The sequence below is a fragment of the Nannospalax galili genome, unplaced genomic scaffold (assembly GCF_000622305.1).
Source record: "Nannospalax galili isolate Female #2095 unplaced genomic scaffold, S.galili_v1.0 scaffold52, whole genome shotgun sequence".
NCBI lineage: Eukaryota > Metazoa > Chordata > Mammalia > Rodentia > Spalacidae > Nannospalax > Nannospalax galili.
In genome coordinates this window covers 7,220,648-7,292,736 of record NW_008334003.1, presented here as the reverse complement: position 1 = coordinate 7,292,736, position 72,089 = coordinate 7,220,648, and the positions used below count along the sequence as shown (strand labels likewise).

Genomic DNA, 72,089 nt, shown 5'->3' with positions numbered 1-72,089 from the left:
TTACATTGCCTAGGGGTAAATGTTGACCCTAAAACACTGACCTTGACATTCTCCAGTCATTATCTGTTCCCTAGCATTATCAAGATAGAGTATGTCTCTATGTAAATGACAGTTTTGATCATTATCGAAAAAGATAGCCCTAGGCATAAACATGAGAAATATTGATCTTATGTTTTAATGTTTCTATTGATGTAAAATGGTTTCTGTAAAATTATAGAATTGCTGCCTAACATACATAATTGGTTCTGGAATTGTGCTCTTTAGAAGACATTCCTGTTAGCTTTTCTTCACTGTAAGAAAATACCTGAAATAATTAACTTACAAAGACAAAAAAATTATTTTGGCTAAATTTTCAAGGTTTTGATCCATGATCAGATGACTGATTACCGTGAGCAAAACAGCACATCATGGTAGAAACACATTTCAAGCAAAACCACTCAGAATCTTAAAAACCTCTTATGAGATCCTGCCCCTTAAAAGTTATAGCACATTCCAATAGTGCTTCCCTGGGGACCAAGTCTTTAAGATAAGGGCCTTGGGGAAAGACAAGATCCAAATAGCACAAATACCCAGAATGACTTACTTCATTAAGTTTCTATATATGGATGCTGTCTCAAGACTAAGGACTAGGAGGTCATTAAGCACTATTCACATAAATGAAATCTTTTCCCTAAAAGGATTTGCTAAAAGAACTTGCTTGTTATTGTACTGATATTTCCAGAAGTGGGAAGTGGCATGCGAGGTGTCAGAGTGAACAGAAGATGGTCACTGCTGGTCAGTTACGTAAAAGTGAATAACCTTGGGGCTTGAGAGATGGCTCAGCAGTTAAGAACATTGGTTGCTCTTGCAAAAGACCCAGCTTTAAATCCCAGCACCCACATGGCTAACAACCATCCCTAACTCCAGTTCCAGGGGATCCAACACCTTCTTCTGTCCTCTGTGGGTGCTGCAGGATACAAGTGTACTTACATACATGCAGGTATAACACTCATATACATAAAATAAATTTTTTTTTAATTTTTAAGTGAATAACCTTGCTAGGCATGTTGGCGGATGTCTTTAATCCCAGCACTTGGGAAGCAGAGGCAGGTGGATCTCTGTGAGTTTGAGGCCAGCCTGGTCTACATAGCGAGTTCCAGGCCTGCTGGGGCTACAAGGAACCCCTGTCTCAAAAAGACTGGAAAAAAAAAAAAAAAAAAGTAAACAACCTTACAAAATTAGTCTACCCAACAGACTTGTGTTTTCCTTAAAAGCAGGCCACCCAAATAAGAGTTGTATTGAAACTTAAATTTTAAAAAATCTTACTTTAGGAGTTGGACAGATGGCTCAGCTGTTAAGAGCACTGAATGCTCTTGCAGAAGATGGAGGTTCAAAATCCCAGCACCCACATGATGGCTAACAACCATCTGTAACTCCAGTTCCAGGGGATCTGACACCCTCTTCTGACCTCCACAGGCATTGCACGACATGGGTGTACTTACATACATGCAGGCAATACACTCATACACATAAAATAAAAACAAACAAATAAATAAAATTTTGTTTAAATCTCTATTTTATTCCATCCCAGTTTAAGATCGTCTATCATTTTCGAAGTTCGTCCTTTTAACAGTTACCAGGGGCATCTTCTCCATGTGGCTGGGGGAATCAGAACAGGACCTGCCTGTTTCAGTTCCCCTCTTATACTCATGAGGAGTTTTGTTTTGCAAGTACTCTGCAGATTACAGGAACCAAGCAGTGACGGAAAGAGGAAATGCGCACTTACAGGAGTCATTGTATGTCCACTCTTCGGGTGGGAATATGGAATGCCTGGCCTCTTTGGCACAGCTAGCCCACCCTTGAACACGCCCCGACAGAACTTACCACCATGCTGTCTTGATGCAGCTCTGACCTTCAGCACACTGTATAGCCAGCCACCTGTGAAACTGGCAAACAACACGTTCACTACGTGAGTCAAACCAGTCCTTCAGAGAATGATCCCTTGCTGTACTGTACTCCAGTGTCAGGTGGGAGGCAGGGGACGGGATAATGGTTTACCATTGTTGTTTGGCTTTAAACTTGTATCAATTTTGCATTTAAAATGACTAACTAGGTCACAATTTTGCTTATTGTAAAATAAAATATTACAGCGATTTATATTAAATATACCACTTGGGCTGGGGAGATAGCTCAGGTAGTCAAGCATGAGGACATGAGTTCAATCCCCAAAAAGCAATGTCAATTTTAAAAAGCTGGGAATGGTGGCATACTCTTATCATCCTAATGCTAGAAAGGCAGAGACAGGTGGATCCCTGAAGCTCACTAATTAGACCAGCCTATGTGGCAAGTTCCAGGCCAGAGAGAGACTCTAAAAAAAAAAGTGGGTGACACCTAAGGAACAAGACTCAGGGTTGTCCTCTGACTGTAATACCGAGCAAGATGCACAGAGGAATGCCACAGGGTCGAATTAGGCATCCTTTATTAACAGCCAGTGGTTAGAGAGAGTGATAATGCCCCAAAGAACTCTAGACCCCGAGGAGAAGCAGGGTAGGGTTTATGAAGCTTAAAACCACAATTACATCATGTCAGGGGCAGAGCCAGTAACCATAATCACATCAGATCACCATAGTTACACCGGACCAGAGGAAGGTCAGTTAACAAAGAGGTTTTCAGTTAACAAAAACTTTTCATTAAGAAAAAAAAAAGTTTCTCGATGGGCTCCATAGAGATGCAGGTATAGCTGGGAGGGAGGACGTGCTACCTGGACAAGCTACCTGGCTGCTTTTAAGTTTCCCATATTGTAGAAACTGCACTCCCTGAAACTGCCTGCATGAGACATTCTGCCTGGCTGTGGGAAAGGCTGGGCAAAAACACAGGCTAAAGCAAAAGTCAGCTAGAGAAAATGCAGTGAGTTCCGCCATTTCTCTAACCTCCACGAGTATGCATACACATGTGCCCCCCCAAGAACACGCACATACATGCACACACATAAAAAAAAAAAAAAACGTATGTACTATTTAATCATCTCACTGACCAAAGACACTAAATCGATAACATTTGCAGGAGTGCATCTTAAACATATAGAATGATTAACTGAACAAGAGTTGCCTTCCAAGTCCATATTTCAAAAGGTTTCAGGAGCCCTCATTAGTATATGATCATATTATCAATGAGACAATATAGTGATAATATGTAATACTGATTTTTTAAAAACTAAATAGTGTCTGTATGCTTGTGGTAGAGAATTATCCTGAGTAAAGTGCTGTCACTGAAGTAAGTTCTATGGCTCTTTAAGGGAAGAATTAGCCTACTCATTTGGGAATTTAGTGGTGTTTGGAATGCACAAAGTGACAATGTGGCTGAAAATGGATTGGCTTTGGGGCTTTTTCTGCTTTATAAATAATAATGAACCTTTTCCAACATGAAGTAATGTGAAATGAAAAAAGATCTGTCCTGAGAGCACAAAACGACCTCGTAACCCAATTTGCATTTTTCCACTCCAAGCATATTTTTTGGAGTTCCACTTAGAGGCGAGGCTGCAGTGTGATAATTAATTTTAACAAGCACTTGGAAAGCTGAGCTGGACAGCAAGCAAGCTGCCTACCAAGTAGGACTCAGGGCTACACTCATTTCCTGGTTTTAACAAAGCCAGTATGTAGTTATTTTAAATTATTCAGACTACAACTTTTTGTGTCTTCCTTTTCTTCATTTGGGTTCTTTAAAAAATGTTTAGGGTGTGTGTGTGTGTGTGTGTGTGTGTGTGTGTGTTTGCGTGTGTGTTTGCGTGTGTGTTTGCATGTCTGTGTTTGCGTGTGTGTTTGCGTGTGTATTTGCATGGGTGTGTGTTTGCATGTGTGTGTTTGCGTGTGTTTGCGTGTGTGTGTTTGCGTGTGTGTTTGCGTGGGTGTGTGTTTGCGTGGGTGTGTGTTTGCGTGTGTGTGTTTGTGTGGGTGTGTTTGCATGTGTGTTCATGTGTGTGTTTGTGTGTGTATTTGCATGGGTGTGTGTTTGCGTGTGTGTTTGCATGTGTGTGTTTGCGTGTGTGTTTGCATGTGTGTGTTTGCGTGTGTGTATTTGCGTGGGTGTGTGTTTGCATGGGTGTGTGTTTGCGTGGGTGTATTTGCGTGGGTGTGTGTTTGCATGGGTGTGTGTTTGCGTGGGTGCGTGCTTTGTGCACCTGTGGGTGTGCATGCACAAAGGCCAGAGGAAGACATGGCCTTTCTTCTGCCTTTTTTTTCTATCCCTTCTTCCTTTCTATCACTTTCTGCGTTTTCCTTGAGTCAGGATCTGTCACTGAGATAGGCTAGCAGCCAGCAAGTCCCAGTGGTCCTCTTGTGTCCTGCCCAACAGTGCTGGAGTTAGAGGCACTCACATGGCCATGACTGGCTTTTTATGTGTGTGCTGGGATCTAAACTCATGTCTTCATGCTTCTGCATGAAACCATCTCCTTAGTCAAGATTCTCTTCCTCCTCCTCCCCCTCTCCCTCCCTCTCCCCATCTCCCTCCCCGTCGCCTGGTGAATCTCATCTTGGGTCCCACAGTTTGGAGTCAGGGTCCAGGGAGATTGAAACCTGGGGAAGGGAGGAGGTGGCTTTATTCTCTCCTTTACCTTCTCCTCCTCCCCCTCCTCCTCCTCCTCCTCCTCCATTCTACTTGAATACATAGGCAGTTCATAAAAACTGAAGACATGTGGGAGAGCCAGAGCGACCATTTGTCTGATTTTTTTTTCTTTTCAGTTCTCTGGTTCAGTAAACAAGTATACAACTCTTACATAGTTAATATAGTTAAAATTAACAAGATACATACCTAGAATCATATCCTTGTGCCATTTTCTGTTGAGTATCTTCATTCTTTTCTTAAAGATGTATTGGTAAGGGAAGCTGAGTCTTGTGATATGACCAGCAGTGTTTGAACACTAGAACCCTCCGCATATCCCTGAACATACAGTGCAAGTCAATAATCATTTGGGCCTAACAAAATAAAAATAAATTTTGATAGACTATGATTTCAAGTAATACTATACCTCCCATCTACCTGTCTGTCTAGTGTATCGCTCTATCCTAAACTGAGTGCATGTCTCTATGTCTGGAATTTATATAAAATTTCACAAAATCTTAAATTTGTCAAAGTAGATAGTCTATAGTTTTCTAAGTAAGTTATTTAAGATGACGTGTCCTGAGGGGTACTTGTTCCTCTGAGGGGTGGGGCCTGCTGTAGAGAATTGGCTGCAGAGAGTTAGCTAAGGAGAGGGAGCTGCGGGAGAGTTAGCCACCGGGGGAGGAGCGTTGGCCTGATCTTAGTAGTGGCAGTGATGGCGCAGAAAAAATGGTCCTGGCGTCTCACTGCGTGGACTCGAGAGAGCATTTACTGACCTGGGGCAAGACTGCGGGCCCACGAGGCATGGGCGAAAGCTAACGGAGACTGTGGTCTCCTCCGTGGAAGAGATCTGGAACCTCTAGCTGCTGAGCCACAGTGCTCACCTTTTGTGGGGCACCTGGTGTTGGCCTTTGTAAGTTACTCTATTTCCCCTACCCAGGATATAAACTATGAAAAATTCAGATAAAGATGGGTTATATGGTTTGTCTAATAGAGCCAGGAACAAGGGACCCAAAGAGAACTCGGGCTAAGAGACTCTCTCCATATTTGGAGATGAAAAACAAAGCCATAGAGATCCATCTTTTGTATTAAGTGGCCGGGTGTGGTGGCACACGCCTTTAATCCCAGCACTGGGGAGGCAGAGGCAGGCGGCTCTCTGTGAGTCCAAGGCCAGCCTGGTCTACATAGTGAGTTCCAGACAGCTGGGGCTACGGGGAGACCCTGTCTCAAAACGACCAAAAAAAACAAAAAAACAAAAAAAACACTAACTGCCTGTAAGCCAGTTAGCCAGTTTCTGACTCTTACAGAGAGAACTAATTCACCCTTTGTGAACAATGTATCAAATATAATTACATCTATAAAGATAGTACTTTACAATTTTTTTAAATATATTTGTTATTTTTATTTTCTGTGTATGAGTATATGACCTGCATGCACCCGTGTCCTGCATTGCCAGTGGAGGTCAGAAGAAGGTGTCAGATTCCCCTGGAACTGGAGTTATGAATGGTTGTTAGCTACCATGTGGGTGCTGAGAGCTGAACCCAGGTCCTCTGCAAGAGCAGCCAGTGTTCTTAACTGCTGAGCCATCTCTCCAATCTCAATGCTTCATTATTTTTGTAAACAAATTTTAAGCTAATGATAAATGATTTACATACAACTTCAAGTCAAAAATGTCTGAATTTCTTATTCATTTTTCTTAGCAGTGCATAAAACATCTATTCTATCTAGAAAACTTGATCATTTCATTGACTGTTGTTTTATAAACTGGAATGCCAGTTTGACAAAATTTAATTTTATGTAAATTTGGGCTCGGTGGTTAAGAGCACTTGTTTCTCTTGCAGAGGATGTGGTTTTGATTCCCAGCACCCACACAGTGGCTAATAACAATCCTAATTCCAGTTCCAGGGGATCTGATGCCCTCTTCTGGTCTCTGTGGGCATTGACTACACAGGTGCACTTATAAACATAGAGGCAAAACACTCATACACATAAAAATTCAAATAAATGATCAAAAATATTTTTTAATTTTATAATTATATAAACTAAAAATGCACTGATGTTCAAATTAAGCTTTGCTATATTAAGTCACTTGAGCATGTATCATATTTGGAACTTAGGAAAATTTTGCAAAGTATGATTCATTTTTTATTAATTTCATATTTCTAGTGAAAACTTGCTTAAGTTGAATTGTATTCCACACAGAGAATCTAACATCAATAACCACTATGCTTAGAGGCAAAGAGAGAGAAAGTTACTCAAACAAAGTCCAAGCCGTCAGGAAGCTTTCACTCTGAGGGAATAGACTTACATGTGCCTTGTGCTCATAAAGACCTGTGGTCTGGTTGTTGGCATAAAAAATATTAGTTACAAGTCAGGCATGGTGGTGCACACCTCTAATCCCAGCACGCAGAAGGCAGAGGCAGGTTGAGCTCTGCGAGTTCTAGGTCAGCCTGTTCTACACAGCCAGTTCCAGGCCAGCTGGGGTTACAGGGAGACCCTGTCTGAAAAAGACCAAGGAAAAAGAAAAGCAAACGAGAAGCTGCTGAAACCTGAAGCACGGGGGTGAAGCGACAGTTAGCTTTGAGACATATTTGTTCTGTTTGGTTTTGCTGGGTGTTTAAATTTTTATAACCAATAAGAATACTTAGTTTGCCATAAATGGATGAACATGTGAAACTAACATTGCTAGATGTCAAGAAAAATTAGAAAATGGCATTTTTAGAAAAAACTTTTTAAAATTTTTTTTCAAATGCAAACACTTGTGTTATTCTTTTTTTTTTTTTCACTTTCGAGCTGTCAGTTGGCCAAAGGCTTCAATTTTTGTGTTTTTTTTTTTTACAAAAACTTTATTGAGAATTTCATACATGTATTTAAGGTGTTTTGATCAAATCCATGCCCACTCCCTCCCCTCCAACATTCCCCCCTCTGAAGAGGTAACCCTAAAATCTTTTAAGGATTAGACACAAGCTCCCAAATACTTTTGACATTTTTGGCCTTTGGAACAGAGTATGTTGCTAACAGGCCTAAGGAGTAAACATATATTAAAAGATAACTTGGGGAAATTTCACAAGAGATATGAAATGCCTTCTCCGATACAACTGTGACGCTAAACTAACAATGCTAGCAGTTGTACGTAAAACACTCTGCCATGCTGCCAAGAGGAAAGACAAGCCATCTCTAAGGTCAGTGTGACACCAGTAACACTTCACACAGGTTATACATGGAAAGCTAGACAGGCCAGTTCTTACATTCGCATAGAAGAGAAAGGGTCAAATTTGTCTAGATAAGTTTTAGAAAGAAAAAGGGCAAATATAAGAATCCACCATATATTAAAATTTTTAAGCTGTTTTTCTTCTTTCTGTGTCCATTCTAAGTGTGCTTTCCCTAACACTTTGGCTTCTCTCTAAAGCTCCCCTCCCTGCCACCTGACACGGGTGCTAGAAACTGAACTCAGGTCCTTTGAAAGAGCAGTATGTGCTCATAACTGCTGAGCATCTCTCCAGCCCCTCATGCTGTGTGTTTTATCATGTGTAGTAAGCTAGGAACTTCTTCCCTTTGTGACTCTGAGCCTTTATGATGCTGGCAACTGTTGCATATGAGGTACAGAGCACCAACATGAAAGGAAAAGATCTAATACCTGGCAAAGGATGGGGTTCCTCTCATTGAGAATATTGTTTATAGAACCATGAATCAGAGCACAAGCTGAAAAGACATATTGTATCGTAATGACATTGGCCTGCATGCGTACAGCTTACGTTGTGTGCTGTTAGAACTCTAGTGTTGGTTCCAGACAGAAATTCACCAGAAATATCTAAATTATTACATTATACTGGCTCAAGGAACTACCTTTACGAATTCAGGAATGAATATGCATAAATACACCCGGATGTAACTCATTGGGTGCTGCTCCATTCACACGCCAACAAAAGGCAATGTAGCATAAAATGCATATTGATAAGTCTGTAATGATTAAGGCACCCACATAAAATCTCATTACTTAGCAGAAATTAAATGCACTGTGGTTTATACAGCAATATTCTTCAGCCATGTCCAACATGAACTGTTCACCTGCCAGTCTCAGTTTCATCTAATTTTCTGTAATCTTGGTAAATGGGAGCTAATCAACAAGTCCTCAGCTCCAGCTCTGAAGCAAAACATACATTTCTGAAACGCATTAATAGAGAAGATGGAGGAAAGCCTTCCTGACAGCTGGCATTTCGGTACAGTGGGAAGGTTCTCTGGGTTCTGACATATTTATTAGAATTGTAAATATGCATATGGCTTAAGAGGCTTATAATTCATTTATTATTGCTTCTGTTATCTCTGGTAGTTACTAAAATGGAGATTAGAGCTATCACTTCTTGAATGTACTGACCTAAATTCCTAGCTTGCCTGATTGCACACAAACCTAACAATGAGCAGGTGAGAAATTATTGGGCATGCTATGTTGTAGCCGAGGACACCGAGGCACAAAGGAGTTAAGTACTGTCCAAAGTTTCCTGATTAATCAAAAGCAGAGACTAAACTCAACACCTGTGCTGATTCCAGAGCCCACCTTCCATTTTTAATGTTTAAGTTTTGAGAATTTCATACATGACTGTTGCCTCTGCATTATTTCCATCCTCTCAATCTCCCACCAACTCCTGCCATGTTCCCACACTCCCTCAATTTCTTGCCCTTCTTCATTATTGTCACATATACATATACATTTATAAATGCACACGCATATGAATACATACAACGCAGAGTCCATTTACTGGTGTTCATGTGTACCTGTGTTTAGGATTACACACTTAGGATTAGATAACTTCTCAGGAAACTAGCCACTGGAGAACACTGATTCTCCCTCCACATCCATCGGTTGCCTGCAGCTCTTCATCTTGAGGTGGGACCCAGTGACATTCCCCCATCCACCCTGGCATCTCAGCAGAAAGACTGTAAGAGCCAGAGGTGGTGGATAACCACAAGGAAACAGTCTTCCAGACAGCTGGTCAGTTACTCATACGAACTCACAGCAGTGGTGACAGCACAAGTCCTATGCAAGCACAAACCAGAAAAAAATCCCAGCTTAGACATGAGGAAGTGGGTAACAGGCTACCCAACTAAGGAAATACCCCACTAAGGAAACTGTGGCAACAGATGGCTGCTGGGAGGGGGGAAGACTGTTTCTTTAAAGCTCAGGATTCTTGGTAGGTTAACCAGGTTCCAGTGGATGGACCCACACTGAAGGACATTTGGAGGTGCAAATTAGACTCTACAGGCATATATATATATATATAGTCTTTCTACCGCCTCTTCCATAGTGATCCCTGAGCCTTGGGAGGGAGAAGCTTGATATAGTGCTTGAGGGATGAGCACTCTGAAGCCTCTTGATCTATGCTCGTTGGCCAGTTGTGGATTTCATTGTTAATCACCATCTGTTGCATGAAAAAGCTTCTTTACATCAAAGGACACCATCATCCAAGTGAAGAGCAACATACGGAGTGGGAAAAAAATCTTTACCAGCTACATCTCTGACAGAGGATTAGTATCTAGAATACACAAAGAGCTCAAAAAACCAAACATCAAAAACAAACACCCAATTTTAAAAATGGGGCAAGAAGCTGAAAAGGGAGTTCTTAAAGATAAAATATAAGTGGCTGAGAAGTACTTTTAAAAATGTTCAACATCATCAGGTGTGGTGGTGCATGCCTTTAATCCCAGCCCTTGGGAGGCAGAGGCAGGTGGATCTCTGTGAGTTCCAGGTCAGCTAGGGCTACATAGAGACCCTGTCTCAAAAAGACAAAAAAAAAAAAAAGTTCAACATCTTTAGTCATCAGGGAAATGCAGATTAAAACTACTTGAAGATTTCATCTTATCCCACTCAGAATGGCAAAGATTCAAAAAACAAACAATGACAAATGCTGATGAAGATGAAGAAAAAGGGGAACTCTTACCCACCACTGGTGGGAGTGCAAATTGGTGCAGCCACTATGGAAATCAGTGTGGAGATGCCTCAAAAACCTCTAAACTGATCTACAATATGATCCAGCCATAACAAAGTCTTGGGCAGAAGACTGTACCCTACTACAGAAATACCTGTTCATCACTGCCCTATTCACAATAGCCAGCAATTGGAAACAACCTAGCTGTCCATCAACTTATGAATGCATAATGAATGTGTAGTACAGATACATAATGGGACATTATTCAGCTCTTTAAAAAAAGCCAAAATTATGAAATTCACAAGTAAAGGATGGAACTGGAAACAATCATCCTAAGTGAGGCAACCCAGACTCAGGAAGACACTGTCACAAGCTCTCTCTCATAGCTGGATGCTGGCTTTGAAATCTTAGATATGCATGTTTCAATTTAAAAATTCAGAGCGGTCAATAAACTAATAAGTGGTATGGAGAGGCTTCTGGGGAGGGATGGTAGAATGCAGTGATATGGGGGGAGGGAACATTAGATTATGGAAAATTAAATGGGGTGAAAAATGGGAGGGCAGGCGAGGAAGAAAGGGAAGGGATAAGTCACACTAAAGGCCTTTAGAAAGACAGTATGGAAACATAACACTATAGAAGCTTCTTAAAGTATATACATATACATCATTAAAAGAGTGTCCTGGTTTGTCTCTCCATTCCTGTGACAAAACACTCTGACCAATACCAACTTGGGGAGGAAAGGGTTTATTTAGTTTATATATCCCAGGTCACAGTTCATCCGGGAGCCCAAGGTAGGAACTCAGGGCAGGAACCTGGAGGCAGGAGCTGGAGCACATGCCATGGGGGAATGCTGCTTACTGGCTTGCTCCCCTGGCCCCTGCTCAGCCTGCTTTCTTATGCAACACAGGCCCACCTGCCCAGGGGTGGCCCCAGCCACAGTGGGCTGGGCCCTCGCACATCACTCATCAAGAAGATGCCCCTCAGACATGGCCACAGGCCAGTCCAATAGAGGAAATTCCCCAGTTGAAGCTCCCTCCACCCAGGTGTGTCAAGTTGACACCAAAGCTATCAAGCACAGAGAGTAAGAGGAGTTATTCTATAATAGGGTGACATTGCCCTTTCTAAATATCATAGGCTAATGAAAAAGAAAAAAAAAAAAAAAAAAAAAAAAAAAAAAAAAAAAAACCAACAACAACAACAAAAAAAAAAACACCTGGGGTCCCATAGACCCTCAAACAACCCTGGCCATTGACCCTGCTCTTGGTTATCCACCACGGTAAGATCCTCTGTCCTCTTTCACAATGTTCCCCAAGTCTTAGGTGTAGCTGTTGCATTGTAGATGTGTCACTTGGCTGGCTACCTCACAGTCACTTAATTCTCTGCCTTTGACCAATTGTGGAACTTAGTCTCCATCTGATGCAAAAAGAAGCTTCTTTGATGAGAGGTGTGAGCTACACTTGTCTGTAGGTGTAAGGATATCTATTTAGACTACAGTAAGAAATCATGTTGGTCTAAAAAAGTGACAGGTTTTTCTGTAGGGTCTATGACCTCTCCAGCTCTGTTTACAGTGCCATGCATGCTTTCCCTTCCACTGAACAAGCCTTAAGTTCAATTAGACAGCAGTTGATTATCTCCAAGATAAACTGTGCCATTATCGCATCAATAGAGATAGTTTGCTGGGCTGGTCATTGCTGTCATTCATTCATAAACTTTACATCAGTGAAGGATCATTTACCCCTTGGCAACTGGATCTTCTGATACTATGAGAGCTGGTCTTTAGAGAGGAGGCTGCCAGGCCAGTTCCTGCTCAGTTGAAAGAGCCTGCCCTCTTAACCTGCTTTAACGTGCTGTTGTTGGAACGCTTTTGCATGACTGTCAATGAGACACAGTTCAGAATTCCTATATAGAGTCTTTATGGTATTATTCTGGTTGGAAACGAGGGGATAAAATACTTGGTTCTTGCTTGAAGAAAATTTTCTTTTCTTAGGTAGGATCTGATGTAGCCTAGGCTGGTCCCCAACTGGATGTGTAGCTGAGGCTGACCTTGAATTCTTGAGTCTCCTGCCTGAGATTATAAGCATAGGCCATCACACCCTGTTTGTGCTGGGGATGGAACTAGTGGATGTTAGGCAAGTACTCTACCAACTGAACACTATTTCCAATCCTGAAGAGATAATTCTATAGCAAGACTTATTTTTACTTAGATCCTACATCTATTTGAGGTGGTTTATTTGAGAAGTTTGAGGGGACAGGGTTGGTGAGCTTCCACACCAATAACATGAATCACATTTCTGGACACTTAGTATCACTTAGTATTTTATCTTTGGTTTTCTGAAGTATGTGTGCTAGAATATTTTACACCTTTAAGCAAGGTAAGTATTATGGACCAACCTAGAGTTACTATTTCCTTCTTGATTTTTAAACTTTCATTCCAATACAATGCAAAATATATAAACTACTATACTACTGTGCCAGTGACTAAGTAATTGTTAGACTAGAGGGAAAGTAAAAGATTCTCATTCATTACAAACTATAATGCGATGTAATTTTTAGTTATTTATTTCTTATGTGCATGTAGAATTTTAAGTCTTGGTGTTGGTCAGGGGGAAAGGGAGCAGAGTGGAGAGGGAGATGAGGGGCAGGGAATGGATGCTAGGGATCAAACCCAGGCCATCCTGCATGCTAGGCAAGCACTCTATCCACTGAGTTACTTCCTCATTCCTTTATTATTTCCTTTGTATGAAACAGTTTTTCTAGAATTGATATTGCACAAGCCAAAAATCTGAGGATTTTTGTTTCTAAGCAAACTTAAGAAGTAGGAAAAACTGTTTAGAGGGATGCATTCCTTTCCCAGTCTTATTCTGAAATACGTTAATTTTTTAATCATTACAGGCTTTAGCTAAGGGTTTATCTCAAATGGATATCAAACTGATGTCCTCTACACACAGTGGGCTCTGGAATTGCACAAAACTGGTCCAATCAATTCCATAGATTTGGATTGCTACTGACAAACAGATTGTCTTTTGTGTGTGTGACAGTACGTAAAACATACTTAGCAAATATCTGGTATAGGATATAATACTGACTATAGCCCTCCTGTTACACATTAGCTCTCTAGCTTTACTCATCTGACGTACCTGTAAATTTGTCCTCTTTGTCCTACAGCATCTCATCCCCAACCTCCCAAATACTGCTATTCTGTTTCTATGTATGTGTATATTTTTTGATTCTACACATAAGTGAAGTATAATTCCTTCTGTCGACTGAGGAGCATAGTACAACACAGTGGAAGTACTTCATAGATGGCAACTGCGGAGTTACTAAGCATAAAATAGTGACTGACGTGGGACGGAAGCATTTAGTTATTCCATCATTTCTTCTCTGTGAATGACAAAAACGTACTGAAAATGTTAAGTGCGTCTCATCTGTGGTCTAAGTGTAATATATTTACAAACCAAAAAACAATTAAGCACATTAAACGTAACAGGACTTTTTTTTCAAAAGTTAAAAAATGTTATATACTGTGCAATTAGCAAAAATGGAGTTTACAGGAAAATGCGGTGACTACGCATGAAGAGGAGGAATTATCTAAATAGTGCTCGGCTGGAGTAAGCGTGACAGAAAATTGTGTCATAGGCAAAAACAGATCCATTCATTCAAGTGTTTGTTGAGCACCTACTACCTGCCAAACAACACCGAAACTACTCACAACCGCTAACTGCGGTCTCGGGGCAGAGCAGGTTTTCCTAGCAGGGTAGCACCTACCTAGACTGGCGCCACGAGCAGGGCTAGGGAAACCACCACCCGGCAAGCCGCCGCCCACCCTTTCCACAAGCCTCCAAAGTCTTAGCAAACTATAAACGCCGAGATAGGAACCGACGGTGTCCCAGTTGGAAACCGAGGTACGGCAAGCAGAGACAAGTTCCGCCCACATGAAAGATGGCTTCTGTAGCGTCAGCTCCCAGTCGCCCGATTCCTTCTTGGGGGTGGAGCCCACAAGACCAGGGAGTGTGTGGTAAGGAGGTGCGTCCTGCTGTCCAGCCGCGCATTCCGCAAGGGTGACGACGGAGGCGATCCCACAAAGACAAACCGACGCTGGTCAGGAAAGAGAGGGGGCAGGGGGCGGGGCCTGCGGCGGGAAGGGGCGGGGCTGCGGCGGGAAGGGGCGGGGCCCGGCGGGAGGGCTGCGGTCGTGGTTCCCGCGTCCCCGGGGCGGCGGAGGCCCTGGCGGCGTCGAGTGGGTGAGTGAGGCTGACGCGTGGAGGCTGCTGTTTGGGGTCAGGCGTATGGGGCTGCTCCTCGGGGCTGAGCTTCTCCCTCTTCCCTGAGTGAAGGCGCCGTGGGGCTTGCAGCCCAGCGACGGGGTCATCGGCCTCGGGCTCCCAGTAGCTGTGGCGCTGAGCAGGGATGGGAACCGGCCTCCGCGCCCGCGGTCCTGGCTGATCCTCCTCTGGGGCCCAGCGGGAACCCGCACGTGCCTCGAGCCAGAGAGAGAAGCCTGGGCCTCGGGGTCCGGCCCGGCTCGCCGCAGCTCCGCGGAGCCCAGCGGGCGACCACCGGGAGCCCCGGCGAGGAGGAAAGCCGGGTGGGACGGAGCGGGCCTGCAGAATTTCAGTACAAGTTGGTGAGGAGTGCTGATGCCCGGTGAATGTGGGCGCAGTACTGGGCAGGGCGTTCTCCCACTCTGTGGGTTTTGACCCGGTTACTTCACAGCTCTGCGGTTACACAGACTTACTAGTGGAAGTAACCATTGTGACTTGGGCATCACTTGCCTGATGGTAATCAGTTGCAGAAAAAAGCGCACTGATTATGTGACAAGACAGGTAAATAAATCCCTGTTCACATTGTTCCCATCCATCACCGGTGGTGTAAAAAATGGGCACACAGTCTGTCTCAGATTAGTTTTACTTTGTAACAAAATTTTTTTTTTTAAAAAGGACTGGAAAATACTTTCAGATAGGATCTTTAGTCAACCTGGAAAACTAACATAATGTGAAAACAGCACAGAAAAAAAGACTATAATATATGGGAAACTAATAATGTGGAATCAGAATATCTGAAATACATTATCCCCTCTTCTGTTCAGAGGATATGTCAGAAGACCCCCCAGTGAAGCCGGAAACCACAGCTGGTACTAGTCTTTAGTACACGGTTGTATACTATACAACCAGATGTTATTTTTCTTTACATGCAGACATCTATGATAAAGTTTAAAAACTAGGTTCAATAAGCGATTAACAATAACTAATAATAGAACTATTATAATAGTGCTGTGATCTTTGTGTTTCAAAATAACTTACTGTACTTTCACCTTTGTTAAGTAAAGCCAGGATCACTTGAATACCAGCACTTAAGTACTTGGACACTTGGTCTGCTAACCAAGAGGACAGCAGAATCACTGATGGCAGATAGCATGTATAGCAAGAATGCGCTGGACTAAAGGAAGAGTCACATCCATGGGGCAGACAGCAGAAGATTTCATCACTCTGCACAGCATGCTGTGCTGTTTCAGGCTTGCAAATTATTTTCTTCTGGAAATTGTCATTTAATATTTTTGGACAAAGATTAATTCTAAGTACCCAAAACTTAAACTGTGGGTAAAGGGAAACTACAGTATTGTGTTACAGAGACACTGTTAGCCAGCACCTCCACTGAAAACTGCCACCCTGGGAAAATTCTGAATCAGTTGGAAATGCCACAAGATGACTATGCTCTTTTTCATATGAAACAAGAGAAGTTACTGATCACACTTAGATTGTACACTAACCAAGCATTTACCTGTTCCAGGAAACAGTTTCATACAACTTGAGTTAATAGTCTGTTTGGCTATGTTAGTCATCCAATATTTACTTCTAGAGAAAGAATGAATGAGTAAATAAGACTATCAAGTCTTCTCTTGAGCCCCAGGTTAATTGGTAATTCCAAGATGGTATGTTAGCCTGCCTGAGAAATTAGAATCTGTGAGAGATGACCCAGTATTGGTATCATGAATGTTCTATCTGAGTCTTGTCCGAACTTGAAAATTTATAAAGTATTACTACAAAGGATCTGGTCTTCCCAGTAGTTCACTGTCTTTACAGTGGTCTTGGTTAGCAGGTCTGACCCTGCTTCTCACTACTGGGAGAAATAAACAGAAAGCATTGTTACGAGAAGTGAGTGCCATTGATGGTCTAATTCTGCTTTGTAGCAGTGGACCAATCAACTTTTAAAATACAGCCTGGCTGTATGGAAACAGAGTCCTACAAGCTCCTGGGAACCTGCTCATATGATTCTATGGCAGTGTTAGCATACACAAGTCCCATGCAAACTCAGGCAGGAATAGCCCAACATAGAACTGGGAAAATGAACACCAGACCTCAATCTTATCTGAAGAAATATTGGCAACTGATTGCTGGTAGATGAAGAAGAGCTAATCTTCCTAAAACAAGGGACTCTAGATAGGCTGACTAGACTTAGTGGACAGACTTGCACTGGGGAATGGCTGGGGACACTGACAACCCATTGGGCCTTAACAGAGATGACCTCGAGTATATGGGCTCCAGGGGGTGTGGGGGGCTACTATGGGAGGGTGCCACTGGGGACAGGGGTATAAAGATGATTAAGGTTAAACGTTCTGTATGAAATACACAAAAAGTTTAAAAAAAAAAAAAACCCAGCCTAGAAAGACGTTGTTGATTTTTTTAAGCGAAGTTTTAAAGGAAAAGAAAAGGCTCAAACCTACCAGTCTGCAAACATTGCTAACATGCTAATTAACATAATCATGCTGTATAATATTTTGGAAGTATTGGGTAAACCCTCATGAACACTGTGCTTTGTTTATAGGAGTGGCAAGCCACCATCTCACCCAATTTGGATCCTGGCTTCCCTCCAAAGACTGGCTAATATTCGATTACCTTCCAGAGTAGCCAGCACTATATGGACATGAGATACAGGGATGAAAGTTTATTCGTTTTAAACTAATTTTTTTGCCACATATTTACATAGGTTTTCCTCACCAAAGATAACTTCAAGTGTAAGTAAAATCTTCAGCTTGTGTAATTGTGCTTGTCTGTAATATTTTATTTCTGGAGTTACAGTAATTTCTTCTTACTTCAATTACTTACATTCAACCACAGCCTGAAAATAATAAATACTAAATTCCCAAATTAACATCTTCTAAGTTTTAAACTGCATACCATTCTGAATAACATGGGACTGTCTTGCAGCTTTCTGTTCTGTCCCACCCAGGATGTGAATAATTTCTTTGTCCAGTGTATCCACATTGTTTGCACAATCTGCTTATTAGTCCTGAACTAGTCATCTGAGTTACAAGATTGGCATGGATTTAAGTAAACCCATTTTACTTAATTCAGGCCTCAAAGCATGGGGGTAGTGATATAAGCATCACTAAAGTTCTCAGCATATAAGGGGGAAAAAAACCTATGCTGTGTTGCTAAATTTATGGTAAGAATCTTCTGTGAAAAAGAAAGTAAAAAATTCTACTAGTCTTGCTGTTGTGCCACAGTGCATGGTAAACGTTTAATTAAGACGGAAACGCCATTAAATCTGTGGGTGGAAGACATAATCAGAAAACACATCTCGATCGTTGACAGCATGTTCTCCTAAAGCATTAAATGTGTTCAAGGCTTTCAGCAAAAGTTCTTCTGAAATGCTTGATGTCAAGCCATTTACAGGTGATTAAAAGATTCAGAAATCTATGTGGACTGGAAAATGCAAAACTTCATAGAGAAGCTGCAAGTCAAGTTCGTGAAGGACTTGCTAGCATGCCTGATGGAAAAGTGGAGATGTCCTGAAGGCTCCTGAGAAGTTAACAAATGAGGAATTAGAACCTGTCACCATCTACAGAGAGAGGAAGGGGAAGCTGAAACCAGACCTGCCGTACGGACATCAAGATTTGGTGAAGTGTGTGAAACTGCATAGGCATTAAAGGACAAGTTATGGAATGCAGTCCTCAGAGAGAGCACAGTATTGAAGCCACCTGAAGGATATCTTTTCTGCAGCAGCTCTGGATGAGTTAGAGAGACAGTAACTTCCAAATAAAATGTTCTTCCAAAAGATCTTGCCAGAAAACCTTTCAACTGTGGAGACTCGTGAATCATCAGTATTTCCTCCTGATCTGGCTACCAGTGTTGCCATACCTCAGTGATCCAGGATCACTTGAGACAGATGATCTTCCTCAGAAGAGCAGCAGTAGCCTAGGCGACCTCAGGGCCTCTGTCCTTCACTTCATCATATCATGTGGTCTGTACCATATGGTCAGTGCGATGTGGTCTGTATCGTGTGGTCTGTACTATCTCCATCATCCCAGAAAGATGAGTGAGTGAGTACAATCAGATATTTCAGAAAAGCCTGGTGTAGTACACGCCTTTCATCCCAGCACTCAGGAGGCAGAGTTAGATGGATCTTTTGAGTTTGAGTCTAGCCTGGTCTGCGTAGCAAGTTCCAGGTCAGCGAGGGCTACATAGTGAGACTGTCTCAACAAACAGGATATTTCAGAAAGACTCCACATTTATATAACTCATTATTATTCTGACACATTATTTTAGTATTGTTAATCTCTTTGTGCCTAATTGTAAAATACACCTTATAATAGGTAATGTGTAAAGAAAAGAATAGCATCCATATATAGCTTGACACTGCAGTTTTAGCATCCAGTGGGGGTCTCAGAATGTATCCCCTGAGGGTAGGAGGCAACTACTGTATTTCTTTTGGCAACATTTGAAGCTAAGCAATCCAACATGATCCTTACTCCGTTTTCTTTCTAATTAAGAGCGAAGCTAAGGGGCTGGAGAGATGGCTCAGAGGTTAAGAACACTGGTTGTTCTTGCAGAAGACCCGATTCAAATCCTAGCACCCACATGGCAGCTAAGAGCTGTCCGTAACTCCAGTCCCAGGGGATCCGACAGCCTCTTCTGACCTCCGCGGGCATTGCACAACACGGGTGCACTTACCTACATGCAGACAATACACACGTACACATAAAAATAATAAATAATAAAAAAAATTTTTTTAAAGAGTGAAGCTAAATAAAATTAATGGCATTTAATAGTTTAATTTTTGTAGTCAGGTAAAAAGTTTTCTCATAACTCAAGCAGATTTTGTAAGGCTTCAATACTGTTTTGATAAGTGCTTTTCAATATAGTGATGGAATATTTAGACTGTAATGTTGCCTTTAAAATTAATCACCTTTTCATTCAAAAAGAAAGAGTAAAAAAGAAATCTGTTTTCAATATAATTTTGTGGTTGGGTGCTCACTTATTTGTCACCTTGGCCCCCAATTTCCTAATGTCCGCTAGAACAGTAGCATCATTACACTTTCAATTCAAAGATGAACTTTTAAAATTGTTTCCAAAAATCAATATTTTAAACAAACTGTACAGCTTATATGTGCAATGGTCCCTTCAGACTACTAAGTTGACATATTAAAAGGTAAATAGTACCTAAGTGAATTTCCGAAATTAAAAATGAACTTTGAAAAACTGTCTTCGTGTTAAATTATTCCTGCCCATACTTAGAGTTAAGTGTTTTGCCAAGCTCTGCGTGCCTAATCACAATGATAAAAATATCCACTTAACATTTTAAAAATAGAAATTACTCCTTTGCATGACTCTAAACTCTCTTGATAAACTATAGATAATTTTTAATTTCATTTATTATTATTACTGTTGTCTGTGTATGCACACGTCACCACACCTATGTAGCAGTCTAAGGACAAATTGTGGGAATCCGTTCTGTCCTTGTACTATGTGGGTCCCCGTAATTGAACACAGGTCATGAGGCATGAAGGCAAGTGTCTTTACTGTTCAGCCATCTTCCCCAGTAGATAAACTTTTTTTTTTAATAACCACATGATTAGAAGAAACATTCCTTTACAGCTTTAACATATTCAATAACAATTTCCAGAGCAAAGATACATCTCTTTCAAAAGTGGCTGTAAATTTTTAGGTTCACAGTTGAATTAATACAGTTATACAGTATTGAACTCAGTATAAACCCTGTAAGATATAAAATTGGATAAGTTTTTAACCTTTAAAAAAGATCTTCATTTTATTTTTAAAAATACTGTTTCCTACAGAAAGACTTTTCTTTTTTTTTTTTTTTTTTTGGTCATTTTGAGACAGGGTCTCCCTGTAGCCCCAGCTGTTGTCCTGGAACTCACTATGTAGACCAGGCTGGCCATGTACTCACAGAGATCCGCCTGCCTCTGCCTCCCAAGTGCTGGGACTACAGGCGTGTGCCACCACGCCCGGCTAAAAAGACTTTTTAATGCTACTAACACTTAGATGTTTGCACATGCGTCTCTAATCTCTATGTATCTGATTATTACTAGTCACAGTCAGTTACACTTGGATCCTTGGCACCTGAGTATGAATATAAAGTCATCAGGTAGATTTTAATGGTACTCTTTATTACTTCTACTACTTAACATGAAGTAAATTTTTATGCTTCCTCTTCAAATATAACTTTGATTTTTTGTGTGTGTGTATATCATACAAAACATCCCAAAAAATCTTACCTATATACCAACTTCGCAAATGGCACCCTCCCATAGATACACTTTTTAAGTAAAGTGTTTTACATGGACATGCATGTTATAGATCGAGTATTCACTTCTAAAGCAATCCTGCAGGCAGAGATAGGTAGAGTGTAGATTAACGATTCACTTCCTCAAGTGCTGTGATGTATATAGATGCCACAATTTTGCTTTTTTTTTTCACTTTAAATCTTTGATTACAAGTCTTTGATTAGGGTATTTGCAAGAATGATTCATACAAATAGTGCTTAGCATTTATCCCTTGAAAGCAATACTTTTAGTGGATGAAAATAAACAAGTGGAGCCCTGGGTTTTAACTTAGCCATAAGCTTGTTTGTTCTTCTCTCGGTGTCTTATGTTCTACCTGCCCTAAACTGAAGCCTTTTTATTGTAGTAACTTAGTGTAGAACTCTCTTGGCAATGATAAAATGCTATCCTAGCCTCTTGACTGACACCGTTAGTGTATTTCCCTTGTCTTCCTGTTTTGGTATCATTTGAAGCAGTGATGTTGGACTTCCATATACCAATACCCAGAGCTCATGGGGGTGACGGGACTCTTCACTCTGTTGCTGCTGTTGTGTACGTCATGTCGCTCTAGCAGCCTTAAGGCATTTCTGCTGCTGTTTAATTCCTTTTCTAGGAACACCGGAAGAAAAGACACAGAGTGATGTAAACCAGCAGCAGTTTGTGCTCTCACAGTTCTAAAGGCTATAAGCCCAATACCGTATCGAGTGATTGTGGCCTCTAGGGAAGCCTCCTTGACTCCACTTCTTGGTGGCCAGGAGTCCTCGCCTTCTAGATGCATCATTCCAGGTTCTGCCTTTTGTCTTCAAGTGGCTTTCCTTTCGTGTCTGTTCACACTCCCCACCCCCTTTTTGCCGCAGCAGGCATTGGATCAGGACCCATTCTAACCTAGTATGGCCCCATCTTAACCTAACTAAACCCATTTGTAAGGTCACATTCACACACACAGTAAGGGTCTGATCATATCTTTGGGGGGAAAACAGTTCAGCCCAAGTGTCACCATCTCTAGCTGAGCCTTCCTCTTCCTGTTTTGTTGTTTTTCAGCTGCAATGTTTTGGGGACTAAGTATTCAGTCATATTAGAATACTGCATAGGCCTCATTTTAGAATACTGCATAGGCTAGGTATTTGGGAACAGTGAGGACTAGTTTTTAGTATGTAGCATTTTCCTAAGTTGTTTGAGGTTTGGATGGCTTTCTTTAAAATTGCTGATGCTAATTCCTAGTTGTCTGTGTCCCTGTTTAGATATCTGGAGCGTTTGGATAATGTGAGAGTTGGGATGCAGTGATGTCGACTATCTGCCCACCACCATCTCCAGCTGTTGCCAAGACAGAGATTGCCTTAAGTGGCGAATCACCTTTGTTAGCAGCTACCTTTGCTTACTGGGACAATATTCTTGGTCCTAGAGTAAGGCACATTTGGGCTCCAAAGACAGAGCAAGTACTTCTCAGTGATGGAGAAATAACTTTTCTTGCCAACCACACCCTAAATGGAGAAATTCTTCGGAATGCAGAGAGTGGGGCTATAGATGTAAAGTTTTTTGTTTTATCTGAAAAAGGAGTAATTATCGTGTCATTAATCTTCGATGGAAACTGGAATGGAGATCGAAGTACTTACGGACTGTCAATCATACTTCCACAGACAGAGCTTAGTTTCTACCTCCCCCTTCATAGAGCATGTGTTGACAGGCTAACACACGTTATTCGGAAAGGGAGGATATGGATGCATAAGGTGAGAGCGTTTTGAGCTCATTCCCGCTAATCTGGCCTCCCTGACATATTTAAGTTTTAAAACATTCTAGAATTTAAATTTAGTTAAAAAATTTTTAACTTAAATTTAGGGTTTAGAAATTATATGCAATTAGCTTCAGACAGCAACTGTTACTTTGTGTCTACTAGCTACAGACCTGGTCCCATGAAGGTAAACTTCTAAGACAAGATAGTAGTTGTGTAGTATAAGTGAGCAGTTGAAGCTTAGCAAAATTAAGAGATATTTGGGTCTGAATTTATTTTGAAAGATTTCACTCTAAATCCTTTTTATTTTTCTTTTACTGTGTGACCTTGTCTTTTACTTACTACTGTTCATAAGTATAAAAGTTCAGTACTTGATTCACAATCTGTCAGCCCAGTAGTCTTTGGTAACTTTAAATTTCTTCACCAAATTCTCAATTTTGTTAAATGAAGAGGATGGGCCAAATGGGATCTAGGTGTTTTGTTTTGTTTTTTTTTTTCTTTCAATTTGCAAATTTAGCTAAAGGAAATACTGTTTTCTCCTGATATTTATATTTCAGTATACTTGTGGCATATCTAAAGAGCAAATTTAATTCTTCCTATTTTCTGATTTAATACCAACCTGAAAGTCTACGTTATAAGAGAAAAGAGCATCTTTTAAAAGAATCGTTTTTTTTTTTTTCTCTCTCTATTTTCAGGCTTAACCTCTTTATTTCTCACATACTTAATGAAAATCATTTAGATTCAATAAACTTACCTGGGGGTTGGTAGCACAGGCCTGTAATACCAGTCCTCAAGGAGGCTGAAGCAAGAGGATTTGAGTTCAGGGTCAACTTGAGCTAAAAAGGACCTCCAAGTGAGACCCTGCCTCCAAAGGAAACAACTAGAACAAAAGGGTCTGTAAACCTCACATGCAAGTTGATGTTGCTTAATTTGGAAAGTCCGTCATTATTTTCCTTTTGAAACTGTGGGTGATGTTGGCGATTTTCTGCTAAATTGCCTCCTTTACTGCAGAGTAAAGGTTGTTTTGATTTGATCTACTGTTGTATAGGAAAGCATGGGTTTGTTAGCTTAATTTCTTGTCTTTATCTTTTTTCCCCCACCTGCAGTAGAAAGTATTTTTCTTATCAACTAAATGATGCCAGAACATACTTATATTGAGAAATGAGCAAGTATCATTTTTAATATTTTCTTTTCCTTAGGAAAGACAAGAAAATGTCCAGAAAATTGTTTTAGAAGGCACAGAGAGAATGGAAGATCAGGTAAGTGCAGATCACGTGTTGTCAAATACCATCTTTCCACCACATCGGTGTGTGTGTGTGTGTGTGTGTGTGTGTGTGTGTACATATGGCTGGTGGCTGCTTTTGTTAGGGCTTGAAGATGTGTTCATTTGACAGGAAGAACCTGAAAATGAACAGTCTTTATGAAGGCATATAGAATAAACTAAATAAAAATTTCTGTAGCCTAAATCTGAAGAATTAAATAAAGGAAAATGGTAATTTCATCTACAAATTAATACTTTGCTCTCCTGTTACAATTTGCAAAGAATAAGGTTGTGTTCATTTACTCAGAAAGAAGATGTTACATCCATATGATTCTTTTAAAACTGCTTCTGAAACTATTTTGTAGAGGGAACTGTAATGAGGAACACAAGCTTGCCCTTGAACTTCCCTCTGAGTGACAGGAACAGCTGTAAGCACATTTCTTTAAAGTCTGACTTATTTTTAAAACTTGGCACTTTACCTTTTATTCCATGGTTCAGTGTTAAAATCTGCCAGGAGCCGGGCATGGTGGCACATGCTTTTAGTTCCAGCACTCAGGAGGCAGAGGCAGGTGGCTCTCTGAGTTTGAGGCCAGCCTTGTCTACATAGTGAGTTACAGGCAAGGTGGAACTGCAGGGAGACCCTGTCTCAAAAAGACCAAAATCCTGCCAGGAATCTTCTTTATCCTCTTGCCCATTAGGCATCTAGTAGTGTTGACTGTAGGAAAAGCCTGAAGGCCCTCAGGGACTAGATAGTAGCGTCTGGGAAGCACAATGGCAATGAAAAGGCTTCCCAGGTAGAAATTAAGTGCACACCATTGCAGGGCAGCGCAGAGAATTTCCTCTGGAGGGGCCGTTCAGCAGAGGGGACGCTCCAGTGGGAAAGTAGCTTTCCAGACCACATGAAGTAATTCAGGGACATTGCCTGACTGTGGCGTGAGAGTTAAGAGCCTAGGCTGCTCGCTTATCAGTATGTGTTGAGTCATTTCAGCACAAGGGCATTAGGACCAAATAAATTCTGCTTTTAGTGGGATTTTTAAAATATTTTCTTTAAGTGTAAGACTGTTTTGCCTGCATGTATGTAAGTGCACCACATGAGTGCAGTGCCTGTGGAGACCAGAAGAGGGTGTCAGGTCTCCCGGAACCGGCGTTAACAATGGTTGTTAGCCACCATGTGGGTGCTGGGAACCAAACCCCAGTCCTCTACAAGAGCAGCCAGTGCTCTTAACTGCTGAGCCCTCTCTCCAGCCCTGAATTTTATGTTTTCAAATCAGAAACCTATACCTGCCTGTACACTTTTTAGGGCTCTTCTTTAAAAAGTCATCTTCACCTTCTATATCAAGAGGAAAGTATACTTAGGTTAAGCTAAAGATGTTAAATGGAAGCATTGTCCTGTAGGAGGAGTTCAAGTTAGAGAAATACAAGGAAAAAAAAAAGCCTGGGAGATTTTCTTCTAAAGCTTCTTCTGTATTTATTTATCCTTGTAAAAGTTTTTTGTTGAACTCCAGTGAGACTGTTCATTCACTCACAGGGAGGATAATGTCTGGGATCTCACATCCAAAATATTATATGAGCCTAAACCTGAGGGGGCATAAAATGAGCCCTTTCTGAAAAGGACAGTGCTTTCTCTTGGGCCTTTGTGTATCCCATCATGCACTTCTGCCAGCTTTATTGTAAACAGCCGCACTGCTTTGGGACTTGCTCTAAAACTTGTCACTGCTAGTTTTGGATGCTTATAATTGTTGTCTGACAGAATCACTTACTAAGGAAGGAAACTGTAGATTTTCGTTATTCTTGTTGGAGTGCATGAGTTCATTGTATTTGTAAACAAACATTTCAAGGATTACTTTAAAAAGCAGAAATGGCCAGGCATGGTGGTGCCTGTAGTCCTAGCGCTCGGGAGGCAGAGGCAGGCGGATCTCTGAGTTCAAGGCCAGCCTGGTCTACATAGTGAGTTCCAGGACAGCTGGGGCTACAGGGGAACCCTGTCTCAAAATGACCAAAAAAGAAAAAGAAAAGCAGAAATGGGCTGGAGAGATGGTTCAATTGTTAAGAGCACCTGCTGCTCTTCCAGAGGACCCCAGTGTGGTTCCCCAGCACCCACATTAGGCAGGTCACAACTCTTTTGTAACTACGGCTCCAAGGAAGTGCCCTCTTCTGGCCTTGACACATGTACACATATAGTGTTCACTCACACAGATAGAAGCACACACACATAAATAAAAAGTTTTAAAAGGGGGAAAATAATAAATGAATAAATAAATAGAAAGCCAAAGCAATGAAAGATTAGTGCTAGAGGTTATTACTACAAGATGAATCCAAATAATAAAAAGGTCTGTATCTGCACAGGGATTTATATCTTAAGATAAATTCCCCAAAGGAAGCAACGTGCATGATAAGGGGCTTTGAGAAAGCCCGTTAAGTTAGTTTTAAAAGTGAATTTAATTTTTAATATTTTTTTTGTATGTGTGTGGGGGGGGTTGCTAGGGATTAGACCTAGGGCCTCCCACATGGTAGGTAAGTGTTCTGTCATTGGGCAGCATGTATCCTCAACCCTTAAATTGAAGTTCTAATTTTAAATATATTTGAAGAGTTTAAATAAAATCATTTCATGAAATCTAAGTAAGTAAAGAAGAGTTACTGAACTGAATTTAGGTGATAGGTAATTTTTAAAAGCTGTATATTTTTGTGAATTTCATATATAAGTACTATATTTACATCATTTCTATCCCTCCATCTTCCCTTCCAATTCTTTCAAGATCCCCCTCACTATCAATTTCTTGTCCTCTTATTATTATTATTTATACATACACATATTTTATATATATACATATATATATACATATGCACATATATAATGCACTGGGTCTATTTAATACTGCTGGTGTATATGTGTGTTTAGGGCCAAGCACTTGGGATTAGATAACATCAGGGAGCTAATGTCTGGAGAAAACTGATTTTCCTTCCCTTACAATCCATTGATTGCTTATAGCTCTTCATCTGGAGGTGGGATGCAGAGAAATTTCCTGATCCAACTGGTAGTGTCATTATTCAGGTCTTGTTTAGGCGGCAGTGTTTTTGAGATTTCATGAGCACAGCTTCCTTGTCCTGTCTAGAGTATACTGTCTGTCAGCGGGCATCCTTGTCCTCTGGTTCTTACAGACGTTCCACCTCCTTTTTCCAGGGTGTTCCCTGAGCCTTAGGTGCAAGGGTTCCAGTTGGTGCTAGGCACCATATGGTGACTTATTTTCTGCATTTTGATCAGTTCTGGAACTTTGTAATTAGTCTCCATTTGTTACAAAAAGAAGTTTCTTTGATGAATGGTAAGAACTACACATATCAGTGACTAAGGATAGGTATTTAAAATATAGTAAGATGCTGCATTGGTTTAGGAAAGTGACAACAGTAGGTTCTCCTCTAGGGTCCGTGGCCCCTCCAGCCAGGGGTACTTGGCTATGTTTACAGTACCAGGAGTGGATTCCTTCCTATTGCATGATCTTAAGTCTTGTTAAACAGCTGTTGACTCCCCCATTTCCCCAAAATACAAGTGCCCTGTTGCACCAGTAGAGACTTCACTGGGCTGGTCGTTGCTGTGGTTCGTAGACTTTGCAGCTGGGTATGACAATTGATTGCTTTTCTCTCTTGGCAGCTTGCATAGCACCTTCCAATACTGCAATATGTAGTGTTAAAATACATTTAGTTCGGGGCTGCAGAAATGGCCCAGTGCTTGAGAGCATTGGCTTCTCTTCTGTTCCCAGCACCCATGTGACAGCTAACAGCCTTCTGTAACTCCGTTCCCAGGGATCCAGTGCTCTCTTCTGGCCTCCATGGGCTTTACATGACACAGGTACACTTATATACATGCAGGCAAAATGCTTATACACATAAAATAAAAATAAATTTAAAAAAATTAAATGTTGGGCCTGGAGAGATGGCTCAGTGGTTAAGAGCACTGCTGTTCTTGCAGAGGACCCAGGCTTGATTCCCACCTGCACAGCATTGCATGACATGGATGTACTCACATACATGCAGGCAATACACTCATATACATATAATAAAAATAATAAATAAATTTTTTTAATTCAATGTCTTAAGCTAAAGATTAATAGACACTTAATAATTTCAACATCTCATTTGGGCTGATCATAAGCTGATGGGGGATGCTGGTAGTGAATAAATAAAGTGTCATAGTCAGACACCACATTTATGCTATAAATTTGATTCCAGAAAATACACATTTCAAAGTTAAATTTGGAAATGTGGTAAATAGTAATACTACCTTGAAAGATCTCCAAAGGTGACTCATCTGTCTTACTAATTCTTAGTTTGTGTGATGATTTTGCTGTGTGTTTGGGTAGTTTATATCCCATTTTGAATGTGAAGGTTGGGTATTGAGAGGAGCCTCACTGGTGAATTACTTTCTAAGGATTTCAAAGTCTTCATGCCTGACTTACCTCATTTTTAAAATAAGCATAATGATGATGCCTCACAGACATGGCCACTCCAGTGGAGGAAATTCCTCAGTTGAGGTTCCCTCTTCAGGTGTGTCAAGGTGACAACTGATGCCAGCACACCAAGGATTTCCATCACAGGGAGTTATTCTTTGCCTCCATTTGAAATGTTCTTATTGCCTGGCTTGTCCCATCTTGGTGGTTTTCTCACTTTGTTCTGCTCTTTTCACAGGGTCAGAGTATCATTCCCATGCTCACGGGGGAGGTCATTCCTGTAATGGAGCTGCTCTCATCTATGAAGTCTCACAGCGTTCCTGAGGAAATAGATGTAAGAGCTGTGGAGGCATTCGTGCCTTCATTAATTCCCCAGAGTTATTCTATTTTGTTTATTAGTGATATTTTTGTAGTATGTATTTTATAATACTATTCATAAGAAGGGTTAGCCTAGGGGCTGGACAGATGGCTCAGCAGTTAAGAACACTTGGTTGTTCTTACAGAAGACCTGGTTCGAATCCCAGCACCCACATGGCAGCTAACAACTGTCTGTAACTCCAGTCCCAGGGGATCCAGCAGCCTCTTCTGACCTCCACGGGCACTGCACAACATGGGTGTACTTACCTACATGCAGGCAGTACATGAATACACATAAAAAGAATAAATTAAAAAAAAAAAAAAAGGATTAGCCTCAAACAAGGAAGCATACATAAAATCCTGAATTTTCTGACCAAACAAGATTTTCTTTTTTATTAAAATGTATTCTGATTTAAGAAAAATTAGTTTGTTTCACTTCTTCTCCACTTCTGTTATTTCCTAAAATTGGGCAAGTCCGGACTGTATAGAAACAGTTAATATTGAATGGAATAGGTTTTGAAACAAAGAAATAAAAGAATATACAAATTAGGGCTGTCAGTGGAAGTCTTATTTCATTCACTAATTTCATTTCCTTGATCATTTGTTAAAGGCATTTAAATCACACATTTTGTAGGTATAGAGCTATCTTTAGGCACTATTCTTTTTTCTTTTTTTTTGAGACAGGGTCTCCCTGAAGCCCCAGCTGGCCTGGAACTTGCTATGTAGACTAGGCTGGCCTCCAACTCACATCCGCCTGTCTTTAGGCACCATTCTTAATGCTGACTTTGGCATTATCCTTGGTCTCCTGAGTTTGATAGCTCAGAAGAGGAAGTCGTAAAAATGGTTGTTCAACCTGCCTGACCACCTTCTCCTTTGTTCTGAAGAGGTTATGGTGTAATGCACAGCATTGTTTTATGGGTATCCTTGATGCTCAGAAATGAGAGTGGTGTATCATACTGAATCTAGACCTCAACACTCATTGTTACATGGTCTTTCAGCACTGTGTTATAGGCAGACTTAATTTTTTTTTGGTATCTTTTAGATAGCTGATACAGTACTCAATGATGACGACATCGGCGACAGTTGTCACGAAGGCTTTCTTCTTAAGTAAGAATTTTGTCTTTTTCTGAAAGCTGAGTAAACACATACAGAGCTTATGCTCACCTATGACAAGATCTTGAAGGAAAAAGATAACAAAATCCCTGTGTACTCAGGTTATATAGGGATAGCACTGCGTATTTCAACAGATGCTTGCATGCATGTTGTTTTTCACCCATACATGGTAGAGCTGATGTTGCTCCTTTACTTTTAAAGAAGCTGAGTTTCTAGTGCCCAGAGCAGTTTTTGTCTTCTGGCTCAGGTTTCTTCTTGTGTTTCGCATTAAAGCTAACCCTACAAAACCTATCAAATTGAGTTACAGTGTAGACTTGTGTAAATTCTTTAGGTGTAGAAATTGAAATCCTTCATATTTTGTGCTGATATTTTCCATCTAACTGTGGAATTTAGTACTTAAGAGTGTGGGCTCTAGAATCAGTTACAGCTGTGTAACCCTGGGCACTACTTTCCAAAGCTGCCCTACCCCAAGTCTTTATCTGTAAAATGGGAGTAACGGTAGTGCCTATTTTGTAGGATTGTTGCATTGTGTGTCTAGCACATGTAGTCACTTAGTGGCCAATAGCTAGCTTTTTCTATTCATGTTTCTTCTAAAAAATATGAGCAATGGTAACCTGAATAGAATATCCAGTATTCATTGAGTGCCTATGTGTTAGTCTAGTGTTCTCCAAGTATACCTCCTCTCCTAGTCTAGCATTCCTTTACACTTGCACATAACCATGAGCTTTTGTTTGTAAAAATGAAAAGTGAAAGAATAAATGCTTCCTTCTTTGTCTGAATTCTTTTCCTTGAGGCTCTTAATGAAATGTCAGGTGTGAGAAATGGTTAACCTGAAGTCTTAATGGTGTGAATCAGAAGCATTTTAGTCTGCTGATGTCTGCTGTTCATACATTGTTTTCAATTCCTTGTCTTTAAATAAATTACTATAAAAATAATGAGATTTTACTAACTGGGTTGTCTTAAGACTCAAATAAAGCCGTATATAGTGGCATGCACCTTTAATCCCAGTACTCAGGAGGCAGAGGCAGGCAGATCTCTGTGAGATTGAGGCCAGCCTGGTCTACATAAGTTCCAGGCCAGCTGGGGCTACCAGGAGACCCTATCTCAAAAGGCCAAAAAAAAAACAACAAACAAACTCAAATAACAGAATGTCTGTGGAAGGTCCCTAGAACATACAGTTTTATGCAAAAAGAGAAAACGTCCTGATAGCTTTGGTGTTTATCAGTGACACTCTTTTGAGTTGTTGGAAGCTCACTTACTCTCTAAGTTTGTGAAATTGTTTTCCACCCAGTGTGTTCAGTCTGTTTTCTTCAACCTGCAGTGCCATCAGCTCACACTTGCAGACCTGTGGCTGTTCTGTTGTAGTGGGCAGCAGTGCGGAGAAAGTAAATAAGGTAATTCATTTTACAGTCCAATGTGATCTGACTGCTGATATGCTAGTGTATCTTGAATTATCATTGAAATGTTGGGTTGCAATTGAAATGGCCTAATATAAGGAGGCAATGTAACTTTACCAAATTGTTCTGACATCTTCTGGCAAAAATGACTGTAATAAACTGAATAAGAATTCAGTTACCACTTTCATTTTGATAACTGATGACTCCCAGTTGCATGTAAAATGTTTTGAGAAAAAATTTTAGATGAGATATTAAAATTTTTTTTCTTCTATATCCCAGTTTTTTTTTTAATCTGAGTTCACCTATTAAACAAATTTTATTGAATATGTGGGGCAATAGGAAACGATATTAGTGAATATAACTGTGAGGTAGAGTGGATATACATGACTTTAGAGTAAAACAAATATTTGAGCGAGGCACAATGGTGCATGACTTTAATCTCAGCCAGAGCTACATAGTGAGGCTCTATCTCAACAAAAACAGTCCAAACCAAATAACAAACAGCATAACCTCACAGCTATTTCAGAGTAGCAGAAGGTAAAGCTCTGGCTGACCTAGAATTTGCTTATAGTCTGTGCTGGCCTCAAACAGAGATGCCCCTGCCTCTGCTTCCCAAGTGCTGAGATTAAAGGTGTGTACCATCATGCCTGGCTCAAATATTCTACTAGGTTATTATTTCTAACTGAAATAAATATTTCACGGTCAAATAACGGAGATCGACCAAGCATTACACCTTCCGTTCAGAGGAGAGCAGTTCTCTCTGTTCAGATGTAGCAGATGCTGACATACCTGCAGCTGAGCACTATTTCCTGAACTTAATTGTCACAATATCTCTTTCTAAGTTTAAGTCAGTGTTACATCCAGTGGACTGTTGTACATAACCAAGGAATGCTTGTTACTCAGGAAGTATTTTGGGGACAGCAACATAAATTTCTTTCATAAGCAAACAAGGGGCTTTTTACTTCACATTTCAATGCTCAAATCTTTTTTTCCCTAGATAGTGAGAACTCTGTGCCTTTTTCTGACTCCAGCAGAGAGAAAATGCTCCAGGCTGTGTGAAACAGAATCATCCTTTAAATACGAATCAGGGCTCTTTGTCCAAGGCCTGCTAAAGGTATACTTGTCATTTATCCTAAGTGAGACTTATTGTTAAAATAATACTTGAGAGTCTTTGTAAAGTGCATTAAATATTAGTATTTCATGTATCTTGTTTTTTATATGTTCAGGGATTGACTTCTTTTACATCATTCTAAACATGGAGTATATGTTCTGTGGATTTATATTTCACCATGAAACACCTTGAAATACTGTTTATTTTCTACATGGTTCCCTCAGGCTGTGTGTGTCTAGCCTCAATATTTTCTTTAAATACATGCTTGAATTAGCTTTGGCACCTCTAAAATGGCACTGTTCTTTTTTTTTTTTAACTGGAGATTTGAATTTTTTTTTTTTTAATGTGTATGAGTGTATTGCCTGTATGTATCTAAGTGCATCCCTGTCATGCAGTGCCTACGAAGGTCAGAAGAGGGCATCAGATCTCCTGGAACTGGAATTACAAATGGTTGTTAGACACCATTTGGGTGCTAGGAATCAACCTGGGTCCTCTGCAAGAGCAGTCAGTGCTCTTAACCACTGAGCTATCTCTCCAGCCTACCCCCCCCTTAAAAAAATTTTTTTTGAGGTTTGAATTTCCATATGACAATTTTGTAGTTATATATCATATTCATTTAGTTTTTAAAGTATAGGAAAAATGTGTTTGTACATATATTTAAAATTTTTATTTTTAATTGAGTTTACTTTTCAGAAGCAAAACAGGTAAATGCAAATTAGCAATTAAAAAAAATAATTTCAGCCAAGCATGGTGGCGCACACCTTTAATCCCAGCACTCAGGAGGCAGAGGCAGGCAGATCTCTGTGAGTTCGAGGCCAGCCTGGTCTACATAGTGAGTTCCAGGACAGCTGGGGCTACAGGGAGACCCTGTCTCAAAAAGACAAAAAAATAATAATAATAATTTGATGAAAACAATTTTTCCTGGCAAGCTCTGGGTTTGATTGAAAAATGAAAAACCCTATCTCAAAAGGAATAAGACTTGGTGGTTAAGAGCACTTGTTACTCTTACAGAAGATACAGGTTTGGTTCCCAGAACCCACATCATGGCTAACAGCCATACACTAGTTCTATGGGAGCTGACGCCCTCTTCTGTCCTTCACGGGCATTGCACATATATAGTGCACTTAGGTACATGCAGGCAAAACACTCATGCACATAAAATAAAAATAAATAAATAAATAATTTTAGTTTTATGAAAAAGAACAAGGTACCAGAATAATCAAGGAAAATTCCTGACATCAGCCTCAAGCCTCCACACGCATGTGCATACATATACAGCTGGTGACACTATTGGGAGGTGGTGGAAACTTGGAGCATTGTAACCTCGTTGGAGGAAATAAGTCATTGGAGGTGTGCCCTTAAAAGGCTAGTTTGGGAACTGGCCTGCACTCTCACCTCTGTCCATCCAGGGTGCCATAAGGTGAGCAGCTTTGCTTCATCCTGTGCTCCTGGCCTCGTGGGCCCAAAGTAAGGGGCCTGAAACTGTGTGTCAAAAGAAGTCTTTCTTTGTTCAGTTGATTTCCTCAGGTATTTTATCACAGTGACAGAAAGCTGATTAACACAGACCCCGAGAAAACAAAGCATTCTTAAGCAAAAAGAACAAAGCTGGTAGCATAATACCCGACTTCCAGACACACTGCACACCAGTGGGACAGAGTCAAAATACGGCAGAAATCCTGTTAGAGTTCACTGATTTTTGGCAGTTGCACCAGAAAAAAGACGGTCTCTTTCATGAGTGCTTCTGGGAAAACTGGACGTCCTGTGTGGAGGAATGAAAGCAGATTGCCTGCTTACCGCACACAAGTCAGAGTGGATCAGATCCTGAAACCTGAGACTCCAGACATGAAACTATCAAAGAACATGTATGAGAAATACTTAGGGACATTGATCCAGGCAGCTTTCTAAAAAAATAAAGCTCTAAAAGCATAAGGAATAAAACCAAAAATTGATAGTGAGGTTACATTAAACTAAAAAGCTTTTACACAAGAAAACAGTCAATAGTGAATGAAAAGACAGCATACAGAAAGGGGGACTATATTTGTGAATAGTTTATCAGATGGGTTCATATACCATCGCAACAGAAGAAAAAGACGGGGATCTGATTTTAAAATGACCAAAGAGACGTCTAAAAAATATGAAAATGACTAGCAAATATATGAAACCATGCTGTCCACCACTACTAAGGAAACTCCAATTAGAACCACAGTAAGATATTATCTTGCTCCATTTAGATGCATGTAATAAAAAAAAAAAGACAAAACATAACAAGAACAATACTTTCAAGAACTATGGTGGAAGGAGAGCTATCACACATTGTTGATGAGAATGTAAATTACTAGTTTACAATTATGGAAAACAGTATGGGGTTCTTAAAATAGTAGTAGTAGTGTATGCACCTGGAATACACAGGACCATGGTTCAACCCCTAGCACTGCAACAGACAGAGCTGGCATGATTCAGCTGTCCCACTAAATCAGATCCCTGCTTTTTTTTTTTCTGTTGAGATACTTACATTAACCCATCTGATACATCATTCACAAATATTTTCTCCCATTCTATAGGTTGTCTCTTCGCTCAGTGTACTAAAACCAACATGTGGGTAAAACACCTGCTGTTTTGTTGTTTTGTTTTGTTTTGTTTTGTTTTGATCTTTTTGAGACAGGGTCTCCCTGTAGCCCCAGCTGTCCTGGAACTCACTATGTAAACCAGGCTGGCCTTGAACTCACAGAGATCTGCCTGCCTCTGCCTCCTGAGTGCTGGGATTAAAGGTGTGCACCATCACTGCCAGCTAATTCACCATAACTGAAGCATGGGATCAGTCTAAGTTTTTTTTCCACAGATAACTGGATAAATATAATGGTGCATGTGTGTATAATGGAATATTATTCAATCATGAAAGGAACACCTGCCATTTGCTAACAACCTGAGTGAAACTAGAGGACATAAGTGAAATAAGCCCGAAGCAGAAAGATAAATGCTGTGTATTATCATTTATATGTAAAAGCTAAAACATGGGTTTCATGGAAGTGCAGGATAAAATAGGGGTTACCAGAACCTAAAAGGGGTGTTGAGGAAAGATTAGACAGATGGGCTTAGGGCTGCAATTGCAATTATGTTTGATAGCCCTGTAGAATAGCTATGAATGACAACCTCATGTGTTTTTCTGTTTTACTTGTAGGTGGTGTGTGTGTGCAAGTGTGTGCACATGTGTGCACTTATGTGCAGGTGTGTGCACATGTGGAGGGCAGAGGTTGATGTGGGGTCTTCTTCCATTGCTCTACACTATATTTTTTGAGATAGTCTCTCAGTGAACCTAGAGTTCACTGTTTGGCTAGGCTGGCTGGCCAGGGAGCCCCTAGGATCCACCTGTCTCTGCCTCCCCTGAACTGGGGCTATATGTGCAGGTTGCTGCACCCTGCTTTTACATGGGTGCTAGGGACTGAACTCAGGGCATCATGCCTACATAGCAAGCACTTTGTCCACTAAGCCAGCTCCCCAGCCCCAATTGTATTTTTCATAATAGTTAGTAAAGAGGGTTTTGAATATTCCCAGCAAAAGGAAATGATAAATGTCCGGGGTAATAGATATGTCAGTCTGATTGAATCATTTTGTATGTGTGTACTGAAATGTCACACTGTGCCCCATAAATATGACAGTGACTATGTGTCAAAATTATATATGGGTGTTTTCGAGATATCCCAGACTGGCCTAGAACTCAGGTGATCCACTTGAACTTCCTGAATGCTAGGAATACACACATACACACAGACACACACACACACACACACACATTTCAGTGGTGCGGTTGTTGCTTACTAAGAATGTGCAAGATCCTGATTTCATTTTCTGATAACCTGCCCCCGCCAGAAGTCAGCCTTAGGGTTTCCTACATCACTAAAGGAAACACATTTCTCATTTTAATTTTGCAAATGTGGACATTAGTACCTCTTCTTATTAAAGGCATAAAGAAGTACACAGTGTGTTCAGTTCCTCAGCATCCTCTCATTTAATTATGTGTTCTCAGAGAGCCCTGTACCAGAGAGCCCTGCGCAGTGGAAAATGTGAAACTCTGAGTTAGTGAAAAGCTCAGAGTTCTCCGTGGAAATCCAAGTTGTATAGCTTTCCAGAAAAAAACCTTGGCATTATACAGTGATTATCACAGCCTTTTAAGAGCAAAAGAGACTTAGACAGCCTCTCTGTTGTATTCATGCTGCTAGGCACGGTGCCTTCTACACAATGGGCGTTTTGTTACGTGGTAACTGACTGCCCAGCTTACTAGAAAGAACTTACAAAAACATACTTGGGGTGGCTCAGCAGCAAAGAGTACATACTGCTCCTGCAGAAAACTGGAAGTTCAGTGCTCACCACTCGTATCAGCTGGCTCACTGCCCATGCAGGCAAAACATAAAAATAAGTAAAATCTTAAAAACTTTATCACTAAGACTTTGAAAAGTACTGAGAAATTTCTTAGAATAAAACCAATGCTAGATTTAAAAAAAAAAGTGTGTGTGTGTGTGTGTGTGTGTGTGTGTGTGTGTGTGTGAGATACGTACGCACATATGCAAGCACATGATGTGCCACACGTTAGAGGACAGCTTGTGGAATTCTCTCCTACCATGTGGGTTCTGGGGATTGAATTTAGGTCCTCAGGCAAGGCAGCAGGTACCCTTATCCATTAATCCATTTTACCAGCCCCAGATTTTTTTATTATTATTGAAACATCGCCCCTCTCATTTGGCATGTGGGACAGTTTTCTTTTCATTTTGACAGGATTCAACTGGAAGCTTTGTACTTCCCTTCCGTCAAGTAATGTATGCTCCATACCCCACCACACACATAGATGTGGACGTCAATACTGTAAAGCAGATGCCGCCCTGTCATGAACATATTTACAATCAGCGCAGATACATGAGATCAGAGCTGACAGCCTTCTGGAGGGCCACTTCAGAAGAGGACATGGCTCAGGACACCATCATCTACACAGACGAAAGCTTCACTCCTGATCTGTATGTGACATTCGGCCCTAGGTGTCAATGTTAACCAATATGAAACTTTGTCTCTTATCAGTAAAGACAAAACAAGTTGCATTTAATTTTTTTATCTTCATTTTTTTTCTTAATATTTCATTTTTTTAAATATTTCCCCTAAAATAGGTTAAGATTAGCCCTTAAATACTTAACAAATACTGGCTGGACGTGGTGGCGCACACCTTTAACCTCACCACTGGGGAAGCAGAGGCAGACAGATCTCTGTAAGATCAAAGCCAACTGGGGCTACACAGAGACCCTGTCTCAAAAAAAAAACAAGGGTCTGGAGAGATGGCTCTTCTGACCCCTGGGCACTGCACAACATGGGTGCTCTTGCGTGCATGCAGGCAGTATACTCATACACATACAAATAATAAATTTTTAAAAAGACTCATGTTACTATTAGCGTGTTTTGAACAATATTGACTTTTAATTTTCAGAGGTTTTGGTTTTTGTTTGATTTTTGTGGTGCTGAAGTTCAGACCAAGGGATTTACACACGTTGAGCAACTGACCTACCACTGAGCCACATCCCAATATTTTTAATTTTAACCTTTTAAAATAAGTTCAGTCACTAGAAATAGCTTTTTTTTTGAGACAAGGCCTCCCTATAGCCCCAGCTGACCTGGAACTCACTATGTAGACCAGGCTGGCCTCTGCCTCTCAGTGATCTAGACTGTTCTGTCTTGCTTTTCATTTATCTTACCTTAATAAATGTTACCTTTTCCCTCTGACCTGAAGACAATAGCCTAGGGAAGATGAAGGGGGAAATGAAAGGGGTTAGGTGTGAGAGGAAGCAGGAGGAAAGGAGGGTTAGGTGTGAGAAGAAGCAGGAGGAAGGGGAGGGTTAGGTGTGAGAGGAAGCAGGAGGAAGGGGAGAGTTAGGTGTGAGAGGAAGCAGGAGGAAGGGGAGAGTTAGGTGTGAGAGGAAGCAGGAGGAAGGGAGGGTTAGGTGTGAGAGGAAGCAGGAGGAAGGGAGGGTTAGGTGTGAGAGGAAGCAGGAGGAAGGGGAGAGTTAGGTGTGAGAGGAAGCAGGAGGAAGGGAGGGTTAGGTGTGAGAGGAAGCAGGAGGAAGGGGAAAGGGGGGATTAGGTGTGAGAGGAAACGGTACATGCTGTGTCCTAGGTGCTGTGCTGACTCTGATTAGTGCAGCTGGACATGTCTGGGCTTTGCTCTGATCACTGCCAATACAGTCATACTGCTGACGTAGTCATGCTTTCTTGTTCACTTGTTCACATTACTGCATGTGGCGAGTCTTGGTGTAAACCTAGAGGTCCTGATGTTGCCCTTATCATCTAGGTTTATTCCTCAATCCCACTTACATGTTTCTTAGCATTTACCGTTGATTGCTTTTGGCCTCTGGTGATAGTGTTGGTGTGCTTATTTTTATTGCTGGTTTGATTTTTGAGATAGAAAAGATTGGTGATTTTCTGTCTTAATTACGTAAGACTCCTAACTTCACTTTGTAAGGTGAGAGTTCTGAAGCAGATTGATAGATACGTACATACCTTTCCTCGGTATATTCTGCTTATACTCCTTAGAAAAAATAATTGCCTGTGGCCTGACAGATGCCACTAATGTAGCTTTGAGTTAAAATGAGTGTGTGTGTGCGTTTTGTGTATGTGCTGAATATGAACCCAGGGCCTCATGCAAACGAAGTATGCATTCTACTACTAAACTATACCCCCAGCCCCTGAATATATATTTTCTCTCCATACACATACAAATATACACATCTATATTCTTACATATCTGTTTTAAAAAGTTTGAAGTATTGACTGGAGTGAGAGGTTGTGGAAAGTAAACTTACATAGTCATTTCAACATTTGGACTTTTTTCTTTTCTTCATAGGAATATTTTCCAAGATGTCTTGCACAGAGATACTCTAGTGAAAGCTTTCCTGGATCAGGTAAGCAAGACACCAGCCATTGCCAGAGTAAATGGCATGATATGCTTTCTTTTAAAATATGTCCCACAATTCTGGAGGCAGAGGCAGGCGGATCTCTGTGAGTTCAAGGCCAGCCTGGTCTACATAGTGAGTTCTAGGCCAGCTGGGGCTACACAGAGACCCTGTCTCAAAAAAGACCAAAAAATAAAAATCAAAATAAACTATTTCTCACAGTGCCTATATAATACATACAAAATACTGTAGAATTAAGTCCTGATCTTTGGAAAGTGCGTAAGAGCCTTTCTGAAGTCTCCAAGTGAGTTTTCCTCTTGAATTGTTAATGGGGAACAGCCTGCATAGCAACAGCATTTCCCCTGCTGGTAGCCACTTCAGGTTCTGCCCTGCATCTCAAGAACTGTTTTATTTGAAGAAGAGGAGTATTCATTATTTGCTTTGATTGAACAGAAAATATTTTTTTTAATTACTATACTGCTCTTTAAATTATGGCATCTTTAGTGTCTCATTTTTTAAGATATCTACTCAATTACACATTCAAAGAAGATGGTAGATTATATGGGACTTATTTCTTAATGTAACCAGAGCTTTGCCGTAATATCATTCTGGGAATCCTGCCAAGATTCTAAGTCATAGATGTAGCTTCAAAATAATGTGATCCTCATGTTACCTAGAAATGTTGGATCCTCATCTGTGTGGTCTGTGACATCACAGAATTAGAGAACAGTCCATAGTCATGTAATTCCATGTTTCTCAAGATGAGATAAAATCCCTTTCATTCTCCACCCCCACATACATAAACACAACATGAAATAATTAACATGATGAGTTTTTCATAGTTAAAATAAGCAATGACTTTTGATGGAGCGTGCAAAAATCTGAATGCATTTTTCAAAATAAAATAGAAAATCTCAAAAACTTTCAAGAGTTTCCAAATCTGTGCCATGACCACATTCCTGCCCTTTGGGAAGCCAGGGAAGTGGCTCTACTGTCTGTTGATCCTGCCAGCACTGTCAAGAAAGCATGCTGCATATAAAGACGCAGAGAACTGCGTACTGACAGGCTCATTTCCTGCAGGTCTTTCATCTGAAACCTGGTTTATCTCTCAGGAGTACTTTTCTTGCACAGTTTCTACTTGTTCTTCACAGAAAAGCCTTGACACTAATAAAATATATAGAAGATGATACGTGAGTAAAACTCCATCAAGGAAAACCTTTGTACGTTATAAGTTTTTGTTGTCCCTTTGGACATTTTCTGTATTATGATGTTTGGTTTGTTTTCTGTTTTTCATTATTTATAGGCAGAAGGGGAAAAAGCCCTTTAAGTCTCTTCGGAACCTGAAGATTGATCTTGATTTAACAGCAGAGGGCGATCTTAACATAATAATGGCTCTAGCTGAGAAAATTAAGCCAGGCCTACACTCTTTCATCTTTGGGAGACCTTTCTACACTAGTGTTCAAGAACGAGATGTTCTGATGACTTTTTAAAAGTGTGATTTGTTACGACTTTCTCATCTCAGTCATGGTCGCTCCTAAAGTAGCTCAATGACGTGGAAGTCTCATCCCCAGAGTCCTGCTCAGCAACTGCAGTGAAAGCTAGGTACATTACACCTGTCACAGCGTCTCTAAGGGGATACCAGCTACATTGTCAAACTGAATGTCTGTTTTTCTAGATGTATTCTTTTAGGGACTTAAGTTTACAATTATAGTAAATACTGTTACTGTCTTTTAAAGATATGCTAGGATATAAACTTGACCTAACAGCTGTTTTTGAAATTTATCGTGGTTTACATGTATCAAAGTAAAACTTAGTAGCTTTTACAGATCCATGTGGTGTGTAGGATTACATTTTTGCAATCAACTGAAACTTAGAGTGTTTAAGTTTTCAATTCTACAGAAAGGAACTACAAATTAGTTTTTGGAAGAAGACATTGATCCAGAGGATTGTTAGCTCAAGTTGCCAGATCTTGCTTAGTCCTTTGGATTCGGTCTGTATAGACATGCTGAATGGTTGTGTGTGGTCCCACTTATGGTGAAACACAGTGTGCTATTTGTTTCTTGTTGTTAATATCCCATATATATATAAAATAAAATAAACCTCTGTCCAAGAAAATACAGAGAATGGCATAGTGGCATTTTGTTTTAGTAGTTGTTACCAACTTTTTTTTTTTTCAGTCTTTTTGAAACAGGGTCTCCCTGTAACCCCAGCTGACCTGGAACTTGCTATGTAGACCAGGCTGGCCTCGAACTCACAGAGATCCGCCTGTTACCAACTTTTAAAAATTAATTTTCATTATTTTTGAGCCAAGTTAAAATGTGCACCTCTGTGCCTTTCCCCCCCCCCCTTTGAAATAAGAATTTCTTGGAAGAGGGTCAGGGTGAAGGTCATTTCCGTCTTGTCTTGCAGAATCTGTCACGTACCTGCTTTAGCGGTCATTAGAGAAAACCTGAATTACTAAGATCTTTTTTAAAGATCAGAAAATAGTTTCTTGTCTTCTTCCTCATATTTCTGCCCATATTTTTGAGGTGGTTGCCATGTTCCATGCATCCCATAAAGACAGCAAGAGAAATTTTACTGAAGTAAATTTTACTAGGTGCTACTTTGGCAGAACTCAGTGGTCTGTTTCTTTTGTTCCCTTCGTGTTTGGACCATGGCTGGCTGTGAAGTAACTGATCCATGTAGCCTGTGCTAGAGCAGTGTTGGTGCTGGAGTGTACACAAACTCAAATGTTTTCACTTAATACTGTGGACTTAACGTGAAAGGGAAAATATATTTAGTGTTTTAAAAAGGGATACAGTGAGCCTTTTCCCTCACCAAATTTAGCAAGTAAAACATGTTGTATTCTGAAAGATCATAGGAGCTTTGACATTACACATCAGAAAAAATGTAGATATCGTAATTTCTGAACACACTGAACAAGATGATTTATGAGCTGCAAGTGACTTAATCGTGATAGAATGTGTAGATTCTACCTTTAGTGTCCTTTACTCGATGCTTTTACCTACTAGAGTCTTATCTAAGTGCTAATTATTTTCTTTGATGTTTTACTGTATTGTTATATAGACTGTAAGTTGTACAGTGAAGTAAGTTATTAAAGCATGTGTGAACACTGTTATGTATCTTTTCTCCTAGATGGAGAATTTTGAATAAAAATGTCTTTAAACTTTTGTCTGTTTTAGTTACACAGGAAAAATACTGCTGAGCAATTGGAAGAGTGATTACCACTCTGTGCAGCTGACAATCATCGAATCTAAACTGATTTTTTTTATTTTCTTTTTTAAAAAAAAAAATTTTAAAGGTTCAGTGTAATGCTGGAATCTTAAGTTTTTTAAAAATAATAAAACTTCATCATGGTGCATACCTATTATCCAAGCACTTGAGAGGTAGAGACAGGAGGATCAGGAGTTCAAGAAAAATCTCAGCTACATAGTAAGTCCAAGACCAGCCAAAGCTACATGAGACCTGGTCTCAAAAAAATGTATTCTTTAAAAAGTTTCCTACTGAGTAGGGGAGAGTTAGCTCAGTGGGTGAAGGCACTTGCCACCAAGCTTGATGACCTGAGTTCAGTCCCAGGACCCACGTGGTAAGGAGAGTCCTGCAAGTTCTCCTCTCCATACATTTGATGTGGCATTTGTATACACGCACACACATACACTATTTCTTGCTTTCCTGTTACAGTGATATTAATATAATCTAAACTGATGTCATTCTTTCTAAGAATTGGTACAGATGTCCAGTGTAAAATACAAGAGCTGTAAGTGCTTTAATTTGGAAAGTAAAAAATAGGGTTGACATTTTCACTCCAACGAACAACTTCATTCATTAGTAGATTAGTTGAGTTGAAAGATTTATTGCATCACTGAGATTCTCAAAGAAGAGGGCCAGGAAGGTAGAGCAGTGATAGAGTAGTGCTCACAGCATACTTAAGGTCCTGGCTTCAATCCCCAGCACTGTGAAAAATAAAACAATAACAAGAAAATTCTCTAAGTAGAAAACAAAACTTGATATAAAAATACTGCAAGTTAAACAGTTTTATGTAACTGACTTTGATATAAAATTGCACAAATTGATAATTATCTAATCTGCAGAATACAGTTTAGTAAAGACTGCCCTCCGTTAACACCTCCAGCCTTAGACTATCTGTCTGCCATCACCATAACCCTATCATTTTAGGTGGGAGAGAACTAAAGCTTGAAGTACAGTTCACAGCCTGTGGTCACACAGCCCATGGTCAGGTCAGATTCCAACTCCACATTAGAGTGATTTCTGTGCAGCAACAGCACCTAGCACAGTCCTTGCTGGTGAGGCGTCAACACTGCTGAAGTGAAGGGCAGTGAGGAAAACAAATGTGTGTTTTCCAACCTCACTGAGGCGCTTTTAATTACTGTTTAATCATAAGATTTCAACTGTATATTAACATGCAGTGGTTTTTTTAAATTTATTTTTATTTTATGTGTATGAGTGTTAATGCCTGCATATATGTACATGCACCCATGTCATGCAGTCCCTCGGAATTACAGAACAGAGCTTTGGATTCCTAGTCTAAGAATGATCAGAGCCTGATCCTATCCCTTACATCAAGCTTCTAGTCACTCAACCAGGAAAACACTTTTATTTATGTATTTATTTTTACTTTATGTGTATGAGTGGTTTTGCATATATAAGTGCACCTGTGTGTACACAATGAGGGTATCAGTCCCTGGAACTGGAGTTACAGATGGTTGTTAGCCTCCATATGGGTGCTGGGAATGGAACTTGGGTGCTCTGAAAGAACAGCCAGTGCTCTTAACCACTGAGCCATCTCTCCAGCCCAAACATGCAGTGATTTTAAACACTAATTCGGTGTGATGTTTCTGTACATGAATATGCATGTACTTGTCTACCCAGCCTCCTTTTATTCACCTTCCCCACACTCTTTCCAACTTTTGTTAATCACTGTTTAACACTGAGGAAAACCTCTGTTTGCACATATGAGAGAAAGTATTCAGTGCTTGTCTTCCTGTGTCTGGCTTATTTCATTCACATAATCGCCACCTCAGTTCCAGCCATTTCACTGCAAATGACGGGATTTCATTCTGCAGTATAGACTGTATCTTCTTTTTTCATCTCCTGATAGGCACCAAAGCTGATTTCTAGGAGGACTGCCTATATAGATTTCTTAGCTTTTGTGAATAGTGCCGCAATAAATATGGCATGCGGGTATCTCTATGGCATAATTTCATTTCTTTTGACTATATGCCCAGAAATGGGATAGCTGGGTCACTTGTCAAATCCATTTAGTTGTAGGGTATGCGTGTGTGTGCACATGGGGCTGTGCCTGTGTATATATGTGTTCCTGTGTATGGGCACAAATGTGTGCAGGTGTGCATGGACGTGTGTGCGCACGTGTTAAGACCAGAGGTTGATGTTGGGTATCTTCCTCGATTGCTCTCCACTATTTGCTGAGTGTCTCTTGCTGAGCCTGGAGCTCACTGATTCAGCTAGTTGAGCCACCTTGTTCCAAGGATCCTCTCTTCACCTTTCAAACAGTAGGACTACAGGGACACTCCTCACCCAGCTTTGTTATGTGGCTGCTGGGATTTGAACTCGTCCTTGTGCTTGCACGGCAGGGACTTTACCCAGAGACATTGCCACAATTCAATTTTGTTGTTTTGTTTGCTTTAGTTTTTTTAAGGAAGCTCTATACTGTTCTCCATAATAGCCCTGCTAATTTACGTCCTGTTAGTCAACTTTCCATCACTGTAACAAAACACCTGAGAAAAAGTAACTTATAGAAGGAAATATTCATCTTGGCTCATGGTTTCTGAGACTCTAACCCATGATCATTTATTTGGTTTGTTGTTTCTGAACCTGTGGTGAGGCAGAGAACATCGTAGTTGGGGAATACACAGAGGAATAAGACAGCCTACCCCATGACAGCCAGAGTGGAGAGAGAGAGAGAGAGAGAGAGAGAGAGACAGAGAGAGACAGAGACAGAGAGAGACAGAGAGACAGAGAGAGAGACAGACAGAGAGAGAGAGACAGAGACAGAAAGGCTGAGGACAAAACACACTGCCAACACTTTGCCCTCCAGTGACCTGCGTCCTCCAGCTAGGTCCCACTTCCTAAACTTCCACTCCCCTAGCACCCCATTATGAACACATTAATGGGGTTATCTGTTCATGAAGTCAGACAATAAGAGCCCTTTTGTTCCAGTAGCCTCCCAAAGGCCTCCCTTCTGAACACTGCTGTGATGGGGATCAAGTCTCCAGAAGATACGTGAGCTTTACAGAGCAAAACCATAATGCATTCCCACCAATAATGAATAGCATTTTTGTTTTGTTTTTATATAATAACCATTATAAGTGGGAGGTGGGGTGAAATTTGCATTTCTCTCATGGCTGATGATACTGGGCTTTGTAAAATTTTGTGTTTTGGTCATTTATATTTTTTCTTTTGAGATATATCTATTTGGATCATGTGCCCACTGTAAAAATTTCATTACTGTGGGGTTTTAATAAGTTCCTGAGAGTCTTTATATATTATGATTTTAACTCTCTACAATAAACTCATTATGTAGGGTTTCTCTACACTGTTGATTGTTTCCTTTGCTGGACAAAAGTTATTTAGTGTAATATGATTCCATTTGTCAAGTTTTGCTTTTGTTTCCTGTGTTTTGGGATTCTAGCCAGAAAGTCATTGCCTGTGCTGATGTCTTGAAGTACTTTTCTTACATTTTCCAGGCTGGCCTTGAACTCACAGAGATCTGCCTGCCTCTGCCTCCTGAGTGCTAGGATTAAAGGCATGCACCACCACACCCCACTTTACATTTTCTTTTAGTAGTTTAATAGTTTCAGTTCTTAATTTATGTCTTTAATCCATTTTTGGTTGATTTTTATATAAAGTGAGACACGGGTCAAACTACAGTTTCCTGCCTATGAATCTACTTTCCTCAATGTCACTAAAGGAATGGTTTGTTTTTCCAGTGTTTGTTTGGGGCCCTTTTGTTGAGAATCACTTAGCTGTAGATACATGGGTTTGTTTCTGGGATCTATACTTTATTCCATTAGTCTTTGTGTCTGTTTTTATGCCAGTATCATACTGTTTTGGTTAGCATAGCTCTGCAGTATATATTTTTTAATTTTTTAAAAATTTTATGTGTAGGAGTGTATTGCCTGCATGTATTAAGTGCGTCTGTGTTGTACAGTGCCCACAGAGGACAGGAAAGGGCATTGGATACCCTGGAATTGGAGTTAGAGATGGTTGTTAGCCACCATGTGGGTGCTAGGATTTGAACCCAGGTCTTCTGCAAGAACAGTCAGTCTCTTGACCACTGAGCAATCTCTCCAGCCCCTCTGTAGTATATCTTGAAATCAGGTATTATGATACCTCCAGTTTGGATTTTTTTGTTTTTCCTCAAGATTATTCTAACTCTTCAGGAGCTTCTGTGCATCAGTATGAATGTTGGGATTGTTTGTGGGAATGGCTTTCTGGGAAAGACGTTTTGTAACAAGCCTTTACAAACTGAAATTTTACATGACCTTGTAAACCAAGTTAATCATGTTTTGAGAACATTTAGAACTATATACTCCTAAGAAAAACAATGTGATCAGTCCTCCAGTGATTTGGATTCCTGATGTAACTAACTCTTAGAAACTAAGCTGAACACATAGCTTTAATATTGAATCACATTCACTATTAGTGACTCAGTTACGCCCCGGCTCAGAACAGTGTGTGTGCATGGCATGTGACAGTGATGACATTGAAAACCAGTGACTTTGGAAACAGCGTGTCCCCCACAAATGTTGCAAGCAACATGGGGCCTAAGTTGGTGACGTCTGTCTGGCTCTGTGTGCTCTTCTGAGTCAGTAGGACCAGAAAAACTGCAACCTCCTTGTAAAACTATTGTCAAAGATTGTTCATACCATGCTTGATAGGCTGCTCTGTAACAATGAGAGGAGCCCACCTGTAACTCCAGGATCAGAAAGCAGGATCCCCAGAGCAAGTGTCTAACCAGACTAGGCTCACTGGAAATTTCTGGGTTTAATGAATAAGGTAGACAGCAACTGTGGAAGACTCCCAATATCAACACACACCATATGTTAACACATTTGAACACACATACACATGTATGCACACCACTCATGAGTGAAAAGGAAAAGAAAATTCAATTGGAAATTATCAGAGTTGATAAAAAATAAGAACTGACTATATGTTGCCAACAAAAACACATCTTAAAGCTGAAGTGTAAGTAGTCTAAATGTTAAGGGTGGGTAAACACGCTGTACAAACATTAATCAAAAGAAGTCAGGGTTGGGGCTGGAGAGATGGCTCAGGGTTAAGAGTGCTGGCTGCTCTTACACAGGTCCTGGGTTCAGTATCCAGAACCCACAAGGCAGCTAACTCCAGTTCTGGAGGATCCAGCTCCCTCTTCTGGCCACCACAGGCGTTGCATGCACAGGTGCACATAAATGCATGCAAAACACTGATACACATTTAAAAAAAAATCTATCAAAAAAATGTTAAGAAATCTAAGGTAGCAATAAGACAGTGGATTCCAGAGAAAATGATATTATTTTGGATAAACAAGATTGTTTCACAGTGATAGGGTTAGTTCAGCAAGAAGACATAGCAGTCCTCAAAGTTTATTTTGCCTAATAACTATTTCAAAGTACATGATGCTAAAAATGATAAAACTGGGGCTGGAGAAATGGCTCAGTGGTTAAGAACACTGGCTGCTCTTGCAGAGGACCTGGGTTCAAATCCCAGCACCCACATGGCAGCTAACAAGCATCCATAACTCCAGTTCCAGGGGATCTGACTCCCTCTCCTGGCCTCCTTAGGCATTGCACTACATGGATGAACTTACATACATGCAGGCTAACTCCTACACATAAAATAAAAAATACATAAATAACATTAAAACTTTTAAATGGTAGAACCGCAAGGAAAAAAAAATTCACAATTATCTACAATTTTAATTACCCCTCTCCAAATGTGTAATAGAAAAGCAAGAGACCAGATAGTACCCCTTCGTGTATAATGTAACAAGAATGAGCAAAATCAGGAACTTGAAGACTTCAACACCACAAACCAGCTCGATGTTGTGACATTTATAGAACATAGCAACGAGTACAGAGTACACATTTTTTTTATTTATTTTTATTTTATGTGTATGTGTGTATTGCCTGCATGTATGTAAGTGCACCCACCCGTGTCATGCAGTGCCCACAGAGGACAGAAGAGGCCATCAGATTCCCAGGAACTGAAATTAGGACAGTTGGTAGGTGCCATGTGAGTGCTGGGATTCAAACCCAGGTCTTCTGCAAGAACAACCAGTGTTCTTAACCGCTGAGCTGTCTCTCCAGCCCTAGTACACATTTTTAAGAATATATGGAACATGTACCAAAGTAGACCATAAAACAAGTCTCATACATTTAAAAAGATACAAGTTATAGAAATTATGATCTCTGACCATAGTGGAATTAAATTATAAACCAAGGAGAGATATCTAGGAAAACCTCAAATGGTAACTTAATAGCACTCTTAGAAAGTTAGATAAGGGGCTGGAGAAATGGCTCAGAGAAGTGCTCTTGCAGAGGACTGGAGTTCAGTTCCCAGCACCCACCTTGGGTAGCTCACAACTGCCTACAACTCTAGCACCATGGAATCTGGTGCCCTCTTTTGGCCTCCATGGACATGTGCACACACATGCACATGCACACATATACACAAAATCTTTAAAAAATAAGATAATGCCTAAATTGGATAGGTTTTAGGGCAAGGGGGAATGGATTGGAGAAGAGGAAACGCATCAGGGTGTTGTGGAGTGATTTTTTATGAAGAGTGGGGCTCAGCCTGCCTTTGATGCTTCCCTCTCCAACAGCCTATTCTTCACATTGACAATAGTGTGATCCTTCTAATAGCATTGGATGACCACTTAATGGCTCTCCATCACTCAGAATAAGTCCAAAAATACTAGCAGCACAATTTCAGCTCACTGCTCTAGCCTGCCTTCCCACAGGCCTCCGGCACCTGTTCTTTCATCACTTTATTACAGGATTCCTTTACTTGTCCATCTCCCCAGCCATGCTAGACAACAGGAGCTATGTACTTCCATGTCTAGTGTTCCAGGGCCTTGCCTGGTACCAGGCACAGGCATACTTCCAGTGAACATTAGTGGATTGACTATAATAAGTATAGTCATTTTTTCTTTTCCAAAAAGAAAATTTTCCTACAAGTTGAGGAAATTGTTTTCTTTTTGTAATCAGAGACTTTTTTTTTTCCCAGAAAATCCTTCATTGAAATTGAGCCTGTACAAAGACCAGCTCTAAAATTTCCAAGACCTTAGGCAGTGATTTTAACCTTTCAAAGTAGTAATACCCTATCACTGTCTGGTTCTGCTTTTGTACCTCACTGTCTCATCTCTTGCTGAAATGTTCTTTTTAAATTAATTAATGGATAAATTGATAAGCACTTTTCATCAGACCAATTAGGGACAATGGGGTGTATTCATCTGCGGCATGTGGACTTTCAAGAAATCTGATCCAGTATTTAGAAAATTGTTCCTAAACTCAGAGTTGGCTCGAACTGGCACCTTCTGGCATTTGCTTGTGGGTGGGGAATGTGGAATGCTTTGAAAGCTGAATGGGTTTGTCAAGTTTTTAAATTCCCTTATGGCTAAAGGAAAACAACATTCATTGTTTAAAAACACCATTGTTTGTTTTTTCTCCTTTTCTATTCTTTGGAGCCTGAATCTGCAAAAACACTCACAGCATTTTGCTTCATGTACCTCTCCTAAGACTTCTAAAGACAAGAGTGGAATGGAAGCCTTTGTTTTGTGCTTCAGAGTGTCAGAACAAGTTGGGGAGTCATTTTTTGACGTTCATACTGACTTATATGAAGGACTGTATTTCTCTTTGTCATGGTAGGGAAACAGAATTGTTGGGAGTAGGCATCCTTGGAATGAGACTTCCAAGTGATCTTAACAAAAATCTATGCAGTCTTCTCTTCCATCCTGTAGCAGTTAGAACCTACATCATAGTGCTGCATGACGATTAAGTGACTCAGTCCGTGCAGAGTGCCCGAAGGGTAAGTGGCACAGAATAAGTACATTATAAAATTGTTCTGCAAGGTGCTGTCATTGTCATCATCAGCATCATTAAGCAATTCCTGTAGAGTTCCTATGTGTGATCATTAAGTCACAGCAGTTCTATACTCATGAGTCTAGGTGATGTATACAGCCTCAGTACCAAGGTTACTTTGCTAGCCTGAACCTGTCACTCCCTCACTGCACCAGACAGAGTATCACCTTAGGCAAAAGTCACTGACAAAGAAAGGGAGAGCAAATGCAAGGACGATCCAGAGACCTGTTTCTCAGATCTGTCTACTGTATTCCATCTCTCCTACCAGTACTAGGTTCTCTGATGCTTCTCATACTGAGTAATTTGGCAGCTTCTGTCTTTCTGATCTCCGAATTTCACTGGCTAACCTCCTACACTCCCTTGACCAATCCATTTTTCCCACAGAAGGTAGAATGACCTTTCTTCTTTTTAATTACTACTACTCTGTGTGTGTGTGTGTGTGTGATGTCATGAATGTAGGCATGCATATGCCACAGCACGTGTGGAGGTCAGAGAACAACCCTGAGCAGTCCATTCTCTGATTGTGCCCTGCTGACAGGGGATCTCTTCTTCCTTCTGCCAGACCGTGTACTCCATGCTAGCTGGGCCGAGAACTTCCGGCTAATGCTCATAAGTGCTCACAAGCTGCTATATCTGGTTGTTTAAAATGTAAGTTCTAGGGATGGAACTCAGGTCATCTAGCTTGAAAGGCAAATTACTTTTACCCACTGAGCCATTTCAAAGACCACACGGTGAGCTTTCTAATAGCAAATTCTGATCTTTTCGTTGACTTGGTTTAAAAAAAAAAAAAAAAAAAAAAAACCTCAGTGACATCCTTTGACCCAAAATAGAGCCCATAGTCCATGAAGCATGGAAGCCTTCCCACCTTTCCTCTGACTTGTGGAGCCCTGATAAACTACTTGCAGTTTCTCCTGACTCACCCTGCTTTGTCGCTGGGCCTGTTCCCATGCTGCCCTCACTACCTGAAGTATCACCTCCTTCACCCAAATGAGCTTCTGTTACTCAGGATGCGCCCTAAGCAGGCTTTGCGCTCTTCCAGACCTTCCCCTGCACTGGATGTAGAGCAGTCTAGACTTACGCTCCATGTGCTCCAATTGCCTGGTACATAGTAATAATTTCATTAAATACGTGCTGAATCAACTGCCCTCTGCCTGGGGTTCTTGTTAGTTTCTTAGAGTTTAGCTCTTAACTAGTTGCTGTGCATCACTATTGTTTGTGTGTCTGCCACTGAACTGTGAGCGGCACAAGGCTGAATGAGGCCACGTCCTACACGTCACTGAATCCCCAGTGAGTTCTAAAAGTGCCGGAATACTGTGTATGTACCATTCATTAATTTCAGCTTTGGAGATTCTGCAAATTCTCAGGCAAAGGGATGTAAATGGGTCTTTCCCGAGCAGGTCATTTGTACTATCCTAATGATAACACTGAATTTGTTAACTAAAGCTTACATTCATATGCATTTTCCTGAGTGGTGAATTTTTCTATAACCGTCAATTATTTTTATTTATTTATTTTTTACACAAGGTCTCACTATGTAGCCTTGATTGGCCTGGAACTTGCTATGTAGAACAGACTGGCCTCGAACTCTCCGATTCACCCGCCTCTGCCTCTCAAGTATTGGGATTAAACACATTGTGCCATCATGCCTGGCTACCATCGAATTTTTTCTTCTTTTTTTTTCATCTTTTTGAAACAGGGTCTCCTTGTTGCCCCAGCTGGCCTGGGACTCGCTATGTAGACCAGACTGGCCTTGAACTCACAGAGATTTGCCTGCCTCTGCCTTCCAAGTGCTGGGATTAAAGGCATGTGCCACCACACCCAATTACCATCAGATTTTTAAAGGAGTCTTTGATCATAACACAACTCTATGTTCTAAAAGTTATTGTTTGGGCTGGGGATGTAGCTCAGTTGATTAGCTGCTTGTCTAGTATGTACAGTCCCAGCACAACATAAGCCAGGCATAGTGATGCACACCTGTAATCCCAACACTGGGAAGATGGGGGAAGTTCAAGGTCATCTTCAACTACATAGTGAGTTCAAGGCCAACCTGGGATACATGAGCTCTTGTCTCAAATGAGAGGACATGAAGGTGGGAGGAGAGGTGTTGGGGGGTGGAAATGGGAGGGCAGAGTTGGGGTAGATAGAATTAATGTAGAACAGGTCACAGATTTGCACATCACCCTTGCACAGGGCCATGCCAACCAATATGCTAAAGAATTATTTGTGGGGACAAAAAGATAGTTCAGTGGGAAAAGGTGCTTGCTGCCAAGCCTGAAAACCTGAGTTAGGTCCCCAGGAGCCACAAGGTGGAAGGAGAGAACCAACTCCAGCAAGTTGTCCTCTGGCCTCTTCATGTAGCGTGTACCTCCACCCCCACATGCACAAATAAATGTTTAATTTTTTCCTGTATTTTTAAGAGTTATTGGGGCTGGAGAAGCAGCTCAGGGTTTAAGAGCACATGCTACTCTTGCAGAGGAACCCCGTTTGGTTCCCAGCACTTACATTAGGTGGCTCACAACTGCCTGAAACTCCAGTTCCAGAGGGAGCTGATGTCTCTGGTACCCCTGGGCGCCAGCACAAATGCACAGACCTACAAACATACACATATAATTGTAAAAGTAATAAAAATAAATCTTTTGTAAAAAAGGGGAAAAGTTATTTGTGAAAATCAGTTGTTATGAAGTGTTTGGAAGGTGGTTTGGTGAGTCATTCCAGGCCCTCGGACCCCGATGCCGTGCAGTGTCCTGCCTCAGCTTCCCGTCGCCGACCAGTCTCCCTGCAGCTGGACTGTGGCAGCCCGCTGGCAGTCCTCTGTGTTTCTTCTGGAGGAGTCTCCAGTTGGGCTCCCTCCCACGCACTTCTGGAAGAGCAGTGTGAGGTTCTTTTGCACACTCTTCTAGAAGCATCAGAGATTGAAAGCACCAGAAGTGCCATGTAGCGTCTTCTCCCACACTTGGCACAGAAGTGTTTTTGTTCAAAGCTGAGGACCTTTGATCCACTTTGGCTAGACATTTTCTCTGGCTTCCATCAGTAGACGTGGCCTTTTTGTTTTTCTGGCTTAGATACACAAAATGAGGAGTCTAGAGCTTCTCTAAGGAGCTAAGAACACACACACACACACACACACACACACACACACACACACATTTTAAAAATAACTTGACCGAATGAATTCATCTGGCAAAAGCAAACTCACTACATAAAATAAACTTCAGAGTTTCACAATAGCAGTTCCTGAAAATGTAAACAACCCCAGGGCCTACATGGCTGGATCACTTGCTGTACAGAATAGAGTCCCTGGACCAAATTCTGCAAAAATAATGAACACCTTCTAAAACTAAGGGTCAGTGGCTGTCATGTGGGAACAAGAAGGGAACAGGGGCATCAATCCGGAAACAAAATCTTATGACTAGATGCTGAAAACACAGCCTTTCTCAACTAAAAGCTAAAGAGGAGAGAGGTAAACATAAAGGGAAGATAGCCTATGCCTCAGCCCCTGCCTTCCCTAGGGAAAGCCAGAGCCTGCGCACTCCCACGAAGTCACAGGAAGCCCCTGCAGGTTTCACCCTGTGCGCTGTTAACAAGATAATGCTTCCATTGAAACTGTAATAATATACTTGGCCTACAGAGCCCACATTATTATAATAACCGCATACTCAGTCCTAGTTTTTCGAGCACTATGATACTATTATGTTCTTTCTAATGAAGCCCGCGCTGTTCTCATGTACTTACACTGACTTTGGGTACTAGAATAATAGTTTCTATAAATAAGCACAATTATAATTTTTATTTGTGTAGCTCTCCCTCAAAGTTTTTTCCCCCATTATTTAGTGGCATTCAGATCCTTCTAATGTGGGGAACACTCTGTTGGTTCCATGCCTTAAAATGGACAAAATGGGAGATTCAGAGAGAGGGAACAGGAACGGTTTTTAAAGACTAGGAGACTGAAAAACGGCTCAAGCATTTGCAATATCCCATAAATGTGGGAAAGCGCAGGGTAAATCTGACACTGTGTTTCAAGCACAGAAAGAATCATAGTCAAATTAGCAAAAGTCACTGAAGCCTGGCCAGGTGCCAGGCCCTTTAGAGACCGTTCTGCATTGAACTTCCATCAGCCTCCTTGAGGGAATATACCCACAGCACACGAGACACTGAAACACTGACCTATTGCTATCTGTTTTTCACAAGCGGATTTTCTTCCTTTCTCCTTCCTCAACCTGGAAGTTGGATCACACTTTCCCTTTCAGTGGAACTTGGGCATGACCATGTGACTTTCTCTGATCAATGAAACATGAACACATGTCACTTTTAGATGGGAAGGTCAGGAGCCAACAGGAACGTTTATGAGCTCTGCCTCTTTCTCTCTTCCACTCTGACCATTAGCATCCAGACAATGGCTGCTTTTCCCTGTTGTGGGAGCTACTTCAGCAGAGTCCTGTACCACGCCCATCAAGATGTGCATGCTGCATAAATGATCTGTAGTTTTAAGCCACTAAGTTGGAGAGGTAGATTAGTCATGGCTTTGCACAGAGACAGAGCCAATAAGAGATAATCTATTATAATTACCCTTAGTGACAGACTTATGGAAACTGACCCACATGTTTATGAAGGCTGAGTCTACCATCTTCAAGAAAGACCATGGACTTCAAGAAAGGCCAATGGCTTGTGTTCCAGTCAGCTTTCTATTGCTGTGATAAAACACTGCCCAAAACCAATGTGGGGAAGAAAGGGTTTATTTGGTTTATACTTCCTAATCATGGTTCATCACTGAGGTAAGCCAGAGCAGGAACCTGGAGCCAGGAACTGAATCACAGACCATGAGGATATGCTGCTTACTGGCTGCTCCTCTGGCCTGTGCTCAGTCTGCTTTCTTATACAACCCAGGACCACCTACCCAAGGGTGGTCACCCACCGGGAGCTGGGCCCTCCCACTTCACTCAACAGTCAAGAAAACACCTCACAGATATGCCCTCAGGAAAATTCCCTAATTGAGTTCCTTCTTCCCAAGTGTGTCAAGTTGACCTTAAAGCTATCCAGCACAGCTTCCTAATAGTAGGGATGGATAAGCAATGTGAGTTCCACAGTACAAGTGTCTAAGTATCTGAAGCTCTGCTGTACAAGGACAAGTGAAGATGGATATCCCAGGACCACAAGAGAGTACATTTCTCTGTGACAACCTTTGTCTCTCCAGCATCGTCCTGGAGGTGAATGTGGACCAGAGGACTTAATGATTCAAATGCTAAACTCTTTGAGGAACATCATCATAGACACATTCCGAATTATCGTTTTACCAGCTCTGTGAGCAACACTTGAGTGGCATAAATACGGAGGGTGTGGGAAGTTTTCATTGAAAATTAACTCAGAAGACAAAAATCATTACTATTACTGATGTACTTCCAGTCATGTTTAATCCGTACTCAGAGTATTTTCCCAAAGGAAGTTCTGCAAAAGGAATACCTCTTAATAGAGTTCCTGCCTTGAATTGCCTGTTACAGGGCCCCTCTTGTGTGGCCCTCAAGTTTAGTTTCTAGTAGGGCTCATAGCAATAACCTTTTCCTATGCAAAACAATACACAAGTGCCTTTTATTTTCAGAAACCCAAGGTTTGGATCCCACAGCCCTACCCACACCCCCAGAAGAATGCAGGTAGTTTGTTGGGAAAGTGTGTAGGAATCCGGAGTGACGGATTAGGCTGACTGGAACACAGGGAAAAACAAGGATTTGGGTTGAATAAATCTGGTTTGAATGAATTTGGCAAGTGGCCACTTCATGCAATTGGAGCTAATTTTCCTTTGGTCTTTAAGAAACCTAAAAGATGCCATCATTGCCCCTTCAAGCGTTCACTCACTGACTGAGATTCCCCACCAATTGTCACTGGGGGCTTTGGCCTCTCACTGCGGCGGATACTGTGCTTGCTCCTGCAGCTGTGGAAACAGTGAAATGATATCTGATGAACACTTCAGATCTTGGAAGTCAGCCATTTCATAAATGCACTGAAATCAGCAATGTGTTGAGAGTTATGATTCAAAGCACTGAAGATGTTTACTCTACCAAGCCCTATTCCCTAAACACTCACCATTCTTATAGGACTGGTAGATGGAAAGAGGCACAAAGTCACACTCTCCAGTGCCAAAGAAGCCCAGTGTAAACCTTGGGCAAATTTCCCAAACTCACAAAGTAGGTATTAATACCTACCATCCAAGGTCATCGGAAGGATTAGATTATATGTGCAAATGCCTAGCACAGGCCCTAGTACATAGTGGCTGCTAATAGACATTGGCTCCCGTGGGATGGAAAGATGGCTCAGTGATTGAGAGCACTTACTGCTTGGTCTAGTTTGCTTTTCTGTTGCTGTGATAAAGCACTGACCAAAAGCAACTAGTAGAGGTTTATTTCATCTTGTACTCCCAAGTGACAGTCCATCACTGAGGAAAACCAAGGCAGGGACCTGGAAGCAAGAACTGAAGAAGTAGAGACCATGGAGGAGTGCTGCTTACTGACTTACTTCCTCTAGCTGGCTCTGCTAGCTCTCATACAGCCAAGGCCCACCCACCCAAAGATGGCACTGCTCACAGTGGGTTGGGCCCTCCCTTCTACATCAGTTAGCATCAAGAGAATGCCTCACAGACATACCCACAGGCCATTGAGATGGAGAAAATTCCTCAATTCAGGTTCCATCTCTCAAGGTGTCTGTAGTTTGTGTCAAGTTAACAAAAACTAGCCGGCGTATTAGACCTAGGAGAGGACCCAGGTTCAGTTTACAGCATCCACATCAGGTAGCTCACAACTGTCTATAACTTCAGTTCCAGGATATCTGATGCCCTCTGGCTTCTGCAGGCAACTGCGCACATATGATGCTTATAAACTGTATTCAGGTATGCACACACACACACACACACACACACACACACACACACATAAATATAATCCTTTTTAAAAATCATAAGCATTGGTTCCCCTGCCCTCTGAAATAGATGCTCTAGAGCTACAATCAATACTGAGGCAGATGGTCTTGAGGTTCCTTCCAACTCTTCAGATAATAATTCTGAGATTTGTCCTACAGGTTATCCTATAGGATAACTGTATTAAAACTCTTACTGTGGCAAGTGACAGACATCCTATTCAAACTACCTTAAAACTAAAGGAAATGACTTTCGGTTCTGGTTTGGGAACTGGATACGGAAACCCCACTCACGTCATCATTTTCTCTCTGTGTCCCCACAGCAGCTTCACTTGCTCTTTCTTTTCCCGTCTCTCAGACAGATTCTCCATGTTTGAGAGTGGTGAGAGGGGAATAGTTTAGACATGGCCTCGAAGAGCCCCAGTGTGCATATCATCCTTGTTTGGTGAGCTCAGGGTCCAAGTACAAATTCTCAGGGGATAGGACTCCTGAAGTTGGCGCTGCCTGGATTATGATCTGTACATGGCTGACATTGTACCTAAAAGTGGGAGGTTTGAAGTCAGTGAGCTTGCTGCAATTGCGTGATCTGGGGCGAGGTGTTCCTGCCAGAGGAGGTGATGCGGAAGGTTGTTGCCAGGTACTGGTCACTAGGACAAGGGGAAAGGAGGGGATTGGGTGAGGCGGGAAGAGGTCTTCAAAGCAGGCCCTGGCTTGCTATTTCTCATTAACAGGAGAGTCACCTGGATAGGGCCCCATTCTCACATCACTTTGGGGAGGTGGGATTCATTTACAGCTTCTGCAAGGTCAACAGAATCACATATTTCCACTCATGGTGAGCATGTTCCCATGCTGAGTTTCAAAACAGACCTGTTTTGGAACAATGGAAGGGCTCAGTTATATTCATTTTGTGTCAAACAAAGCCTGGCTGTGTCACCCTCTCCCTGTGTGCCCTCCAAGGTCCTCAGAGAAACAGCCAGTGTTTTAATAAATGTCATATCAGGGTAGCTCACTGTAGGGGTTTGGGACCAATAAAAAGATTTCATATAACTTTTTCTTTATTACTATACAAGTATAATTGAAAGCTTTAAAATATTTTAATTACATTTTATTTACTTTGAGTGTGTATGTACATGTGTGCACATGCCACAGTGCATATGTGAAGGTCAGAGGATGAGTTGCTGGGATTGGTTTTCTCCTTCCATCATGTGGGTCCTGGGGCTCACGCGCAGGTCATCAGGCTTGGTGGCAAGCACGTTTATCCACTGAGCCATCTCACTGGCCCTAATTGAAAGTTTTTGAGATAAAGAAGCAACAGAAAAGAAATTTTTAGTTACATATTATGATCTCATTTAAAAAAAACTACATTATCATGTTTGTACTTCCATGTCCTTTTCTATGCAGTAACAATGTAGTGTTTTAGAATATTAAACCTGGGATCGTATGATACATGTCGCTTAATGACATGCTTTCCCTTCTATGATGTACGTGCAGAAAAATGCACAAAACCTGAACAGTCAGCTCACTGGGATTTTTCACTGCGGTTTCTGGTTGTGAGGGGTTTTGTTTCATTTTAAGATCTATTATTTCTGTATGCATCTGTGTCTGCCATGTGTGTGGATACCGGTAGAGGTAAGAAGAGGGTATCGGATCACCTGAAGCTGCAAGCAGTTGTGAGTTATGTGACATGTGTGTCATGATCCCAACTCGGGTCCTCTGAAGAGCATCAGATGTTCTTAACCACTGAGCCATTTCGCAGCCTTCTGTGTTTTATTTATTTATGTATTTTACCAAGGGTCTGTTTTAGTTTCTTTTAGCTACTGGGACCAAAATACTTAACATAGACAATGTAAGAGAGAAGTTTCTTCAGCCTCCTGGTTTTGGAGGGTACAGTCCTTCATGGCCGGGAAGCCATGACACAGTGGCTCCATGGTGGCAAGAGAGGGTTCTGAAGGGTCCTCAGACCTTGGTGAACAGGAAGCACAGAAAGCAGGTCAGAACCAAAGGCAATGTAAACTTCAAAGGCCCATCCCTAGTAACCTGTTTCTGCTAGCTAGTTCCCACATCCTAGAGATTCCACAACCTCCCCAAACAACACGACTAGCTCAGGACTAAGGGTTCGAGCACATAAACCTGTGTAGGCAGTTTTGGACTCAAACCATCAGAGTCTCAACATGTTGTGCAGGCAGGTCTAGGACTCCCATTTTCTGATGCTTCTTCCACAAACTCAATCTAGCTAAGAGTGCAGGTGCATGACCTGCCTCACAGAGCTATTCATTGCTTTTAATAACTACTTAGTGTTCATTGTCAAGTGATGCCAAATGTATTTAATCAAGCCTTGTAGACAAATATTAATTTATCTGCCAGTTCGGTCCAGTCAGGCAAACACTTATTGCATGTTTACTTATTAACCAGGCATCAAACAAACAACAAAATTTAGTAACAAAACCAGAAGCACTTATTTTTTTATTACTCAGGAGTCCTTGGGTCAGCTGAATTATTCTGCCAATAGGGCTCACCACAATTCAACCAAACTACTTGTACTGTAAAAGGAAAAAGGTAAAAGAAATGACTATCTGTGTGTTCTTTGAAGAATAAACCACGGAATGGGGAACTTGAAGGTAGGATAGAAGAGGGCTGGTTGGCAAACCTCTCCAAGGAAGGAATTTTTAAAGCAATATTATGCCAAACTTCTATGCCACTGAGAAGGCTGTGTGACTTGTAACCTGGGGTGGGAGAGGCAATGGAGCAGGAGTGGGGGTGGGGTATGGGAGACTCTGACAATCACTGGTAACATCAAAAAACCTTCTCACAAACCAAGAGAAATGCCTAGATTGGAAGCCAGATTTGGGTTCCCTGTTACTAACAAGCTGCAAGACCCAAATGGTGGCCAGTGGATCTGGGTGTCCATCTCCTGAGGCTGTGAAGAGCCTTTCCCACCCAGGGATTGTCTTACTAGCTAGTATGCTTTCCTTCGGCTTCTGGCACTGATAGTTGGAGCATCAACGATGAGCAATTTCAAATGAAAATGGAAAACAATTCAGGAGAGGAAAAAAAGGGAGAGATAGAAATGTAATTCAGTTTTATAAAAGATGGATCTGGGACACAGCATAGAAAAGAAGGAAGGGAGGAAGGAATTTAACACTTCAAAGACTATTGAACAGTAAGCAGCAAGAATTAGAAAAATGTGTAATTGAAAGTTTTCCAAAAATCTCTTCTAAGAGAATTTTTCTTCTCTCAGAAAAGCATCATCAAGGCTGTAAATACCCAAGGCAAGTCTTTCCTATTACTGGACATGAAACACTATCACAGTTGAAGCTGGCCACAGGCCATTTAGAAATTCAATAAGTATTCAACCCCACGGGGCTTTCCAAATGGTGAAGTAGCTTCTTAAATGGAAATTAATATTGAACAGTGGATCAAACCTAATTGGAATCTTTGGAAAATAGGGCCTGAGTAGGAGGACAGCTGGAGGCTGGAGGAGGTCAGGATGAATGATAGCTTGCTTTTGTCTCTTACCTTAATTATGATGTGAAAGAGAAAATCTTGTTTATTTTTTTTTTATGCCAGGAGGGTAGAGGGTGGTTTGGAGAGGTTCCCAGTTCATCAAAAGCTACCTTCATCTGACAGTAGAAAAGTTTACTTCCTTTATTCCTTTCCCACAGACTTTCTCCCACAGGAGAAATAAGGAGCTGCTTTCTGTTTGCTATACAAGGTAGTTGGGGATGGATGACTGAGTTGGTGGTAGGCATTGATCACAAAAGCAGTAAGGCTGTGCTTATCATGGTGAGAAAGCAAATCTGAGACCCTCATTCTTTTCCTACTTGGAGGATAAAGGAGTATTATGTCAAGTTAGGAGTGCCCATGGCTCAATAGCTGCTTCTGTCTGTTTTTCTGTTAATTGCTTTGAGAACATGACTTCCCAAATCCATTGTCCATACAGTGCTCTGCTAGTCCCTTTTCTGAAAAGTGGTAATGTCTCACTCTAGAAATGAATTTGAGGGCAAGGCTAGGCTGTCTTTAGATGTGATTGGTTCTTCTGGCAAGTAGTTGTCCATGGATCTATCTAAGTCAATATGCTTCATGACAAGCAAATTCCTCTCTGTTATTCTAGGCACTGAGGCAGACCACTAGTATACCACATAGTAAAGCATCAGGATGATGTCTTGAGAAGAAGAGTTACTAACAATTCAGGAGAGAGAGAGAGAGAGAGAGAGAGAGAGAGAGAACAGTGGGGCTGGAGAGATAGCTCAGCTAAGAGCACTTGCTACTCTTGTAGAGGACCCAGATTTGGTTTCCCAGCACCTAGGCGATGGCTCACAATTGTCCATAACTCCAGTTCCAGGGGATCTGACATCCTGTTCTGGCCTCCATGGGTATTACATACATGCAGGTAAAGCACTCATACATATAAAATACAAATAAAATAGATTTTTTAAAAAAAACAGCTTAATAGAGAGATCCCAAACAGCATGGATCCCTATGAACAGTAGATCAGATCCTAAGAGCAGGAACAGAGCACAGTCTCTTTTCAATGAAATTATTTAAAACAGAACTTTGGAGAGAGCATTTTCTCTATCATGTAGAATGGAAGTTTTCTCTGCCTGCCATTGTGAGTCCATATGGTGCAGTCTTAGCATCTATTTTTGCCGGGGGGTACCACAGCTTTTCCCAGCTCCTGACTCTGACCGCTCTGCTTGATTACACCTCTGAGAATATGATTTGAGCAATGTGGCATCCAGAGGGAAGGACTACAGGCATCTAGTGTCATTATTGTTAAATGTTAAGAATCGTGCTGACAGAAAGCACGCCCGCAGGTACTATATGATGGATCCCTTTAAATGATTTCAAACCAAAAATATAGTCATATATTAACTTTTATTTGCATCTCCATTACTCCAGTGCTTAGGAGGAGACATGCATATTCATTTCCATGACCCAGAATTCATCACTATAAATCTGAGTGTCACAAATGCTCCCGATAGAACGGTGAGATTAAGCTCCTGGGCCTTGTGATTAGTCAAGGGTCTTGAAAATGAAGTAAAAGAAAGTAAGGAGCGAGTGGCCTTGTTGAATATCTGCTAAGTGTTCACTTGGAGACTCTGAGGAGGCCTGCTGTTTGCTACTAAGCCACCTGTAACCATCATAATTAGTATACCCTGAGCACAGTGACACTAGGTAAGCAGATTCACAGCAAACAGAGGACTGCTATTCAGGCTGTGCCAGCCTGTGATGGGGCAAGCATGCTTTTTAGTCTCCCGCCCCTGCCTTCTGACTGTTAGGAGATTATGCTGGTGGCACTTTTTCAACACCCTTTTGCTCTTTGGGAGAAGCTGGAAAGAAGTGGTTTGGTAATGAAATCCCTGTCAGATTTTACTTGCTTGCCATTGAAGACAGTGCATCCTTCCTCTCCTAGGAACTGTGTCAGTGTAAATTGGAAATAGAAATGAACTTGCAGTGATGTGGGCCAGGCACCTGAAGGTTATTCATCGTACACCAAACTACCTGTAAATTACTCCTTTTCATTGCCAGTTCCAGAAGATAGCATCTGGGGGCCAGTGACTCTTCTGGGTTCAGTGTGAATGTCACATGCTGGAGTCTCTTATCTTCACAAAGGAGGGACTTCATGAGGGTGGCGCACAGACTATCCTGGAAGAGCAGTAAGTGGTGTTTCTTGAGCACTTACCAGGTGACACACACTTTCTAAGTCTGTCACGTGCGACTCTTCTTCAGACTTGCAGTTACCGATATTATCTCACAATTTAGGAGGTCACTGAGATTCAAAGAAATTGAACTCACAACGTTGGGTCTCTGACTGAAGGCCATCCTTTAATCGCCATGTCACCTCATGTTCTCTGCTGCCTTTCAGGTGAAGTGAACCTGATCCTTTTCTTTTCCCTGCGGTTAAGATCCATGAGCCCCCCATCCAATGCCTCAGATTAACCTATAGAGGCTTCTCTGAAGCAGCCTAAAATGTGGCCATTTTGTAAATGCAGACAAATAGAATGTGTGTCCTCTTCTATTTGCACATCAAGACACATAGAGCATTTACAGGCACAGGAGCCAGGACCAGTGTCCCAGTCTCACTAGCTTGACCTTGGACAAGTCGCTTAATCTTCCCTTTTCCTCCATGAACAGGAAATGACAGAACTCATGCTTGTCCAAAGGTCAGGAATGAGTACGTGGCTCTCCCTGTATTAGCTCTTTTGAACCTTATAGAGCTAAGATATATGAGGTTGTGCTGTAAGCTCAGAATTACAGACCCAAAATTGCCCTTTCAAAAGCATGGAGTTAACATCCTTTAAAAATATTTTACCCAGAAAGTTTGCATTTCTCTTGTCCTCTTGAGCTACGACTTCAGACATTATTTTGGCAATTTCTTCAGGTAATTTTCTCCCCACTAGTAACTGCTAGCCAAAACTGTAAACTTGCCTTTGATCCTTAGCCCAGCATTTGGGTTGCCACCTCCCGTTGTCTGGCAGCATGCTTAGTCCTCAAGGCAACAAGATTAATCTGGGGTTCCAGGGCATCATTCAAACGTTTTCTACCTTTCTGTGTCTTTACTCTCATAGTACCCTCTATCAGATGTAACCTCTCTACCTAACTCCAACAATGCTCATCAGTTCCAGCATCAGCTCAGATGACTTGTCCTCACTAAAGCTATGCACAATCTTTTCTATTCAACACCTTTTCTTCGTGCTCTGTGGAAAGTTATTGCCATTTTTTTTATCCTGCCCCTCCCACATTCTTCTTCTTTTAAAAAATTTTTATTAATTATTTTTATTTTATGTGTATGAGTGTATTGCCTGCTTGTATGTAAGTGCACCTCTGTCATGCAGTGCCCACAGAGGTCAGAAGAGGGTCTTGGATCCCTGGAACTAGCGTTTTGGATGGCTGTTAGCCACCATCTGGGTGCTGTGACCTGAGCCCAGGTCCTCGGCAAGAGTAACCAGTGCCCTTAACCACAGAGACATCCCTCCAGCCCCTCATAGTCTTCTTCACGTTATTGCTTTTATGATTCTCTTGTCATTATTAGATTATAAGCACTTTATGGGCAAGGTTTAAAGTTGTCCATTGCTCCATGATAGTGGAAGGGAATGTGAGGGTTAAACCTATTTTCTTAAATTATATCATTAAGTTCAAAGCTAGGCTATATTGTATTCTAAATGCTTGACCTCAGGCAAGTTACCTCAAGTTTCTAACCCATATTTACTTACCTGTGCCTACCATATAAGGATCTTGTGAAAATAATTAGATATCCCATGTAACGTGCTTAGCAAATACTTGCCACATTTTTGGTGCTTAGTAGATATGAAATATTGCAATGCTTAACAGTGAAGTCTTTTTACTGATTAACTTAACAAATATTTGAGTATTATGTTAGTCTATTTGGGCTGCCATAGCAAAATACCATAGACCAGGTAGCTGAAAAATGTACTTAGATCTCACAGTTTTAGAGGCCGGCTGCTTCCTAGTGAGGGTCCTCTTTGTGACTTGCAGATGGCTGCCTTTTTGTGTGTCTCTGCATGAGTTCTCCATGCTTTGTTCTCTTCTTTTCCCTTCTCGCCTTTCCTCTCCCCCTTCTGCCACATTTGCTCCTCCATCACCTCCTCTTCTTCATCATAATCTTCCTCTTAATCTTCCTTCTTCTGCCACAGATTCCACAGTGAGAGCCTTACCAGAGGGTTGACTCCTTCAGTTTGCAAAGCTTCATCTCCAAATACCACCACCTGGGAGATAGGGCTTCAGGATGTGAATTTTGAGGGTGCAAAATTCAGTCTGAATCATGGACCCGAACATTTATTGAAATAACCTAGGAAAGTAGCAGTCAACAAGACAAAGTCCCTGTTTACATTCATTTAGTAGAAAAAAATAAATTAGTATTTATACACATGGCAATCCCCCTCTCATTGTGTAGCACATGTCCATAACTTATGACTATGTCATATTACTTAGCAAAAGGGAATTAATTTGGTTTACTAAACAGCTGATCTTCATGTGGATAGACGAACGTGAGAAGGCCACATGTCATCACTAGGACCCATAGACATGGAAGAGGAGGGCAGAAAGGACCATGGTACCACAAGGGAGCTTGACTTTTCATTGCTGGCTTTGAAAAGGAGAAAGAGACCAGAAGGAATGTAGTCTGCGTCCAAGAAGCTGGCATAAACAAGAAGACAGACTTCTTCCTTGAGAGTTCAAAAAGGAATGAAGCTCCACTGACCTGGTGATTTTAGCCCCACCAACCTCTAGAGCTACAAAGCATTTACATTGTTTTAAGCCCACTAAGTTTGTGGCATTTTCTTTGAAGTCATAGAAAACTAATATGGGCAGGGAACAAAATAAAATATTTAGTGTGTCTGATGACAGTTCATTGATGGAGAAAATTGGAGCAAGGAATGTGGGTAGGGAGTGTCAGGAGGAGGTGACTGTGCTTTTAAATGGGGTTGAAAGGGAAAGACTCTGAGCCTAGAGCTGGAGGGGAAACGTAGTACCTGAGCCATGAAGTGGCTAAGTAATCTGGAAGACTATTCCAGGCAGAGGGCACAGCAAGTACCAAGGCTCTGGGGCAGAGCTTCCCAAGCATTTCTGTGAGTCGAGAAGGGCTTGTGGTGGTTTGAATGAGAATGTCCCCCATAGGCTCCAAGTATTTGGACATTTTGTCCCCAGTTGGTGGTGCTGTATTGGGAGGGTGTAGGAGGTACAACCATGCTCTAGGAAGCATATCACTGGGGGTGGGCTTAGAGAACCCTTAAGCTTTGCTGGATCTCCTGTCCCTCTGCTTCCTGTGCCTGCTGGAAGATGTGATCGCTTGGCTTTCTGCTCTGGCCGCCTCTGCTGCCTCCTCTGCCATCATGGACTCCAATCCCTCTGAGATCATAGCCAAATAAAATTTTCCTTCTAAAAGTGCCCTTGGTCACGATGTCTTATCAGAACAACAGAAAAGTGACCAATACAGAAGATGACACCGGAGAGTGGGTTGTTGTGAGGAACCTGACCGTGGTGGGTTTGAGAGGAATTTGGAAGACTTTGGAAGTTTGAGCTAGAAAAACTATTGAATGCTGTAAGCAGAGCTTAACAGGCTGTTCTAGAAGGAGCCTGGAAGAAAGTAGTACTGAGAACAGAGTAGTTCCAGAGAGAGACAAGGACATAAGCAGCAAATGGTATATTTTGGCAAAGCATCTGGCCGCCGTCTGCCCATAGCCGCAGAGTTTACCTATAGCTAAGTTGAAAAGTAATGGACTAATTTCTTTGGCAGAGGAAATTTTAAGACAGCCTAACACTGAATGGTGGTGTGGCTATTAATGGTGAATATTATACAGATCTACAGTGAACAAAAAGCAAGCGAGGCAGAAAGAAATACAGAATGTAGCTTCAATGACAAAAGAGCCTAGGAAGATTAACAACCAAGGCATGCGCTGAAGGAGTGGCTCTTTTTGATGAGATTAGAACCATTAAGGAGAGGCCTATGGATTTGCATTTAAACAATGGAAAGAGTACCTTTAGGGCAAGAACCACCCAACTAAGCTTCCTGGTGAAAGGAAAAAGCCTAAGGAGTTTTCGCCTAGAAAACTGCAATCCACAAAAGTTGCTGGTAATGTGAAGTGGGCCAGGTTCCATTCCAGACTGACAGCAAACTTGGCAGTGCCCTTCACATGGTGATGGTTGTAGAGGCATGAAAGATGCAACAGTTAAGAGGTCATTGGTTCTTCCTCTGTGGTTTCAGAGAGCTGCTGAGACCAGGCGGTGTGCAGAGAAGAAGGCCCTAACAGTATGTGAAGTTGTGACGGTGAAGCCTGGTTGTCACGTGGAGACTCCTAAACATTGGAGATGCTAGAGATATCTGTCAAGGAGAGATGTATACAAGAAATGGTACCAGCCCCAAAGAGATAGAGCAAAGCTGGAGGGGCTGAGCCATCCTAAGCCCTTTGGAACTAAAGTCCCAGAAGCTGGACATGGAGCTCCTGGATTTGGTGTCTGCCCTGCTAGGTTTCAGTCCTGTTTTGGTCCAGTTATTCCTCAATATGTCTCTTTTCCTTTTTATTTTTTTGTCTTTTTGAGACAGTCACCTCATAGCCACAGCTGGCCTGGAACTCACTATGTAGACCAGGCTGGTTTGAAGTCACAGAGATCTGCCTGCCTCTGCCTGGGATTAAAGGCGTGTGCCACCTGGCATCTATTCCTCCTCCTCCATTGTATGTTGGAACTATGTAATTTGCCTTTGACTTTACAGGAGCTTACAGTTAAGAGATTGACTTGAATCTCAGAAGATACTTTGGACTCTGGACTTTTGAATACTATTGAGATTGGTAAAGTCTATGGGGACTTTTGAAGGTGAAATAAACACATTTCATATTTATATAGCCATAAGCCTATTACCCCACAGTGGCATGCGGTGGTTTGAATGACAATGTTCTCCCATAATCCTATGGACATTTTGTCCCCAGTTGGTGGAGCTGTTTTGGGAGAGAAAGCATGTCACTGGGGGTGGGCTTAGAGAGCTCTTAAGCTTTGCTGGATTTCCAGACTCTCTCTGCTTCCTGTGCCTGCTGGAAGATGTGATCATTTGGCTTTCTGCTCTGGCCACCTCTGCCACCATGCCTTATCACAACAACAGAAAAGTAACTAATACAAGCATCATGGATAGAGAAGTATGTGTGATGGGAAGGCCTCAGGAGGTAAGGTATGCAGATATATAACCTAATTCTACTTATTTCATTACTTCTTTAAACTGTGTAGTAGGAATTGTGGAATGCAGTACCTAGTCATGTGATACTCCTCAATCAGTGTGCATTAAGATGTTATCATAGGGGAATAAAAGGACATTGATAAAGTGCAGAGGCTAAGACTGCAGAGTGCTTGTCCCTGAGTAGAACACCTATATCAAACCTCTGCCACCCAAGGCTTGGGGACTATTTTGGAAGAGGGAATGGAAAGATTGTAAGAGCCAGAGGTGGTGGATAACCACAAGGAAACAGTTTTCCAGACATCTGGTCAGTTGCTCATATGAACTCACAGCCATGGTAACAGCACTCACAAGACCCATGCAAACAAGCCAGACAAAATCCCAGCATAGAAGTGGGGAAGAAGCCCCAGGAGCTCAGAAACTGTTGGCATTCAATAGCTTCTGGAAGAGGGAGAGTCAGTTCTCTTTAAGGATGTGACATTGCATAGGTTTATCAGGCTCCAGTGGATGGGTCCACACTGAAGGGCATTTAGGGACACAAAATTGACTGATAGGCTTTAATATATGTGAGAGAGTACATGTAATGGGGGGATTAAAAGGGGTGCATATAGGGGATGCAGTCTAAATATGGTCAAAATATTTTGTATGAAATTCACAAATTTCAATAATTTTTTAAAAAAAAAGATGTTATGGGGAATAAAATGATATAGAGAAATCCAATTCCTTTTTCTCAGAAAGTTAGGCAACTCATGTTTGAAGACTCCTACTAAGAATTTTTTTTTTTTTTTTTTTTTTTTTTTTTTTTGGTCTTTTTGAGACAGGGTCTCCCTGTAGCCCCAGCTGTCCTGGAACTCACTGTGTAGACCAGGCTGGCCTTGAACTCACAGAGATCCACCTGCCTCTGCCTCCCAAGTGCTGGGATTAAAGGCCTGCGCCACATGCACAGCAAAGACTACTTTCTACAATTGCTTTACTTTTTTAAAAAAATATTATTTTTATTTGATGTGTATGAGTGTTATGCCTGCATGTAAGTGAGTGCACCCATGTAGTGCAGTGCTCCCGGAGGACAGAAGAGGCTGTCGGATCCCCTAAACTGGAGTTACAGACAGTTGTTAGCTGCCATGTGGCTTGGATTCGAACCCAGGTTTCTGCAAGAACAGTCAGTGTTCTTAACCGCTGAGCCATCTCTCCAGCCCCCTATAATTGATTTACTCTTAACGACTACCTACAGGGTACGTATTGCTTTCCCCAGTTTTTACGGTATAATACTGAAGTCTAAGGGTTGTAGTAAACCACTCATCTAAGTAGGAAGTGGCTAGCAGTCTGCTTGTCTACCAAGTCTGTTGAATCAGTGTTTTACGATGGTTTAATTCTCCCTTCTCTGTCAGGCAGTCCAAGGCATTTTACAACTTAGAAAGTCTTGGGGAAGGTAAGCCGTTTGGCCTTTTCTGGGTGTCTTGTAAATAGCCGTTGCGGACCCTGAACACATCTTTTCTGACCTAACATCCTTGTTGCTCTGGCCGTGGGACCCCTTAGGCTGCCCCTGCCTCAGCTTCTTCTGGGGGTTAGAGGATCCCGCAGGCCTTCTTTCTTCACCTAGCTGCCTTTCCAGCGGCTGCCGCCAGGGGACCCCGCTGGATCTCCTGGACGCGGAGGAGCCCACGCGGGCTGCGCGGCGCGCTGGGTGCACGTTGGGCCGAGTCCAAGCCCCGGCGGCTGCATCTGGAGTCGCTCGCTGACCACCAGGGCCTCGGGTGGAGCGGCAAGCGAGGCGCTCGGGCCGTGTTCTCCCAACCGCAGCTGCCGCCGCTGACCGGGTGAAGGAAGTCAGCCGGGTCCGGGGTGAAGAGTGAAACCCAGGGTAAGAAACCCCTCCAGCGAGGGAGGCGGCGCCGTCCCGCAGCTCCCGGCGGCGGCTTGCACCCTGGCGGGCCGAGGTGCCGGGTGCACCTGGGGCGGATCAACCGCGGGGCTGGAGGTGGCAGACCCCGCTCCCCAGCCCTCATCCGCCGGCTTCCGGGATTTGGAGGCTGGTTTCGACCGGTGCCCGCGCCTGGGCTTCTCGCCGGCTCCGGGTGCGCACTTTCCGGGCAGGAACGGAGGTCCAGTTCCCACCCAGGGACCCTTGGCCTGATCTTGAAAGAGTACAATCAGAGCCTCTTTTCCGGGTGCGCACCTCACCCGAACCCACTCGGAATCGCAGCTGCTCGCGGCGTGCGCCATGGGAGGACAAACTTTTACCAAGTGCGTCCGGGCACCGGGACGCGTCGGGGCGCCGGGGTCTCGGCGGAGGCTGGCGCGGGGCGGCGTGGGCTGCTGCGCCCGTGTCGGGTTGCCCCCGAGGCTATGGATGCTGCGTGGAGGGAGGGTGTAAACAAAGTGCAAATCTTGCTGAATATTTGGACCCGCAACTGTCAAACATCTGGAACCGCAGCCCCTCCCTTCCCTGCACCCGAGAAAGTGAAAACCCTGAAACTTTTCTTTGATTCCCCTGCGTTCCTTTTGCTTTCCGGGCTGCGGTGGAGAGTGAGACTCCCGCCGCCTGGCGCGCAGCTTAGACTAAACCGCTCGGACCCGTCCCCGCTGCCTTGGCGACCCTTCGGTAAGTCTCCGCGGCGGGGACCGCGCGACCGAGCCCAGCGGGGTGGCCCGGATGAATGGCCTTTTGTTCCCCCGCAGTCCCCCCATTGCTCCTTCCACCCTGGCGGGGCTCCCGGGGAAGGGGAAGGCGCCTCCCCTGCTCTCGGGCCTGCGCGCCGGCCTTGGTGCGGGCTTGAGTCCGGGGCGCGGGGTACGAAAGCAGGGGATGGGGACCCCGGGCTGCCCCGCCCGAGCCTCGCGGTTAGAGGGCGGAGGGAAAGTTGCTAGTGACCCCGCCTTCGCGGCTGCCTGTGGCCCCGGGCGCATTTTCAGCTCTCACCCCCGCGCTGCCCGGGACGCAGATCGCACACGTTGTCACGGTCGGGTGAGTGGGACAAGGCTGTGTGTCCACTCCGGAAATCTAGCTCTGCGGGAGGGTCGTCAGGACCTGTGGCCAGCTGGAGGCGGGCGCCGGCCGGCGGACGGGGCTGGACGCCCCTGTTCGCCGAGAAGTGAAGTTTAGGGCTTTGCAGTTTCCCACGGGCGGTGGGGCGGGTGACTCTCCGTGGGAAGAGTGGAGACACAGATAACAGAGACGATCTGGAGACTGCTGGGACCTGAGGGTGACCTGACTCACTGTGGAATGGAGGTGGACTTCTGACTTCGTCTAGGGCTCCAAGTTTAAACCGTAAACCCTCCCTGCAGTGTAGGAAAAGCAGGCCGGGAGCACGCGGTTAACCAGAAGCTGGCGCTGCGTGTTCGCTTCCAAACAGGTGGTTTGGGATAGCCCAGAGTTCTCCTGTCCCGGACGCCTGTTAGATGGTAGGCGATCCTGTTTCCTTGAGCAAGTTTGGCGCTTGCATGTTGATCTGTTAACGAGTGTGGGTTATTCATTAAGGAATCTGGGCAAAAGCAAAGTTGCCCGGAACGCGAATGGTTTCCCCAGAAACCATCCCCTTCTTCCAAGGGGATACAATAACATGCTTTTTTGGTCCTCCAAGCTTTGATATTCCCACCCACCTCAACTCAGGGGAGGCTTATCTGGGGACACCTGTGACCTGTGTACCAATTCAACACCCCCACCTGCTGGGGATGGGCCGTGTGCATGCTTAAACAAGTGCTCTACCACGAGCTACCCCCAGCCCTCATTCAAACATTTTAAGTAGAAACTGTTCTGGGCACAAGTCTAGTTTGCTCTTTACTAAAGAGAACTTTTGAGCTTCCACTTAACAAGGAAGAGGTTGTTTGTTCAGGAAAAGAAATACAGAGAACTTTGTCTCCAGAGACTTCTAGACGGTACCAATGGGGCTGTCAAAAGGAAGCAAAATCTCTGTTGGGTGCCCAAAGTCACTTTCTAAGCTTCCCATTATGAAAATGACCCCCAAGATAGATTTTTTTTTAAA

At 42.0% G+C, this 72,089-nt stretch overlaps 2 protein-coding genes across 8 annotated transcripts in view; both read left to right on the top strand.

Moving 5' to 3' along the window:
- Window positions 1-14,651: 14,651 nt before the first annotated feature.
- C9orf72 (C9orf72-SMCR8 complex subunit) lies at window positions 14,652-42,566 on the top strand. 5 transcript variants are annotated; one of them, XM_008828961.3, is made up of 12 exons: window positions 14,652-14,740; window positions 21,674-21,846; window positions 22,302-22,787; window positions 23,989-24,048; window positions 28,731-28,826; window positions 29,892-29,956; window positions 31,284-31,356; window positions 32,357-32,473; window positions 37,241-37,476; window positions 39,348-39,405; window positions 40,477-40,586; window positions 40,700-42,566. In XM_008828961.3, exons 3-12 carry the CDS (start codon window positions 22,344-22,346, stop codon window positions 40,884-40,886), a joined length of 1,446 nt encoding a protein of 481 aa, XP_008827183.1. In that variant the 5' UTR covers window positions 14,652-14,740; window positions 21,674-21,846; window positions 22,302-22,343; the 3' UTR covers window positions 40,887-42,566. The 5 variants fall into 5 exon arrangements, with proteins under 5 accessions (XP_008827183.1, XP_008827184.1, XP_029417402.1 ...); XM_029561541.1 differs by lacking the exon at window positions 14,652-14,740 and adding an exon at window positions 17,171-18,819; XM_029561540.1 differs by lacking the exon at window positions 14,652-14,740 and adding an exon at window positions 17,322-17,511.
- A 27,252-nt stretch (window positions 42,567-69,818) lies between these two features.
- Mob3b (MOB kinase activator 3B) overlaps window positions 69,819-72,089 on the top strand; it is a 209,135-nt gene continuing 206,864 nt past the window's right edge. For 2 of the 3 annotated variants that reach the window (XM_017797129.2, XM_008828959.3), the window contains exon 1: window positions 69,819-69,967. The gene's annotated coding sequence lies outside the window, so the exon portion shown is untranslated. Of the gene's footprint in view, window positions 69,968-70,960; window positions 71,072-72,089 lie in introns of those variants that run through there. The other variant, XM_008828960.3, reaches the window with a different exon arrangement.

Excerpts from the sequence above, each read along its gene's own strand:
- C9orf72 (XM_008828961.3), top strand. The coding sequence starts at position 22,344 with ATGTCGACTATCTGCCCACCACCATCTCCAGCTGTTGCCAAGACAGAG. Across the intron at positions 24,049-28,730 it reads CAGAGAGAATGGAAGATCAG|GGTCAGAGTATCATTCCCAT; the intron begins GTAAGTGCAGAT and ends CTCTTTTCACAG. Across the intron at positions 32,474-37,240 it reads TTGTCCAAGGCCTGCTAAAG|GATTCAACTGGAAGCTTTGT; the intron begins GTATACTTGTCA and ends TCATTTTGACAG.